The sequence below is a fragment of the Erpetoichthys calabaricus genome, chromosome 2, assembly GCF_900747795.2.
Source record: "Erpetoichthys calabaricus chromosome 2, fErpCal1.3, whole genome shotgun sequence".
Lineage (NCBI taxonomy): Eukaryota > Metazoa > Chordata > Cladistia > Polypteriformes > Polypteridae > Erpetoichthys > Erpetoichthys calabaricus.
The window spans coordinates 279,032,144-279,104,232 of record NC_041395.2 but is presented as its reverse complement, the minus strand read 5'-3'; the positions used below and the strand labels follow the sequence as shown (position 1 = coordinate 279,104,232).

The 72,089-nt window shown below is 37.5% G+C and overlaps 1 protein-coding gene across 1 annotated transcript; it reads left to right on the top strand.

Annotated features, from left to right (window-relative positions):
* Nucleotides 1–18,794: 18,794 nt before the first annotated feature.
* Nucleotides 18,795–65,008, top strand: tmem72 (transmembrane protein 72). Its single transcript, XM_028792856.2, has 5 exons — nucleotides 18,795–19,136; nucleotides 26,182–26,248; nucleotides 32,175–32,246; nucleotides 55,951–56,090; nucleotides 63,561–65,008. The coding sequence occupies exons 1-5, from the start codon at nucleotides 19,067–19,069 to the stop codon at nucleotides 63,986–63,988; spliced, it is 777 nt and encodes a 258-aa protein (XP_028648689.2). The 5' UTR covers nucleotides 18,795–19,066; the 3' UTR covers nucleotides 63,989–65,008.
* The last annotated feature ends 7,081 nt before the right edge of the window (nucleotides 65,009–72,089 follow it).

The window sequence follows — 72,089 nt, the reverse complement described above, 5'->3', positions numbered from 1 at the left end:
ATGTCTGCTTGTGTTTTCCTATAGACACTTCAGTTTTCCTCCTCCACGACATATGAACTAGGTTGATTGGTGATTCCGTTTTGGCCTTGTGTTGGTGAATGGGCAGACAATGGACTGGCACCATGTCCACTATTGGTTCTTGCCTTACACAAAATTTTCTCATGACCCTCAATTGAATTATGTTTCATAATTTTATGCTGTATTTCTCAGTAAAGGGCATCATTTCAAACTGCCCCTGATATCAACAGCATATACTTACTGACTTCATACAAATATTAGTTCATTGACTGGTTATAGAGGGCTGAAGTCTCTCTCAATGCACTGGGCACATGGCAGGAACCAGACCTAGATGGTCATCCTTACAATCACCAGTTATCCTAATTTGCATGTCTTTGGGGTTTGGGAGGAAACTGGGGTAGCAGGAGAAAAAAAAGCAATCTTCAAACAGAATGTAGAAAACCTACAAATATGTCAACTGGGCTGTGATCTGAATTCAATCTCCTATAACTGTGAGGCTCCAGCACTGTACAACTGTGAAACTAATTTAGGGAACAAGCTACTGTATTTTTTTTAATTAAAACGCGTTTACAGATTCTCTGACAGAATTAATTTATCAGTATTAAAAAAGGATTTTACTTATGGTTATGGCAGTAAGCTCAATAGTGGTTCATGACTACCTCGATGTAGTTCTTGAGTTCTTGTCCCGGTCAGTCTCGACATTATTACACATTTCCTGATATATCTGAAAGATGTTAGGCTAGGCCAAGTGGTAGTGGGCAGAGCATATACCAAGTAGGCACTGGCCTAAGGGCGCCATGCTCAAGGGGTATCAAAAAGTAATTTCATATATGATTGTGAGTGCACCAATCTCGAAAGGAGACCCTCCCTCTCGCCCATTTTATATCCAGGTACTGATTAAATATATGATGCTCTTTAATCATTTTCACTTACAGATGCAACCACATGGATCTAAAAGAGGAACTCTATCATGGCTGTCTCTATATGGGCACTCGCAACCAAGTCAGTCTAGGAGCACAATGTACCTTTAAACCGATGCTGGTGGTTGGCATGTGTGTGTGTAACCTGCAGGGGATGGTTGTCCCATCCAGGCTTAGTTATTGCTTAGTGGTCAAAACGGAAGGAATGTACTCCTGCTCCCACAAGTTTATGAGGGAAGAAGAGTATTCAGAAGATGGATGGATGGATGGCTGGACTGTAAGTAATTAATTTAATTATGCCTGTTTGAATTTATGTGTCTTATAGAATGATTTCTACTTCCAAATATTAAAGTGTGTTGACCCTTTTCATCACTTTATTTTCAATCTCAGTAAAGAAAACTGTGCTTATCAGCTTTGGCTAAATGCCTTCATTTCATGCAATAAAGAAAATAAGCTCAGATGTTAAATTTACATTAACAATTTTTGATATGGATAAAATGTTCTTAAATATTGCTTTACATGATTACTGGATGCTAGGGTGGCACCTGCATCAGACAGGGTACGTACCTATCACTACAAATATGTCTTTAATGATCCCAAAAATATATTTTAATTGTTCTCATTTTCCTATTGTTTTCTAGAAATGTACCTACATGGAAGAAGAATTTTTATGTGATCTGGCTGAAATTTAAAGAAAGACTACATTAGTGCCAGTTTCAGAGAAAGAAATGAAGATCTATATTTAGATTGTTTTCAACTGTGAAGCTATATTTTACTAAGATTTAGAAGTGCCCATATTCAGACTGAACATTGAAGTCTCAGCCATCCATCTGTATATAACACATATATCTTTCTATCCATCCAACAATCCACTTTTTCAGCAGCATGTGGAGTAGAGTAAGACAGAAGCCAAGCATGGATGGAGCACTAGTCCAAAAGAGGACACTTTCTCAAACACACACACACGCACACGCACACACACACGCACACACACGCACGCACACACACACACACACACACACACACACACACACACACACACAAGGACAATTTTGTGTCATCCTGCAATCAAACGCACATATCTTTGGGATATGGGAAAATACCTAGATTACCTGCAGAAAATCATACATAGTGGCAAAGGGAGATAATGTAAGCTCCATACACCCAGGGCCTAGGCTGAGATTTATTTTGCAAGGAAAACATATATTCTTTATTGTAAAGCTGTTTTACTACAATGGATTTCTTAATCTGATTTTTATCAATTACCAATCTTATCTTTCCTCGCTATTAATTTAATTGTTCATATATCACCTCCACTCTACCTGCATATCTCTGTAAGTTTAACAATGGTGTGACTTTTGATAATTTATTAAAATCTGAAAGGTGCTTGTTTCTTCAGTGACTTACCCATGTGCGCATTCAGTTAATCATTTATGGCTTCATTTTAACTCACTTGCATATTACAAATATTATATTCTTGACACAAACAACAAGGTGGCCAACAAATAACCATCTAACTTGTATGCATGTAAGAGGACATATTAAGAGGAGCTCTCTTAATAAAATACTTAGAAAGAAGAACATTTTAGATTATTTCTGCCTAAACCATAAAAGATTCTCTTCAATGGACTGGTGCTCTGTTCAGGGTTTGTTTCTGACGTGCACTGGATAAGCTTCACCTCCCCAAAGCTACCCTAACCCAGACCTTGCTCTGGATTAAGCAGGTTAGACACTGATATGATATAAAATATTCTGGAATTAAACAAAGGGAGAGAAACAAAAGTAACAAGAATCAGAACATTTATAAATTCTGTTGCTGCCTCTGGGATCCTATACAGGTTCAAGTTTGGGTCTGCCAGATTGGGTGGGTGGCCCATCTGCCTGTCTTAAGGTATCTCTGTATGTATTCACTTATCCATTTTCCTTTACCAAACCATTTTTCTCTAACACAATGTGTCACTTTTTCCCACCTGTCAAATTCTTACCACCAAAACACCTTCTGATTCTGCTCTTAGTTACCTTGTGGCCTTCAATTCAATTTACATTCCTACTCAAGGTCATTGCCAGCCTTCACAGAATCACTTAAAGTTCGGAGAGACCAGGCTACAGCACTGTATAGTGGCCCCCAATGTCATGTCACTCCTGAATCTTCTTAAGCTTTAACAGGCCAGGTCTCCTGAGCTGACCTTCATTTGCCCGCACTCTTTGAAGGATAGGATGATGTTACACTGTAGGTTACTATCTGAGAATGAGGGCTCTGTAGTGGATAGGGTGTGTTGCCCCCTCTGGAGTCCTATTCTTAAAGTCACTCTGTTAGTGTGATTATTTGTTACTCTTAAAGAGTACTCAACTTACTGGAAGTGCATAAAATTCTGTAATGGCCCCCAGCCTTTCACACTAACAGGGCAACGTGCATTGACAATGTACATTACCTTCTTGTTAACATATGTGAAGCGTCATTAGGTTGGGTGCACTCCATTCAGAATGCAGTCCTTTATCAATCAATATAAAAAGAGTGTATTCAAAACTACAAGCTCACCACATATTGTGTTACCGAAGTGCTTAAGATCAGAATTAATTAGTTTTCTGATGTCAACTTGTTATGTCTACAGTAACTTGAGGACTCTTTGGTTAAGTGATTTTCCAGATTTGTAAGAACAACAAATCCTCATTAAGTGTACAATAGTTTTTTGTAGTTACACATCACTTTATCTTTCTCACTATTCACAGTCCTCCTAACACAGGGCTATTTTACTGTTGGCCAGCACATCCACTGACAGAGGCAGAAAGGCAAAAAGAACGTATATAAAATACTTGTCATTCCAGTTTTTATTTAAAAATCTTTTAATTAGGATTTTTGAATGATTGAAACTGCTTAAATTGCTGTACTTGGAAAATGGCTAAACTGTTTTCTCACATTTGCAGGTAAAATTGTAAACATTTAAGCTTTGATACTGCTGGTATAGAGAGCATCCCTGTGTACCTTCGAGCTCTGAAGAATACTCTCAAAACACAGACTTATTTATTTAAATACAAAAACACAAGGGTGCTGTAATTTGGAGTTCCAAACACAGCAAAATGGGTACGAGGCCTCCTAAAATGACCCACAAAAGGCTTTACTGACCTCACCCTAATGGCACTTAATAGTACCTTCTGCTGGTAACAAATCTAAGATGTGTTATTCTGCCTTTGTCCTTCAACAAAGCCTGCATTTCCCATTCTAACTCAATTAGCCCTAAAAATGGTTTCCAAATGAGAAACTGATTGAAGTATAAAGTATTCTTCATGACCAGGCCTAGCTTCCCCCAGATCTCCTAATCCAAAATAAGCAATTGAGTCAGTCAAGCAATCACAGAAGTGAGTCAAGCATTCAAAATCCCCCTTTCCTTTACTTTATGATTCACTGGCAGACTCTGAAACTCTGACTCTGAGATATCATAGATGTTTTTCAAAAAAAAATCCTAGGTCTCAGTTTCAAATATTGTTTTGCATTATTGCATAATCAGAAAAACAGGCTTATGAGGGTAAGAATGAGATTTGTTGTATCACCAGTAATACCAGACTTTCAAGATAATAGGCAGTATCTATCTTTTCTTAATTTCCAGCTTTACCAGTATGTATTTATTAAAATCCATACTGGAAAAAAATTTACATCAATGCTTTTTTTTTTTAAGTATATACTGTAAAACCTAAAAACTACACAACAAGGAAGTAACTATTTCAGCTATGTCTATTGTCCTTACAAACAAACCATTTCACTGAGCAAATGTTATTGAGAAACTTCCAAGTAAATTGAATTGTCAATGTGTACAAGAGCAACCTATTTGTTCTTCGCTTTTCCCAGACTTATCACTAACTGTCGCAAAGGCAGTGCTCATTTTGGCTATCACATGTTATGTGTCATGAGGTGGGTCCACTACATTCAGGATACAGTTCTTTTTTGATCAACATGAAAAGAGTGTATTCAAAACTACAAGCTCACTGACCATGTATTAAATTACCTAAGTGCTTATGATCAGAATTCTTTAGTTTTCTGATGTTAACTTGATATGCCTGGGGTAACTTTAGGACTCTTTGGGTAAGAGATTTGTAAGCGCATCAAATACTAATTACCGTATATACTCACAGATAAGTTCTCCCGCAGATAAGTTGGGACTTGATTTTACAGTATAATTTCTGGTATTTTACAATGTTGATCATATAAGTCGAATGCGGAAAAACTCACGCTATTGGTACAAGGGATTATGATATGTTAATGCCCACCTGAGAGAGAAACCACGGAGCACACTGCCTTTTTTTCTATGTGGATGCTCCTAACCTTTCTCTCTCTCTATTGTGCCTGCTTGACCACATGGTAATACCCAAACTATTCCAAAGCAACGTTTGCACTGATTTGTGTTTTTTGTATCTCACACCCTCATACACCTTTATCGTAAGAGCATCCCTTATCTACGATGGTGCATTCGATCAGAAGAAAATATTAAGCTGGTTTTAAAGTAAACGTCATTGAAGTAGCGAAAGAAATCGGTAAGTGAGCTGCTGCAACAAAATTCGATGCGTCTATTAAACTGATGCGAGATTGGAGGAGGCAAGAAGATGTAAAAAAAAAAAATTAAGTGTCGCATTTTTGAACGGGAGTGTAAGACGGGGTCTGATTTTATGATCAATTTTTTGGGTTTCTAGTCCTGACTTATACGTGAGCATATACGGTATTTGAAAAATAGCTCAAAGTAGTTACACACCCATTTGTCTTTCTCACTATTCGCAGTCTGCCTTAACACAGGGCTACGTTACTATTGACCAACATATCTACTAACAGAGGTAGAAAGGTGACAAGGATGTATATGAAATATTTATCATTACAGTTTTTGTTTAAACATCTTTTAATTAAGATTTTTGAATAATTGAAACTGCTTATGTCGATGTACTAATAAAAATGGCTACTCTCTATTATCAAATTTAAAGATAAAATTTTTAGTGCTGCTATAGAGAGCATCATTGTGTACCTTCAAGCCCTAATACACACTCTAAAAACACATTCTTTTAAAAAATACTTATTTAATCACTAAAACACAAGGGTGCTGTGATTATGACTACCAAACACAGCATAATAGGTGTGAGGTTTCCTAAAATGATCCACAAAAAGCTTTACTGGCCTCCACTGCCTGCCTGGAAAGGCCTTACTCCAATGAGGCTCAATCACAACAACACTGGCCTGTCTCAGGCCTTATAGGAGCAAAAGGGACTGAAACCTTCAATAGAAACTTGCTTTAAAATCCCAAAATATATCAAAAAGCCCCACAAGGAGGAGGGCAACTGTAAACCTCAACTTATGAAATTAAGGATATCAAATGATCTTTATTAAAAAGAAGGATTTGTGAACAAAATGGAAAAATACAAGCAAAATCTCCAGTGAGTGAAAAAAGATAACCCGCATCAAACAAAGTCCCAATACGCAGTCCTGAAGCAATACCCTGAAGACAAAAGCAAGAGATCAAATTTAAAAAGAAATAGAAATCCTCATAAAATCACAGCATAAACAAAATACTTGACTGCTGAATCCTGCCTCTGGCTCAGATATAAAGCAAGAAGAAGGACCTAGCAGTCATGACATCAGGGTGATCTGGGGAACCACTCACAAAACTCAAGAAACATATTCAAACTTAAAACAACAGTACATAATTAACCAATAATTAACAAAATCAACAGAAATAATTAATAATTCAAAATGAACAAAAAAACAACAATAAAATGGAAACTCTACAAGAATTCTGACTTTTATATACAGTAACAAAAGAGGGATAACTATGAAGAGATTACATGACAATATACACAATATCAGCATAAAATAAGTAAACAGACATAAAAACCCTGTCGCCTGTTTGGGCCACACTATACAGTTTCAGATGTACCTGTCTGCTTATTGGGGTGGCTAGTCCAGTTCTTCAGTATTCAAAACCTTGTGCCAAAAACCATAAACACTCCCATACACATCGTCCAAACACCTTCTTACTTTGTCTCTCTCCCTTCTCTGGCCACATAACCTCCTGACCAACTTCAGCCTACACCCTAACTCACCTCCCAACTCCAAGTTCACTTGAGTAGTGTGACTGATACTACTTTATACTGCAGCAAGGCAATTCCTTAAATGACTCTAATCAATACCAACAATGTCCTAAGAAAGTCCTGTTGCCTTCCTTTTGGCGGTCCTAGATATGTGTGTATGTCTGAGTCAAAATTACAGTTATACAGGCTGGGTACCCTTAGTGTTCCTGTCTTATTTATTTTATTTGTCTGGTTATAACCCAGGAAACCACCCTACACTTTCGTTTGTTCTTCCACTCCTCTCTTATTCTCTTATGTCCACTTCTTGTTCAGGTGGCTTATCTCTGGCAACTGCCAAGTTGCACTGAGGATGAAGTTCTTTCTGTTTCTTCAGGGCTAGTGCCTCTCTATCAACCTGGCATGTTACTGTGTGAGTTCTTCTCAGATGGTTTTGTTCAGGCTTGCTCCTGTTCTGTCTCTTTATGCCCCCATTCTCTCTAGCAAGTCCTTGTCAGCTTAGCAGCCCACTACAATGCATAAGAGTGAACAGTGTATCCCACAGACAGACTCATTATGAACGACTGGCTCCAGTGGTGGACCAAAAAGTTTGGAATGGAAATGACAACTTAAGCTGCTCAACCCGTTAAGGCTGCTGTAGGTAACATTCCATGTTATGTACTCAGTTGGGTACCGTTTATGTAACTGAATGGGGGATAGGGGGATCTTCAAGGAGTACTGTCCACCTAACCCCCCAGGGCTCCAAATGTAGTTCAACCAGCACTGATTAACGCAGTGAGTGAGCTTTGATATTTTCAGCAACTGTAGTTGTGCCTACCAGCATATGAAATTAAGTTTTCACTCTGCAGTTCTTGAAAACATTGATTGATCAGAACTCCTCATTCTCTCTCTTTTGGTAGCTTTAACAACCTCTCAGAGTTGCCTTTTACTATAAATTGTTACATAATTATACAGTGCTTTGCAAAGCTGCTGCCTCACACTCCTGGGGGCTTGAATTCATATCCTGGTTTAGTCACTTCCTGTTCAAACTTTTATACAGTTATTTTACTCCTCAGAACACCACCCACTGCTGGTTCCTGCTTTGGTTGCAATACTGCTGGGATGAACGCTTGTCCCTAGGACCCTAAGATGGATTACATGGATTCAAAGATGAATAAACTTATTATGTAAAAGTTGGGACTAAATTGTTTCCTTCTAAATTTTACCAGAACAGAGTTACAGGCACAAATGAATTCTGCACCCAAGGGGGATCTTCACTTCTTTTCCAGTGAATAAGTGGCAAAATAAGCACAACTAATGAAACTTTTCCTTTTTCTTTCAGTTTTAATGAAGAGATAATGAAATTCAATTTCTGTGTAGGCGTATTTGCAGAAACAATGATGTGAATTTGTTAATACTTAGAATTAAATTATTTGGGTAATCAAATAATTGTAAGCAATAAAAAAGGATGAAAGAATGACACAAAGTTTTTATGCCATTTTCACAGGGTGGTATAGATTGATAGACAGACTTTTTTTCTACTTATGCATATCTTGAACTTTGTCTCTTAGTATTTCAAGACAATTACTTGTTGATATTTTAACTCTTGCTCTACTGTGACAAGCCACAAATAATAGACTAAATGCTGTTATTACTGAAAAAAAAAGTTTTGAATGCCATTTTATTAACTTATTTTCTTTTTATAGCAGACTTTCTGTGATCTGAGGTTTTTCAGGTAAGTAAGACAGAGGTTTTGAGGTAAGGTATTCAAATTACCTATCATGGAGCCAGAGAGTGGTGATGTGTTTTTCATGTTGATTAGCACATGCATGTAAGAGTTTCGCTGTGCTCTATACACTTTACAATAATGACTCTATAAACCAAGAAAAGGGAATGCACCAGGAGAAAAATCATAGTCATGGCAGAATATGCAAGCTCCACCAACATAGTGACTGGTCTGGTGTAAGGGGGGGGGGGGGGGTAAATAATATGCAGTCATCACTTTGGTTTGTAGGCACAATTGCCTTACATAGATAAATGCTTTATTTACATGCATTTACAGTATGGTGTATGTGTGTACAGTGTACTGGCTATAGCATTGCACTATAAACCTAAATGTTGCAGGTTCAGTCCCTGCCCCTGCCTCTCTGTGTCAATTAACCTGCTTCTGCATCAGATTTAAATGGTTGTAGCTAATCTTTTAAGCCATCCTGGAATATTACATAAGCTGACATAATTAATAATCTACATTTTCATTTGGCTTGTTGTAGAAATAGGCATAGTAACTAAAGCCAAACATTCTATAAGAGAAATGCATGTTTCTGGGTGAATAACAGAAAAGAGAGAAAGAGAAAAAGTGAGGGACATTTCTGGAGACTAATGTTTTCATATGTTTGGCACACTCACATTTTCTTGGTATATATTCAGATGAGATAGGTTGATCACCAGCCTCCTTGTAACCAATATGAAAAGATAAAATCAAAATTTCTAGATGAATTTGCCTTTCATTTCTAAAAAATGTATATCTGACTAGCTAACCTTTTGAAAACAATACTCTGTACAAAATTTTAAAGTTGCCCTGGAAAGTTGAAAACCTGAAACCCTTCAGCTGGCATAGAAAACATGGACTTCTAATTCATGAAAGAAACAGAGATGATTACCTGGGGTTCTGCTGGTTTAACCCATTCCTGTTGCAGCATTGGAATAATAAGTAAAGTGCACCTATGTCTTTCTTTAATCACTCTTTATCATTATGTCATGTTGCCATTTGGTCCAAAGATTGGCTTCAACCAAGCCACATTTTAACATCCACTGCTGGATACAAGTAATAATCAAACCCCTGGAGCTGTGAAGCAGCTCTAATCACTGCAACATTATGTTACCCTCAAAGGAATTTAAGAAAGAGTTATTGCAATTTATCTTTTTATACAGGAAAGAATTTGTTTCCCTGATCTTGCTAGTTATTTTTTTAATGAAGCAGATGCTTCCTGATGATTATGAGGAAGTGACCGTAAATCATCTGCTCTTCTTTTAGATACATTGTCATCTGCACCAGTTATCACTACTTTATCAAATACAGCTTTTAGAAAGAGCCCTCAAGAAAAAAAAATCAAAAACATTAAACAATCAATCAACCAATATTTATTTTATATAATGCCACCTTACAAAGCAAATATCAAATTGGAAAACCGCAAGAGTGCAAAAAAGAAGGATATGAAAAGTACAAAATTACAGTATTGGCTGAAATATCAAGAATACATAATATTACACAATTGAAGCAGAGGAGCCATTTATGCATAAAATGACTGAAACATCAAAAAACATAAATACAGAAAGAGAAATTTGCAACAAACCTTCATATCTTTGTAAATGTATTGTAAGGAAAACACATACTTAAGTGTATTTCTAATTGCCAGTACAGTAATATCAAAAGCCCTAATTTAATTTATTCTTATTATTACTTTTTTTCTACTTAAAAGCCAAAACACTATAAAATAATTACAAATGAAATTTGAAAAAAGAACTATGCACCATGAATACACATTTATTGTTAAAGAATAAAATAACATCATGCATGCAATATATGCTATAGGACAAAACAGGAGGCTTGAGGTGCCAACTGGGCAACAAAACCTCTTTTAATACAGTCAAAGCAAATTAAGAACAAAGTTAAGCACTTCGCAGTACAGATTTTTGATGAATTAATAGACGTCTTGTTCAGACAGTCAGGAAGAAAAGCAGGCTTCTGTTAATGCAATTCTGGTCCACATCAAAATGTAATGCCATCCTCTGTGGCTGCTCTTCTTTTATATGCTGTGAACCGGAATGGAAAGAGCCGCTTTCAATTTAGTGTCAAGGGTTGGTTTTGACAGGCTGTGAAGGAAGAAGAAGACAAGTCTGCTAGAAGCAATGCCCTCTCTTGCCCCAGCGTGGTATTGCTTACTTACTTACTTACTTACAAAAGAAAGTAAAAGTCTCTTGTGAAATTTCTGGTCTCTGGGAGTCTCGACAAGAGTGTAGGCGCGACATCATACACATATCTGAATTCTGAGTCAGTGCAACACAGAGCATCCACGTGGGTAATTGTGTCATGTGTGGATACCGTACTGTTTGAGTTTTCTAGCGCTTCTCAACATTTTCGGTGCGATTGACATAAAATTGAGAAACGGCATCAGTTTACGCTGAAAAAACAAGTTACATCTAATGTCATAGTTTCATTCTGTATTCATACCTGTATTTCTTTTTAAAAAGTTACCTCTAATGGCTTGTTTTCAAATGAAATATGTTTTGCAGTTTAAGAAGTGCTGTTTTGTTTTTTTTTCTTTTAATACAGGCATTGTCAAGCTTGGGTAGCAGAGTTGCACGAGAGACAAGAAGGTGAGTCCAGGTTTCTAAGGAAAATACAGGTACTTTATTACTGTATAGAGAAGGCAGTTACAATCTCAAGACTTCAAAATAGGAGCTGTTATTTCAGCCCTCAAACACACAGGATAGAAGCTGTGACAAAGAGGTAATTATCCTGCTTTCGTCAGATTAGAAGAACACCAGCAGCTTGGAATCACCACTATGGGAGACCAGGGTCCTCATGCATAATGCCGTGCGTAGAATTCACACTAAAATATGGCATACAGACAAAAGCGGAAATGTGCGTACGCACAAAAAAATCCAGATGCATAAATCTGTGCGTTCGCCAACTTCCACGTTCTTCCGCTACATAAATCCCAGTCAGCGTGAAAAGTAACGCACGTGCACGCTCCTGCTGCCACTCCCAAACTCCTCCCAGAATTACTCCTCTTTGAATATGCAAATCAATATAAATAGCCCTTAATCTCACTGTTCTATGAAAAGGCAATGGCAAAAGCACGGGGAAAAATAGAAGAATTTCAGTGAATACCAAGTGGAGGAATGGAAAAATGTACTATTTGATGGTTTTGACAGTGATATAAACAACAAAAGGAAGTTGATCGAGTGACATAGAGTGTCGGAGAAACTCGAAAGCTCAAGTTCATAAAGTTGCACAGTGCCTGAAATAAAAAAGAAGTTATCAGATATCAAAGTCACTGTGAAAAGGCGAGTTGTAGCCCACCGTCTGAGTGTCATATGAAAGCTTATTAGGGTACAGAGAAAAGAAAAAAAAATAGGGACACAGTGGGGAAAAAAGCTCAAAATGTCAACTTTAATCTCGAAATTTCCACTTTAATCACCTAGTTTATTTTGTCATTAAAGTAGAACATCATAAACTTCATCTTAAAATCGTTTAATTTACTAGTTTCTCAAATGCCATTGTAACTAAAGTAGCACGTTAAATGCTTTGTTTTGTATGTGTTCTTCTATGTGCTCTATGTGTGTGAATCACTACATGCTTCTTAAATGGGCTTTCTCTTCCTCCGACAGGACACAGAATCCATTACATTCATGATATTACATCTCTCTGAATAATTAAAATACTGAGATGTGTACTTGACATCATTTTCATGATGATAGGAGTTAAAGCATGTTATTAAACCTGGGAACATGGTGGCTCAGTGATAGTGACAAGCTGGCGCCCTGTCCAGAGATTGTTCATGCCTTCCGCAAGATGCTTGCTGTGCTGTGCGCGTCCTTCGATGAAATAATTTTTTGCAGCAGTACTGTCTATTTTAAACATACTAACCCCCAATTTCTATCCTTCCTTTTCTTTCTCCAGAAACCAATCTGCACACAATCAGCTCTGTAATAGATCTTAAGCCTGTAAGGTTAGAACGCCGATCTACAAAACTTTTAAGGAACATTGAAATGTCGTGCCAGCCCCAGCAAGAATACAGCGCAAGGCAGGAACAATCTCTGAATGGGGCACCAGATTGTAGCTAGCATTACGCCACAGTGTCCTCACATGTTTAATTATTAACAATATAGATTATTTAAATTATGTTAACATTTTATCTGTATAACGTAACAAGCATATTTTGCTGCATTTCATCTTAAAAATGATATTGTCATCATATGTAAATACGCTCTTTATAAAGAGGCTCAGGTTGTGCAATATTATAACTGTATCGCAAGTTCACAGTGAGGTAATTGTACTAATAAGTACAAACAGTTCTACCAGGAGCACTTCATGGACTGACTGAGTGCGTTTATTGTTCTTGGTATGAAACTGTTTCTGAACCGCGAGGTCCGTAGAGGAAAGCCTCTGAAGCGTTTGCTGTTTGACTGTGCGCATGGCTGAGGCAGCGTGTGCTTAATGCTGTATACCGATAATTCTCTTTCCAATCAGCTGCTGTAGAGCTGTGATTCCACACTCAGATATAGTGGGATAAATACTCTGAGTGGTGCATTGAGAGAAACAACATTAAAGCAGCTATGATATTTGGAATAGTTTGGCCATTCCGTGGACCATTATATTGTTACAGGTTAATTACAATCAGATGTCTTAAACTAATAAACAATATGTGGTTAATTTCAATGTATTTGATAAAGCCGTATTTGATAAAGGGATGTGGATCTAAAAAAGAAAGGGAAACCACACTTGAACAAAAGCACTGCTTTGACGCTGGGTGCCGCCAGTTTGCAAAACCGAGCAGAGAACTTGCGTATGGCAAGCATTTAGCTGGCTTGAAAATGTGTGTGGCTTTATGCCCAGTTTAGGTTTTATACTTTGTGATTTGAGAGTGGAAACGAGCTTACACAATTTTTTTGTGCCTACGCACCATTTATACATGAGGTCCCAGGAGAGTGCAAGGGAGAGAAGGTCAAAGCCCTGTGTTAAATGCTTCAAATATACTGCAATAAACACGTTATGCAGTAAGCTTGATCCTGCAGAGGACAACTAATTCCTTTGCCCTTATTTTATTGTTTACCAGATACAGCAGAGCAGGTACAGAGCTGTCCTTGTGTCACTGATGTTAGAGATGGTGAATCTCCAGTATACGTGTTTTCCCCATACTCGTTATAACAAAATTTCTATTATAACAAAATATTTTTTATGGTTCCATGAATTTTGTTGGGTGGCATGGTGGCGCAATGGTAGCGCTGCTGCCTCGCAGTTAGGAGACCCGGGCTCGCTTCCTCTGGGCGCTCCGGTTTCCTCCCACAGTCCAAAGACATGCAGGTTAGGTGGACTGGCGATTCTAAATTGGCCCTAGTGTGTGCTTGGTGTGTGGGTGTGTTTGTGTGTGTCCTCCGGTGGGTTGGCACCCTGCCCGGGATTGGTTCCTGCCTTGTGCAATGTGTTGGCTGGGATTGGCTCCAGCAGACCCCCGTGACCCTGTGATTGGATTCAGCGGGTTGGAAGATGGATGGATGGATAGATGGATGGATGAATTTTGTTTTAATGGGATTCCACCTACATATACATATATATCTATACGAGGTACATTCAAAAAGTTTCTGCACTTTTATATTTTCATTGGAAACGGTGAAGGCAATAGGAGTAATAACTGGGCATTAAAAAGTTGGTACGACACTGGGAAAAGAAAGTTGACTATGTAGAAAAGTGATGTAATTTGATTTTGAAATTCTTAATAAATACAGTAAAAAAAGTGCGGAAAATTTTTGAACGTCTCTCGTATGTGTATATGTATATAATATATATATATATATATATATGTAGTTAAATACTTAAAACAATGGTTCAAGACTTGGGGTACCAGCCTGGCAGCCCCTTTTAATATAATGAGCAAAATAATACAAAAGGAACAGAAATAACAGATATTACCTTTTTATTTGTTCATGCATAGAATCACAGAGCTTCCTCCTGCCTCTGAGTCAGGTACCTAAGTGCATGTTCATCACCATTGTGTGTATACACAGGAAGTGCCTCAGAAGAGGCGGGGCCTTTGGTTGGGAGCGAGTGCGTGCGTGCATGTGAGATCCTCTGTGATTATACACTGTATATATGTATATTCACATATAAACATGGTCTTAGGTTAGCCACATTTGGAAAGGAATCACTCTGTAGGTGCAAGAGCAATTCTTAATGAGTTAATGTTAATATTAAATTCATATAAGAATTTCTTTAGGTAACACAAAATGTATAGTTTTGCAGTAATGTAAATTCCCCAGTGAGCTAATGTGTAAATGGAACATCCCTGTTAATTTAACATAATTCTGTGTGTTTTCAAGTGGAAAGCTATGAGGACATACAGTTTTTTGAAAATATTGTATACAACAACGTAGTGTATATCGTAAATAAACATCACAAAGATATAAAAGGAGGACACTGAAACATTATAAATAAGAAATGTTTTTTTGTGTGTATGTGTGTGTGCAGTGGATGTTTTCTCTCCATTTGTGTGAACTGTTTTTACATTTAATTTCAATAAAACATTTACAGCAAATACACTTTGGTTACTAAAGATACCTTTTGCTCATTGCTTAAATCTTTGCCATCTCAGTAGCAGTGCAATTTTGGAAAATCATGAAGAATTGCAGCTACAGTAGACAAACTCTAACAATTTCAAAGTTAATTCAGAAATGGGTTAAATTAATTTAGGAATTGGACTTTGATTAAAAATTTGTTCTGGCCATGATCTTGAATTTTTGCATTACTATAATATTCTTGTACTGGAGGAATGGCAGACACTGAAGAGGCAGCAAAAACAATTTAAGAAGACTTAGACAAGCTTCAGAACTGGACAGACACTTGGAAAATGTTTAATGAAGAAAAGTGCAAAGTGCTCTATGCAGGTGAAAGGAACATCAATTGTAAATGCAAGATTTGAGATACTGTTTTTAAGGAAGCAAACTCCAAAAAGGATATATGGGTTTATGTTGAGACATCATCTAAGCAATGTGCAGAATCTTTTAAAGAGGCAAATAAAATATTAGGCTACTATAAAACTTCTGAATAAAAATCAAGGGATGTTAGCTTAGACTATGTAATGAACTAGTTAGACCGCATGTGAAGTACCGTGTGCAGTTCTGGGGCCTCATGTATAAACGGTGTGTACGTATAAAAATGTTGCATACTCCTGTTTCCACACTCAAATCGCGATGTATAAAACCTAAACTTGGCGTAAAGCCACGCACATTTTCATGGTAGCTCAAACCCTGGTGTACGTAAGTTCTCTGCTCGGTTTTGCAAACTGGTGGCACCCAGCGTCAAAGCAGTGTTTTTGTTCCGGTGTGGTTTCCCTTTCTTTTTTAGATCCACATCCCTGACACAGCTTTATCATATACACTGAAATTAACCACATATTGTTCATTAGTTTAAGGCATCTGATTGCAATTAACCTGTAACAATATAATGGTCCATGGAATGGCCAAACTATTCCAAATACCATAGCTGCTTTAGTGTTGTTACTGTCACTGCACCTTCTTCTTCTTCTTTCAGCTGCTCCCATTAGGGGTTGCCACAGTGGATCATCTTTTTCCATATTACTCTCACTGCACCACTCGGAGTATTTATATCTCTGTATCTGAGTGTGAATCACAGCTGTACAGCAGCTGATCAGAAAGAGAATTATCGATATAAAGCATCAAGCACACACTGTCTCAGCCATGCTCCCTATTTGAACTGCTCTTATGTGTCAAACGCTTCAGAGCCTTTCCTTTACTGACCTTGCAGTTCAGAAACAGTTTCATCCCAAGAACCATAAACGCAATCAATCAGCCCATCAAGTGCTCCTTGTAGAATTGTTTGTACTTATTAGTACAATTACCTCACTGTAAACTTGCGATAGTTATAATATTGCACAACCTGCACCACGTTCCCTATTTTGTTTCTTAACCCTGTACCCTAATAAGCTTTCATATGACACTCATACGGTGCGCTACGACTCGCCTTTTCCCGGCGACTTTGATATCTGACAACTTCTTTTTTATTTCGGGCACTGTCCCAACTTTGTGAACTTGAGCTTTCGAGTTTCTCTCACACTCTATGTCACTTGATCAGCTTCCTTTTGTTGTTCATGCCACTGTTTAAACCAACAAATAGTACGTTATTCCTTGCCTCCACTTGGTATCCGCTGAAATTCTTCTGTTTTCCCTTGTGCTTTTGCCATTGCCTTTTCACAAAAAGCTAAGCTTAAGGGCTATTTACTGTATATTGGTTTGCATATTCAAAGAGGCGTAATTCTGGGAGGAGTGTGGAAGGGGCAGCAGGCGCGTGCACATGCGTTACTTTTCACTCTGACCGGGATTTATGTAGCGGAAGAACGTGGAAGTTGGCATTCGCACAGATTTATGCATCTGGATTTTTTTGTGTTTTTTTAATTTCTGCTTTTGTCCTTACTCCATGTTTTAGTGTGAATTCTACCCACGGCGTTATGCATGAGGTCCCTGGTCACTACCAGATAAAAAGACATTGCAGCAAAAACTGTGCACTGGAAAACAACCAAGCACATGAAGACTTCTTAGTGTGAGTTCATAAATAAAACTGAATCCATTGCTAAAAATGAAACATTATGGAGTGACATTATAGTTTTAAAATATTTAAACATATACCAGGTACAGTATACTATTAAAAATGAAATATAAAGGATTACGGTATATTTTCTAAGATGTCAACATGTGTAGGAGCTCCACCTTCCTTCAACAATCATTCTGCCAAGCTGTCCACTTTAACCCTAATCCTAACCGACTAGTGGCTTTTCTTGGTTTCTTCTGGCACACTCATGCCTCCGGCTTTGCTAATACCATGTAATGGGAAATGCAAAGTTATTATGCCGCATATTACTAAAAATGATGAAAAACATATTTATCAACAGATTGTAGGAGAAAAAAGTCCAAATTGTTGGCACCTATAAAGCTAATGAAATATGATGAACTAAAATTTTAATCCAGTGGATGTAAAATGCTTTGCTTAGAGCTTCAGTTTATGGACGTAACATATTCTATGAAAATACAATTTGTAATCTTTTAAGACTTTATTTGCATTTTTAAGCCAAATTCTATTAACTTTCTAAACCAGCTCTTTTGTAGTCCACTTGCTTTTCAGGGAACTTGAAGGGCGAGTTAATAGTTTACTTACAAAACTGAGCAATCAAATGCAGTCAGTTTTGTGTTGGGAATACCTTTCTAGTTGGTAACTTAGCAAAATAAAAAAAATAATAATTTGTATTTTGTAATTTAATTGTAAGACAACCAAATGAACAATTGGGAATTAGCTGACAGTTTTATCCTTCCTATTATTACAGACTGCATTTCACATCTGTACCCAAGATATTGTACAATAGTATGATAATTTTGTTTTTTATATTAAACTGTACAGATTCAGTGGTGTGCACAGGGTTACTGGCAAGAAGTAAACTAGTAGCCTTGTGTTTCAAGGTCAAATGGCTTAGCTACTACAACAGATGGGTTAATAAAATGAGATTTAGTATTTGTACAACTTACACCTCAGCACATTTTCATACAAAGAGAATTGTTTCCATACTTTTAAGATAAAACTCCACCTGTGAACCATTTTATAGTATGTAGTAGTATGTGTAGTATGTGATCCACAGTGAGTAGTTTGTTTGCTTCTCATCACCCTGTTCTAAACCACAATGGGGATATGTGTATATGGATATATTTATGTTTTATTTATTCACTTGTTTTAAACTTATTGTTCAGGCAGCTTAGAAGTGTATAAATAAAATCAATAACACAATGGCAGATAAAGTTTGTTTTCATAAATTAATAAATAATAGTGTGTTTACTGGAAATGCAGAAAATGTCAGGCAGGTATTAACCAAGCAGTTAATTTTAAATCTCATGCGATGCCAGCAGTAGACCTAATGAACATTCCTACTTTGATCCCAAATCCTGGAGCTACTGCAGGAACTGCTGCATTTTAACTACTTCATATGCATGCATTACAAGTAATGGTTGAACAAGTTTTTTGGAGACATGGGGGAGTCAATTGCTTTGTTTCTCTCTGCTGTGTTAAAATAACACATAAAGCAGAATAAACTGGTTGTGTTTGGTTAAATCAGATTTTCTTTGGACAATAATGCAAGTCAGGGCCTTTGTTTGTTAAACAGCAAACAAACAAGGCTGCTGCATGGTATAAGCTACACTCCAGCCTCGGCTTTTTATGGATCTTTTTCGTCTTTCATTCAAAGTTTGGATTTTACTTACACTAATAAATTAGTATGTAATTTATAAAACTGCACAGTGATAGAATGGCTAACATTGCCTACTGGACTTTAGTGGAATGTATCTGTAGAATTCTTGGAGTTTCCACAGCAGCAGGTAAGAAAAAATATTTGATTTTACTTTTCTGATTTCAAAAAAACAGACTTTGATGAAGTATAACTTAGAAGTTTATAGCATATGATACTTTTGATTCTGAACTGTGAAAACAGAAGAAATTAACAATTTTCTTATTTAAGAAAAATGAATTAAAACTTAACAAGATTTTAGATGTATGTGCTTTAGTGTGCACTGTCGGAGTTTACTTATGAAAAGATAGCACATCTCTTTAAAGTATGCAACCTATTTGGTTGTTTGGAGAATTATTATCATTGGTTATTTAAATCATATTTAAATATTTATATATTCTTCATACATAAAATAAAGTTTAACTATTGTTTAACTAATGTTTAACTGTTTAATAATGTTTAACTATTTTTGCATGAACTTCTGAAAAAATAAAATGTTAAGAAAACAGTACATCTTTGTTGTTAAACAATAAGGAGCATTTTTACTGCTAATTTTTCGTTATGGAATCATAGTTAGCTTTTTTTAAATCTCTGCTAAATTGTCATTTTAATATCTTGTCTTGGACGTAGTGTATAAATTCTTTCTGTAACTTGTAACAATTGGATGCATAACATAACAAGACAATCTGAAACTCTTTTAATCCAAATTTGGGTCTTGGGAGCTAGAAGCACACCGGAAGCACTGGAAGCAAGGTGGGGGTCAACCATGAACAGCATGTCAGTCCATTGCAGAGCCCGCTCATACACACTCACACTCAGACTCACACAGCTAAACTGATATGCATGTCTCTGAGGAAGTTGGAGGATGTGTGAAGTGTATGGAATGCTTCATATTAAAAAGATCATGAACAGAGTGTAGTATTCCCTTTTTTACACATAATATAGTATACCAAAATATTATCAGTGCAATTCTGTGTCATGGGGGCACCAGTGAATCAGAGGACACACTCATGCACTTCACTAAAATAAGACCAATTTAGAAAGACCAACACATACTGTAAATATATATATATACATATTTATATGTATATATAAATATTTGACTTTAAATAAATAAATAGAAGCATTTGTAAGTAAAATATTGATTTATAGATCATATTCAAAGTTAGTCAGGTGTATTGGATAGATGATGTAATATAACCATAGGTGGTGCAATGGTTTGCCCTACTGCTTCATGGGTCAGGCGTACATGGGTTCAAATCCAAACTGTGGTCTGTGTAGTGTTTGCACATTCTTCCTATGACTTTCCTTCCAAATCCCCCATTTTGTACATGTGTGTACCCAACCACATTCTGCTCCCTATCCAGGGCGGGTTCCAGCCATGTAGACAGGATAGGCTCCAGTCACATATGGCCCAGAATTGGACAAAACAAGCTTGACAATGTAATGTTGCGTAATATAATTATTTTTTCAGAAGCATGTCCAAGAACATTTATCATTGTAATTTTAGTGGCAGAAATGAACTCTGAAGGAATACGTGGATGTTCACCTGACGGCAGATGTGTTAATCATATTTTATAATAAAACAGTTAGTTGAATCTATTTATTTGCACAAGAGCATTTAAATGTGCTTTAGTGACCAAAAGAAAACATTTTGAGGGAACTTATGTATTTAAAGAAATTCCACATATGACTGCAAATAAACATTTCAAATGAGTTGCATGTGTTGGCAAGCATGAAAAGTCTGGAAAACATTAGGAATGACAGAATATTTTACTTTTCATGCCGTATAATTCTTGACATTATGCATGTTAAACCTCACCCAAGTCCTACAGGAATTACTACGAAAATATTGGTTAAAGCAGTAATTTAGGAAATGCTGTAGTGATAATCTTAAAGTGAAACAGCATCATAAAGAAAAAAAAAAAGAAAGAAAGAAAAAAAGAAAGAAAGAAAGAAAGAAAGAAAGAAAGAAAAAAAGAAAGAAAGAAAGAAAGAAAGAGAAATTGGTTCTATTTAAAATAAATTAAAATAATGCAAAACAAAAAACAAAGGCTGTCACTGAGACCTTTTAGACAGTTTCATCAAAACCTTCAGTTTAACCTTTATTAGAAATTTAAAGGACCACGGCTGTATTAAAAATATTTATTTATTGCAGATCCTGATCCCTGGTGTTCACAAAAGGAACCACATCTTATGTCCAATATTTGTTGTCTGAAACTATGCAATACAAACCATTTCCAATGAAAGCCATCTTCTTTCTCATGTGCCTAATATTATTATTGTCATGAGCTTGAACTTTGCATATTAAGAGTTTGTTTTCATAAGTGAGGCTGCTTGTTTGTAGTTCAAAAGACTAAAAGAAATTTTATAGATAAACCGATCACTGGTTACTTAGTTAGCTAAAATCTAAATTATTGGAGTATTCACTTTAGTTACTTCAATGAACAGAATACTCCAGATTTGTTATTATGAGAAGAAGAGCTTCCTGATTTTCATGTTAAATGTGCTTTTACTGAATATTCACAAGTGCTTCTTTTCCACTGGCACCAGAAGCTTGGTAGAACCAGAAAAGGCTTGGGTTTTTTATCTTTTTAGTTTCTAAAACCATCATTACATTTCATAATTTGGTTTTCCTGTTTAGAGCATTTAATTAATGCTACTCAAAGAAAGCCTTCAAGAAACCCCTGATGATGTGACAGTTAAGAAATGATTTCAGCTTCTGTAGTCATGCAGACAACGAGAGTGTAGTTAATGCATTGTGGTTGTTTACACCATTTGTAAACACTTTTCTTTGTTATGACTGGCTCTGTTTTGTGAAACACTCCCTTTAAGTTAAAAAAATGGAGCCACAGATATACAGTGGACACTTTCATCATAAGCATCAGCAAACGAGCAAATGCTAAAGAAAGTAAAAGAAATGGGTTTTCTGCATAGGACAAAACATCACTAAGAAAAAAGTTAAATCTTAAATAAGAAGATGAAAAAAAAAAACAAGAACAAATAGTTCCACACACATTTCTTCTATATTTCTATATCTGTCATTTACATTTTATTCAATCTACAAGCAGAACTTCCCTTAGTAAAATAGGATCCAATGGCAAGTAATCAAGTGCCATCTATCTATCTATCTATCTATCTATCTATCTATCTATCTATCTATCTATCTATCTATCTATCTATCTATCTATCTATCTATCTATTGTAGGTAGGTAGGAACCACCATTGGATCTGTTTATGTATTTAACTCTTTAACAGGATTGATTTTGCGGTTGTGTTTAATATTTTTGAAGTGCTGAATTAGGTTTCCGTGTAAGAAACATAACTCTGATCAGTACTGAAGAAATTCAGTTTCATTAGCCTCACAGAACAGAACCTGAGCAGTCTTTAGAGTGGCTGTCACATCAGCTCTTTTTCATATTGCACTTGCTAATGTGGTTTCATTAGTGTCTTTTAGAGTCCAAACATACAGTATAGTATCCCCTATATACCATCTTTGGTGAAACGTTGCTGTTTTAAAGTTCCTGCTCGCTACACCTGTCTACCAAGATCTCAATGTTAAAATTCACATCAAGCCTGAAAATCAGTCCCCCACTATAGTTCTCTACAGTTATTACCTCTGAAATGGATTCCAACATATTGTAATCTGGTAGAAAGTTTGCAGTCTCATTCAGCTCTTCTGTTTAAATTGTAAGTGGTTTTTAATTTTTTTTTTTACTTCTTTACCAAACCCTGGTTTGTATGATGACAGTACTGCATTCCTGAAACAATTTTTAATGCACTTTTGAGCTTAGTCATTTTTTTTTCTTTATAACTATAGTGGTAGGTTCAGTCAACAAAGCTATAAAAATAAACACTGCTCGATTGGCTGTTTCCTAAATCTTTTTAAGCTTCCTTTTTATGTTAACTCTAGTCTTACAATAATGTTCTTGTTACTGCCTAAAATAATTTACAGATACTTAACTATTCTTGCAGAGGCTAAAGATCTTGTGAACTAGGGTAGGTCAGAATGACTTTATTACACATACATTTCAGTTTGTTTAGGATGGCACACTGCCACAGTGTTTAGCATTGATGCTTTCTGAGTCCTGGATTTGAATGTTGTGATTGACCTTGTGGAGTTTTCACATTTTCACTGTGCCTGCATAGGTTTTTCTACTTTGTAATGAAAATAAGCAGAGGCGACACACAGATAAAGGTTTGGGGAAATCCCCGTATACTGTCAGGTGGTCCGAGAAGCATATCCATATTGATACCAGATACTCACAGAATAAATCAGACATAAAAGACCATGAAGCAAGGTTTGACAGGATTTTTATGGAGAATTGGCAGGAAGTGATGCAGACAAATGAAATGATGTTGAAGATGGAGGATGGGAGATGATGACATAAATAAACTGGAAATGAGGTCATCAGGAGTGGACCGGAAGTGAAGTCATTGTGGTGGGACAGAAGGAGAAGCACTCGCTGGCAGGAACACAGAAGTGGAACCGTTCGTGAGATTTGAAAAGGACTTCACTCTGGTGCACCTCCAAAAGGTGTGCTCTTTAATCCTTTAGTTTTCTGCTGAATAAGGGAGACAGACATTAGCACTTTGTTTTAAATCCCCAGTTCTCAGTCTGCCGTGCTTCATTGAGCCCATTGGCTGCCCCCTAATCGAGAGTGTGTGACAACTTGCACTCTAATTTGTATTCCCAAAGATTTTAATGAAAGGCTACCTGGTAATTCTAAATGGCCCTGGGTGACTGAGTCGAGGTGTATGCATGAGTAGGCCCTCTGATGGACTAGTGTTCAGAGCTGGTTGCACTCTGTTGCACCCAGTGCTGGCAAGATAGACTCGAGCCCCTAATCATCTTGAACTAGATTAAGCAGATTTGTAAAGGCAGGTGTGAAGGAGTTTCCTGTCTGAGATCAGCTCCTGTTACAAACTCATGTTGTAGAGACTTAGGCAGATATCAGGACAAAGAAATAAATGAACGTGATAAGATTTTGAAAGAAGAATTGGTTTTGCTCAATGAAAAACACCATAAGGTGGGACAGATATATTTGTTGGGGAAATTGTTATCTATTAATTTGGTTTATTTCAGGCTGGTCAGAAGTCCATCAAATCTTACCATAACTAAATGTGAGGATATGGGTGGTAATGTTTTAAGGTTTATCTCTTCTATTGTTGCCAGGATATTGTATCCACATTTTATAGTTTGCAAAAGAATGGTAAACCTATTGTAACTCCAGATTATATTGCTAAATGATTTTCAGTTTTTCCTGTAAGTTTCACAATTTCTAAATTTCAAAGTTAATTTATGGATCTCTGTATGAAATCAAGTTGCCACATAACAATTTATAGTAAAGATACGCACTGTTTAGGAAGGTTAAGTTCTTACGCTGTATAATTAATGACTATTAATACATCCACTACAGTTTTATTCTGTTTATTGTCATTATACCTTACAGTGCAACTGAAGTAAAAATATAGCTTGTGACAATACTATCCCAATGAAGTGACAATGCAATCAATGGGACAACAAAACAACAGACTCAAAATTATTGAAAAAGTAATGGCAGTTTAAACATGCAACATGAGTCAGACAACACAGTCATATGCAGAGCATACTTTTTGGTTCTGTATCTGGAGACTTGATTTCTACCCCAGTCTACACAATGGTACTCAAAACAAGTGTCTATCAGAAGCACATCAGTAGTGCATTAACATCAATCAGCCTTTGATTAAAGCTTAGCAAGGCTTTTTAACAGGGAATTTGACACCAAGAGATGGCCTCTCTCTTAAACTAGTGTGCATGGACCATCTCTTTTAAGGCAATTTTCTAAAACTACAGTAGTCACCTTGATGTCACTGGTGTGGTTCCTGTTGCATATGATCTCTACTGGAAATTCTTTCCTCACATGCCACTTTATCAGAGGTTTGCAAGCTAAGCAAAGTGGTAAATTCACTAATGAATAAATCCAATGAATTGTTTATAATTACATGCTGTGTAGTGCTGAAGCTAATGTGAGAGCAAAAAAAAGATCAAGATAAATCCAGTGTTTTCCAACTGCATATTCCTTTCAAATTCTCTCAAAACTTGACATAAAAAGCACTGAATACGAAAAAGAATATAGCCTGAAAAATCTGGAACTGGGCATATGCAGAGCACTGAACTTAAACTTGGAATGCTCGACAGTGCACAGCTTAGTCCTACTGTCTTAGATGAGTTCAAGTCCCTGCCTGTGTGGAGTTGTCACATTCTCTCTTAGTCTTTGTGTTTTTTCTCCGGGTTCCATATTCCAAAGATGTGCAGGTTATATAAATCGGCAAATCCAAAAACTCACCAACATATAACTGAGTGTGGTTATGCACACCCAGTAAATGTGAACTGTGATGGACTGACATCCAAGGTTGGCTCCTGCTTTGTACTTAATGATTCTTGGATAGACTTCTGCTCCTTCTGACCTTAATGGGACTAGGTGGGTTTGGATAATGGATGAAAGTATCTGATTAATTTTTGCTAGGGTTTTACTTTATTTAAGAAAAACAAAACACATAATGTAACACATTTTAGTGAAAGACACAATCACACAAGCAATACAGAGGAAAAAAACACTGAGTTCATTAAACAAATGCTGGACAAAATCCATCATACTAAAAACAAACATTCAGTTTCCTTTCCCTATTCACAACTGAGAAATATATGGCAATAAAGACCTCATGTGATTCTGCATACAGTATATATTAAAAAAAAGAGCAAAGATGAAGCAAAGCAAGCTATTTAATGATTACATGAATAAATTATTAGCATATTCTAAACAATTATTGCACCATTCCTCAAAGAGGAAATTTGATTTTATGTTTTTATTTATAAAATGATATGGTGTAAGTCATTTTAGAGAGTTATTCAATGGAGTTCCAGCTGGTATGCCACCGTTTGATTCGTGATTTTAATTAGTAAAGTTGTTCTCCCCCTTTTTTGCTTCAAACTATTAAAAAATTTAAAAAACTTTCAACGAAATGTAAGTGATTTTTTTTTCATTGAACTTGACAGATGTTAATATTTGCTTATTGTAAAAATGTTACAAAGATTATAGCTTGTATCTGAAGTAACAAAATGTTTTCATCACTTCATTTAATGTTTAACAAAGTTCTTCTTGGAGTGGGAGTGGAAACAGCCCTTCAAGGAAAGTTTGAAAGCCTTGCTGTTTATCTTCTGTAAGTATTCAGTTTTTGTTATGTTTGATCAGAAAACAGGTTTAAAATGCATTGTGTCACAGAGTCACGGCTACTTGGTTTTGTTCTTAGACAGTTCAATCATAAGATGAACAAAACTGAAAATGTTCAGTGTGCATTTCTCTGAGGACTTCCAAAGCTTAGGTTGAACATCACCATTTTGTCCAAATTATCTCCAAAACTGAACACTTATCTCAGGCAAAAACCTGAAGGCAGCGTTAACTAAAGCAACATATTATCAACCACAAAAGATATGATACAGAGGTGAAGATATAGAGGTTGTAGAGTGCAGACCCTTTAACAAGAGACCTGTAGACCTGTGGAATCATTCATCACAATGAATTCTGCCCTTTAAAAGGTTCACATACTTTCTCATGGTGAAAAGCCCCCAGCATATTGGAACAGCATAAAAAAAGGAAGTCATGGACATTTAGATCCGTAAGTTTGAGTTAAAGATTGGCTGTAAGTACTAGATCCGAAATAAAGTGTGGCTTGTTGTTTGTAATTATTATACTCTTGTATATACAGAATGTTAAAATATTTCTATTATTTACAGCATATCATTGTCTTAATAGGTAGTAAAAAGTAAATTCAAATAAATAACAATCCTGATGACATCATACTCAAATGAGGGCCATCTTAAAAATAAGATTTGATTTTTCATAAAATGTTAATCACCATATTTTTTTTGACGTAAGACTAATACATTATTAAATGGGTAAATAATCATAATACTGTATTTATGTAAGACTTGAGTAATGTAACATGACAGAAATGTCTGAGTTTGTATATAAAATTTGACTTGCAGAATATATTCCATATGCATCTTATTTATCTTTACATATTAAAAGTTTATTCTGTGCATATCAGATTTGACTAAATATATTTAAAAATGACTCCATGTATACCAAACTATCTGGCACACTGGCACGGTGAATATGTCTGCTACATCACATTTTTCCTGGTTGGAATAGTACAATATGTCTGGTCGTTGACACTGTGGAGTCTATACATTGTCTATACTTGTTTTTTTTCCTCCTAGTCCTCCAGTTTTTCTCTCACACTCCCAAATACAATGCTTGTTAGGTTGACCCTTAATTGGCTCTGTGTGAATGCGAGTGTAGGTGTGCATGAATGCACCCTGAATTGGGGCATTAGGTTAGACATTTCTGGTAGCTTTGGGTGTCCCTGCACCCTTGAGCTCTGTACTGGCGTTAAAAGGACAAACAGCTTAGGAAGCCCCTGAGATGCCCATTCATTTAGAGAGAACAGCATTGTCCATCCATCCATCCAACCATTTTCCAACCCGCCGAATCTGAACACAGGGTCACGGGGGTCTGCTGGAGCCAATCCCAGCCAACACAGGGCACAAGGTAGGGAACCAATCCCGGGCAGGGTGCCAACCCACCGCAGGAACAGCATTGTCCCATATTATAATGTAGGATATTACAATCTAATAGATGGGCAGGAGAGAGTTGGCCACCCCTTGCCTTCCCTGATCTCATCTTCTAACATGCAGTCAAGGCACACCTACCAAACAAAGTTGCCATCTTTTGTCCAGGACATCTCATTCCATTTTGCTTACTTCCCCAGGAATTTCTGTCTCTGTTCTAACAGGGTTATGATTTCCTAGCAGTTTCCAGTCTCTCTGTCTTCTGGCATTCCAGGGAACATTAAATCTTGGCCCACAGGCCTAACTCTCTGTCTACTGTGTGGTCCTCTGTCTATTACCCTTCTTGAGGATCCAGTACACACAAGGACACACACACATGCACACCCACACATGCATATCATACTACACGCTCTAGCTGCCACAGTGAGTCTTCTCTTGACATTTTCCCATGACGCTTGCTTTGCCTGAACCAGAATATACAAGACAATTGTCCTTTTCAACAAAATCTCAAGTAAAAACACAGAATGAATGACCAAAGTAAGAACATACACCTCCTCTCTCTTTTTGAAACTGGTCTTCAGTTATAATCTAATGAGGTGGTTGAACCACTTGCTTTGGTGATGCATCAAGCCTTGCAAGGCTCCAGGGAACTGAAAGCATACAGTAGTAGTGAATGATGTAGGTCATCATGCCAGTGCAGAAGCAGGGACACTGCCACAGGAAAGCATGCCCTCTATAGTATGTGCAACATATTTCCAGAAGGACTAGGGGCAGGGGTACCCAGGATGTATGGATTGAAGTTTGCCTTGGATGCAAACATGCAACTCTCCTGCAGAACACTAGAGGGCAGATGAACCTGCAGTTATCATAAATGTCAGGCCCTCTTAGTAGAAAAAGAGGAAGGATTTAGAGGGCTGACAGAAGGCTGACATTCATTTATGTTAATAGAGGGCACTGCTGTCATAAAGAGAAAAGAATTATCCTTTAAAGTAAAAAGACAGCAATTGAACAGCCTTGCAAGTGTTGCATTCTTAAGAGAACCATAGTACTGCTATTGTTGGTTATATATAATGATGTTTAATATGTTGACCATATTGTTAATGGGGCGGCACGGTGGCGCAGTGGTAGCACTGCTGCCTCGCAGTTAGGAGACCTGGGTTCGCTTCCCGTGGAGTTTGCAGGTTCTCTCCGTATCTGCGTGGGTTTCATCCGGGTACTCCGGTTTCCTCCCACATTCCAAAGCAGGTTAGGTGTGTTGGACAATTCTAAAATTGTCCCTAGTGTGTGCTTGGTGTGTGTGTGTGTGCCCTGCGGTGGGCTGGCGCCCTGCCCAGGGTTTGTTTCCTGCCTTGCGCCCTGTGTTGGCTGGGATTGGCTCCAGCAGACCCCTGTGACCCTGTAGTTAGGATATAGCGGGTTGGATAATGGATGGATGAATGGATATTGTTAATGCTTGTGTTTAATAGTTTTCATTGGTAAAATTCACCAAAGTGTTTTTGTAGTGGATATGCTGTATTCACAAGTAATGTTGTTTACCTTTATATGTACTTACCATCTAGCTTAGACAAACATTTTTTTCCCATACCCCATGATTCTTTGTGAGGTCAGCATGACATCAAAGACTTGTACCAGCCAATGTTGCAGAGTATAAAATGTTGATCCTAGTAATGGTCTATAAATTATGTGAAAACTTGAGAAAACATTTAAACACAAAATGCACACACGGTAAGAAACTGGAAATGTGTCCAAGTATCCGTGTGTTAAAGGTAATGTCTTCTTGTACGGACTTGTATGTGACCTGTGGAGTCTGGTATCTCTGCAGCCCAGAGCCTTCACCCTAGAGCTCCAAGAACATGGAGCTGACTTGCTTGACAGTACTTGACATTATATGAGTCAGATAACCCACCCACAATCCTAATCTTAGCTACAGGGTAAAAGAGCAGAGCTCTGGAGATCTACAGCCAGGCTCTATTGGTGCCCACTGGTGTCAACATCACCCACTTGGACCTTCAGGGTGAATGTTCCAGGTTGTAGAGATATATTCTTGTGCCTTTTTAACATTTTATTGGATTTATTAAATGCAAATAACATTCCATTCAAGCAAGTTGGAAAAAGACTGACTGACTGACAAGCAAGTCAAACTTGACAAAACAAAGTTCAGATCAATCCCAACCCATGAGAAAGAGAGCAAAGTGTAATACCAAGCCTAACACTTTAATAGTGCTACCCAAAGTGTGGTGCAGTTGATGCAAACAGGACGGAGTGAAGAATCACGTGCTTTAGTGTTGTGCTTACTTGGTAGCAGCATCAGTGAGTAAATAAAACGAAATAAAAAACAAACCAATTTTTGGTTTGAGAGAGGTGAGCATCTGCTATCAAGTCTGTGGGTGAAAGTTTTTGTGAATTCATATTTCCTGTCTTAAAAAAATGTTGCTGTTCAGATATTTAATTCTATTAATTTTATCTCTGGGAGGCAGGGTGGCACACTGGTTAGTACTGCTGCCTCATAGTTTAGGTCACTATTTGGCTGCAATAATCAGGGAGGCATAGTTGGCAGATGTTTCCCAATCTGTTGGTAACACTTTAAAGACCATCACACCATTATAATCCACTCAAAACTACTTCTGTTTCCCGTTTCCATTGACTTCAATGTATTTTGCCAAGTTTGGCGAAGTTCCTGAACATTTCTGTGATTTCACCGAAAAAGAGGCAAAGCGAATGTAGTAGGGTACGCTGAAGGGATAAGATAAGGTTATATTATGTTTTACAGACAAATAAACATTATGACAAATAGGGGCGCTATCGCTCCCTTGAACCCTCAGATCAGACGCCAGACACCAGATAAAAGTCCAATAATTAATTTTATTTAGACTATAATGTGCACCAAGCACCCTCCACTCCACTATACTCATAAATATTACAATAATCCAATCAATTATCAATCCTCCACTCCCAGATGCGTTGCCACCCTTCCTCCCGACTCAGCTTAACCCTGGGATCTCCCACAGTCCTTTTTATAGTTCATGACCCAGAAGGGCTTCTGATCCCTCAGTCCATGTGACATCCCAGCACTTCCGGGTCAAGTGAAAACCCCTCTTCTTCATCCCGGAAGTACGTCATTTCCTCTGTCACTGTGACTAAGACGTACTTTCGGGTTATAGGGAAAATAACAGTCCCTGCTCCTTCCTGCAGCGTCCCCTGGAAGCCACTATGGTATCCAGCAGGGCTGTGATGTAAAACTGCACTATCCATGATGCCCTGCTGGAACTCGGGGCACCTCTATGTTGCACAAAGGGTTCCACCTGGTGGCCTGGGGGTATAGGCCGGGATGAACGGCCGGCCATATCCCACAACATGTAATGCCCAGATAACTAGTTTTAAAATAATTTTCTTTAGAGGCTATGGCAGCGGTGTCAAACTCCGGTCCTGGAGGGCCACAGTGGCTGCAGGTTTTCATTCTAACCATCTTCTTAATTAGTGACCTGCTTTTGCTGCTAATTAAATTCTTTTGCCTTAATTTGAATTAACATCACTCAGGCTTCTTTTTCCTTAATTAGCAGCCAAACAATAATGAGACACAAATCAAGCCGCATTATGACCAGCTCACTTGTGCCCATCACACAATATCAGAAAATAAAGAAAGGTGAAGGTCTTAGTAAAGTTTACCTGCTCAGGTCACCAAAACATCTTGACGGTGATCTTAGAGAAAACAGAAAATCCAACAGTTTTGGAAATGTCTGCTATGGCAGAATGAGAGCAGCAACAAGCCATGGAATTAAATAACGGGTTTAATTAACAGCAAGAATCAGCTTCTCATTAAGAAATTGTTGGCATCTGAAGCCCCAATTTAGCTGGTCATCTGTTGGCTCGTTTCACATCTCATTTCTGTTTGGCTGCCATTTAATGAAGAAAAGAAACAATTCAGAGGACTGAATTCTTAAAAAAATGAAGGGAAAAGGAGTTAATTAGCAGTGAAAACTGGTCACTGATTAGGAAAAGAGTCAGAATGAAAACCTGCAGTCACTGCGGCCCTCCAGGATCGGAGTTTGACACCCCTGGGCTATGGGAATATGGATGCAATTTAGACAACAGGCCTCTATCAAGAGCTGAAAGATAACAAAAAGGTACAAACTCCAAAGTGCACTTGAGTTGTATACTGTCAATACGTTATATTTTCAATGGAGTATAATTATAGTGCTTTAAGTTATTGTTAAAATATTATTTCAATTGTGATTTAAATATAAGTGAATATATGCAAGAATTTCCATTTAGATTAGATTAGATTAGATTAGATAAACTTCCAAGGGGAAATTCACATGCACACAGCAGCAGAAACATAAAAAAACAACAATACAGACTCACAGGACAAATAGTACAGCCTATCAATCAAACAATTGATAAATAAATAAAAATAAATAAGTAGTTAAATGTTTATCATGCAGAAATTTCAAAAAGAAATTTCAAAATTTAGAGTTTTATAGTATATCATGAGTGATTTTTATTTTGACTCTTTAGTTTTTCAGCTGCTGGTGTTAGTCTTTTTGAGATATCTTTCTTCATTGACCTGTTGCTGTCACGATGTTTGCTGTAAGTATCTGGAAAACATTTCTTAAGTGTGTTATTTTCAATTATCTTTTACGTTACAGCTCTGGAACTTTTCTCAACCCTCTCAAATCACAAATATTCATTCCTTTTCCTTTCTGGTAATAAAAGGTAAGCCTTTAGAAAACATACACAGTTTGATTTTTCTTTTCTAAAATATTTGCAAAGTAGCAGAAGTAAAAAGAAAAAATGCATTTCAATTTAGTGTATGAGTTGTTCATTGAAACTAGAAGCAGCATTATTTCCAGGTTCTTCTACTATTAGGCTACTTCATAATAAGTGCAGCATACTCTGTTGAGATATATATATATATATTTTTTTTTTTTTGCATACACACATGCATTTTAACCACAGTTTCATCAGCAGTCAAAACCAAATGCTTGTAATTGCTCAATGATTAAGACTGGAGTCACAATTTTAAAAATGTATACATGAAAAATATGCACATAATTATTCTTTTTCGTGTTCATATGTCAAGATCAAAGACAGAAGCTGGAATAGGGAATCTCTGACTTGAGGCAGATATCCTCATAGAACGCAGATGACAGAGTTGATGGCAGGAATGGGGAGGCTAACATTGGGGAAGCTTTATTGAGTCAGCATTGGCATTATGACGACTATGAATGCTTGGGGTAGGCAATTTAAAGTAAATCATACCTGTTATAATTATCATTTTTGTTTTAGTAGAAGTTTTTTTTGAACTTAATAGATAATGATAGTAATATTGTTTTTTGGTGTAATTGTACACTTTTTTACTCCACTTTTGTGGTATTTTTTCACAGTTGTGGACATGTTATTTATTATTGCTAGACTGGTTACCAGTCACAAGACTAGCAAGCCACATGCCTAGTGATGTAATCGCTCCCTGGCTATTTAGGATGGTGTCACGTAGTTACTTGCATCCAAGTCTTAGATAAACAGTAACAAATGACGTGCTGTGCAAAAACTTCTGCTTAACGATTCTCCTTATAGTTTCCCTAAAATATATTCCTTTTGTTTTGAGATCTTTCACTAGGATTTTTTACCCTTCATGTAATAAGCTTAACATTATTTCTGATATCTATTGTACAGGTCCTAAATTTTATCTTTCTCATTTTGATTTTTAATAACTTTTGCACTAGCCCTTGCTTTCTTTTGGCATAATAATACCTTCATGTGTTTTCTTACCTGAAAATGTGGGAAATTTTTAGTGTAATTTTTCAGTAAAGTAACACAGCTATGTTGCATAGAGCCCCCTCCTACCCTCCAAAGTACCAATTTTAATGAAGCACAAATGAATTCTGGTGTATCCATGTTCCATAGTCGACTAATATAGTGGGCAAGCAAAAAAGCTATCTTTTTGGAAGGTATTATGATTAGGGAATGGTATGATTAAGGTTGAAAGTGTATACAGTATAATTTTAGAAACTGCAAATAAATGAGTATTTCCCAATAATTTGGGAAATAAAATGAAGAACTTTATTATTTCAGAAAGAAAATAATTTTGATTTCTGCTTTAATCAGATAAAACTTCATTCCAGTATTTTTAAACCCCTTTATCACTTTAGTCTTTGAATAAAAATATTAAATCTCAGCTGTGCCTGCTTGCAGCACTGTGTATGCATTGGTCACCATAAGTTACCATATAGAAATGTAAATGCCCAAAATGCAGCAGTAAAAGAGATATTACAATGGTGCACTAGCCAAAGTATTTAGCTTTAAACAACAAAGTACACATGTATTCCAATTACACTGTGGTGGCATTTTAAGCTACTCGTATGAAGTTTGGATAATCGCATGCTGAATGTTGGAAGGACCCAGAAGGGTTTCATAATGCTCAGAACAACCAGTTCCTCTCCATTTGCTTTAATTTGCTAATTTGTCAGGAGGTGCCCTAAAGGTGTTGTCAAAGTAAACATGTCTGTTTGCAGCCTGTCTTCACATACCTTCCATAAACAAGAGGGGCATTGCTATAGTCAAACATGAATGTCTCTCAAGTTTCTATCTCAAAAACGCAGGAGTAGAATGGCTTAGATTAGAGTGAAGGTTCGTAGTGACTGTCTTCAGATTGGAGGAGGCTTTGATGGAAAGCTTGCAGTGCTCTTAACTGGACGTTATATATATATGTATGTACATACAGTATATGTTATGATGCCAGGCACTGGACCCTGCAAGCCCAGATACTCATCGTCTTATTCCATTTCTGGGCACAAACCACTATTGGAAGTTCCAGGTCCTTGAGACTCTAAGAAACTCCTCATATGATTGCCTAAACCAGACCATGAATTAAGAAAGAGAGCTCAGGAAAGGGGACAGAAAAAACATGGTCCTGAGAGAAAAAAAGTATGGATAAGAAAGTATCAGACAGACCGAGATTAGCGAACTGATATCAAAGTTGTAGCATAACATAGATAAAAATGGCATTTTAGTATTGTTAAAATAATTAACATTTCATTTAATTTCATTTTTATATAGCACACTGTGAAGAGTGCAGAGTGCTGTACACTATTACACATATGTAGTCATTTAAATAAATACTATTGCCTCAGTTCTAATTTCTTCCATGACGTGGTTGAAAAACTCTGTAATAATGACTATAACAGGCATGTCATGACACACACTCAATTCCCCTTGATAACAGATTTCTAGCGAAGTTCCTACTTGCATGTACTAATCAACATGAAACATGTCGCCACTCTCCAGTGTCATGATTAGCGAATATAAGTAACTTTCCTTGAAACTTCCTTGCCCAAAAGTGGCACTGATATTGTTTCAGGCGGCACGGTGGCGCAGTGGGTAGCGCTGCTGCCTCGCAGTTGGGAGACCTGGGGACCTGGGTTCACTTCCCGGGTCCTCCCTGCGTGGAGTTTGCATGTTCTCCTCGTGTCTGCGTGGGTTTCCTCCGGGCGCTCCGGTTTCCTCCCACAGTCCAAAGACATGCAAGTTAGGTGGATTGGCGATTCTAAATTGGCCCTAGTGTGTGCTTGGTGTGTGGGCGTGTTTGTGTGTGTCCTGCGGTGGGTTGGCACCCTGCCCAGGATTGGTTCCTGCCTTGTGCCCTGTGTTGGCTGGGATTGGCTCCAGCAGACCCCCGTGACCCTGTGTTCGGATTCAGCGGGTTGGAAAATGGATGGATGGATGGATATTGTTTCAATTGTAATTTAACTCAAATAAATTTCATATGCACTTCAGAGCAGGTGATCCACCTGAAGCTAAGCATGTTCAAGCCCGGCCAGAACTTGGATAGGAGATCAACCATGAAAAGCTTGGGTTGCTGCTGGAAGAAGTGTTTGTGAGGCCAGTAGAGGACATTTACCCTGAGGTCTGAATGTGGATCCCAATGCCCCAGTGTAGTGATGAGGACACTCTGCTGTAAAAATGGTGTTGTCCTTTGGATGAGACGTCAAACCGAGGTCCTGACTCTCTGTGGTCATAAAAGATCCCTGGACATCCTTCGTAAAGAGCAGGGTATTTGCCAAAGTTCAGGCTGAAATGCCCTCTATGGCCTAGTCATTCTGGCCCCCTAGTCATCCCCTTCACCACCTAACACCTAATGAGTGGTGAGCTTACTGGCACAAAAATGGCTGACGTCGCATCACCCATGTAGCTGCTGCACATTAGTGGTGGTTGTACCAGCTCTCCACTCACTATGAAAAATCGCTTTGAGTAGTGAGAAAAGTGCTATATAAATGTAAAGAATTATTATTACTATTATTATTATTATTATTATTAAAAGGAAATGTGCAATCAGGTATATTTCAAAAAACTGAGGCAACTTTCAAAATTAGGCCAACACTAGTAAAATACAATTTAATGTATAAAAGTACAAAATATTAAATTTAGGCATAAGGAACATTAATTGTAAATGCTAGATGGGCAATGCTGACCTACATGCAGCCACCTCTGACAAGGATTTATGAGTATGTGTTGGCATAGCATTATCATTGTCTAGGCAGAAGTAATTCAAAAAGGTAATGAAAGTAAATTAGATTATATTGTAAATAGTGTTGAAAATACAGTAAATCAAGGGACATTATGCTTGGACTATACAGTATAATGGGCTTTAGACCACAAATACAATTCTGGTGACCAAGTTACAAAAAAGTAGAAGTCATGAAGAGAAGAGCAACCAAGTGCTTTGCAGTACTAAAGTATACATAAGTAGTAAAGTAATGCACTATGGTATCAAGAGAAGTACTAATTATATATTATATTTCAACAGGGGAACTCTAGCTATTTTCCTAGATTGTGGGGATATAAAATAAAAAAATAAAAAAAATTAAAAAAATAAAAATGGAGATAGTAACAGGTGGGGCAATAGGCTCACTTTCTGCATTTGATCAGAATGTGGCAACATGGGAGGAGTACTGCGAAGTATTAGAACATGTCTTTATTGCAAATAGATATATATAAAAAGATTTTCAAGTGACACAATTTTATTCAAAAATGCACCAAAAATTTTAAAAAAGATTTTGTTGGTCCTATGTGACTAAAAATAAAATTGTGATCGTGGGGCACCCATAAAAGAATTAATTAAATTCTATTAAAATGCATAGATTCGTGAAAGTGAAATTTCTAAACAGCTTAACTATGGAAAGAAAATGACACATCATATTAAACTTGATTAAAGTATGTAGGATAATGGTTATAACGAGAAATTTTCAAATTGTAAGAGTTATTTTTTGGAATCATTTAAGCAATCTATGCACTTTTATTAGAACTGATCAACAAACCAAAGAACAAGGCCAGAAGGACAGATAGGCGGAGTGGTGGCTCTGAGGCTAGGGATCTGCACTGGCAATCAGAAGGTTGCCGGTTTGAATCTCGTAAAATGCCAAAAGGGACACTGCTCTGTTGGGCCCTTGAGCAAGGCCCTTTACCTGCAATTGCTAAGCGCTTTGAGTAGTGAGAAAAGCGCTATATAAATGCAAAGAATTATTAAACCTTACATAACCAAGAAACCTGTCAGTTTAAAGAGGACACAAGTACTAGGGTGTTGCACCGTGTTAACCATTATGAATGTAGTGAGAAGTCAAGCAAATGATAAGTTTTATTGGCTAACCAGAAAGACTGCAATATGCAAGTTTTCAAGGCAACTCAGGCCCCTTCTTCAGGCAAGATTTAATCAAGATGTAAGAGGACACAAGATAATGCCTTCATAAACAGAAAATTCTCTGTTTTATTTGCCCTTAGGGATTGCACTCTGACTAGCAGCAGCAGCTCAGAATCAATCATTACAGACAAAGACCTAATTGTCTCTAATCTAAACTGCAGAGTAACCAACTTAAAGAAGCCTAATTATCTAATAAAAAAGGGAAAAAATAAAGAAGGAAAAAGACCATCCAAGAGCAAAGTTCCAACGTTGTGAATAAAATTTGGAATGTACAAAATACTTCAATGGATTCAATTTATTTATGACCAGGACGGTAATTCTTGTTTTTTAGCATTTCATCTTCCATTTAAAGTTCTTTTTCTCATTTATACTTCTAGCATGTGTTTATAACAGATAAGAAACAATGTGCCTATTAAAGTCTTTTACTGGCACTGCTATGATGATAAAACAAGGACAAGCACTTGAGTTTTTGAAAGAGGACAGTAAGAGACTTTTATGTTTGGATTTGTAATGGTTATATACAATGGCCTAACTGTAGTCTGCTGAAATGGCCTTTGTTTAGATTATTTCTTGTCAATGGTTTTATCTTTTGGACATGCTCTGTTTCATGCTTCACTTATAAGATACCAAGGCATTCTTGAATGAGCTACTAGTCATGCCTGTGGGCAATGTAATATTTTTCCATCTTCCATCTTCCATCTTTTACTTAGTGCACCTCACTGTAAGTGCCCAGCAGCCTGTATGATTTTTTTCATTCTTCCACGTAAGGTCGAGAATAATGCCTTAATGGATTCAGTTTCAATAATGTAAGCATCGCACTTTTCATTCTTTTGATAAATTAGTCCATATAATCTAACAATTTAAATACCAGGTAACGCATTATTCATAACATATATATTTAATTGTTTTTTCAATTTTTGAACTTTTTTTGTAATTGTAGAAATAATTATTAATTTGAGTTTTCTTTGTGAATTTATTGACTTGTATTTTTAAGTTTTATCTGAATAGTAGAGACTTTTTGTCAATTAGTAGTCTGGCCACACAAACAAAGAAGAGCAGATTTCTCATTAAACTCTATATCACAATAGCTACAAGTACCTCTGAAAGAAAGATTTGTATTAATTTATAGCACACCCTCTACTATGACCTCCCAGCCTCGGAGAAAAAAGTGGCATGGATTGGAAAGTGTAATTATCTTCACTTTGGCATGTTTCATATTGCTGGAGGAAGCACAAGTCACTTCTGATTCAGATGACTGATTCAAATTTAATACAGGGCCAAATCATAATCCCAGTAGGATTATTTCTTTATATATACCCAGCAAATTTTGCAGATGTTTCGGCAATTAAAATACTCTTTTACTAAGGTGTATAGGATGTAGCCAGTCAGTAAAAGACCTCACCACTCCAGTCTCTTGAGAATAAATAGCATCTTGTAATCATGCTGTATTTGCACAATTTGCTGCTCATTAAAACATTCAGCATATAGTTGACAAATTTTTGCTCCTCAATAGCAATATATCACTAAAGTTAAAATACAATAGTACAAGAAGTTGGAAAAAATATCTTATGCACCATTAAATGTTGGAAAAAGACAGCATGGTGGCTCAGTGACTTTCTCACTAAACCTAGACACAGAGATAGAGTCCTCTACATGAGCTGCATGTTCTCCTAATATCTGTGCTTGTTTTCCTCTACAACTATTTTCATTTCTCCAATTGATTGAAAAATGGCAGAAGTATCTATGCCCAGGGATAAACAGGTATAGTCACTTCATTGAGCATGAAATCTTGCATGGGGCAGGACTTATTTTCATATATATATATATATTAATAAAGCTGATGTCACATTACATGACCTCTAGTCGTAGGATATGTCAGACTTGTCGACTGCAGTTGCCCATCTTGTCATCGGACCATGTCAATTTACACAAAATCGCTGGACATGTCACATTTAGTGATTGTGTGTCACCTTTCCAGCACAGTCTTGCTCGGTTTCTTTTTCTGACAGACAATAACACGCTACCTAGTGGAGCCTGTGCTGTAGGAAATGTTAACAGGTATAGTGAGTTCAGCTGCAATCTCTGTCCTTTTATTTCTTCTTTTCTTATTGTCATGATATGTGAAACACAAGACATCAGACAGAGAAGCCTCTCTTCTGTTTTTGAGGTCTAAAATATCAACATTACTTATTTCTCATTGCAGCATTGTTCTTCTGAACAACTCCCTACAACTAAAGACAAAATCAAACCTTTACAATTTATCAGAGTGAGTCACAGACAAGTTGGAGTGAGCCACTGTCTGTTCTGTCAACTGTTTTACAACTCACTAAGACTATGGAAAAGTCACATAATGTGACATGACCCTTAAAATGGGAAGTGTTATGGTAATTTGTTAGAAAAATAATTACATTTTTTATCTTTGACAAGCAAGTCCAGCATTCTAAAACTGGTTTTGAAGCTCAATACATTAAAACCCCCCCAACAGAAGAATATAATTGTCCAGTTCGTATCAACGAAAGACATAATCCCATTGGTACGTGGTCTGAGAAAATGGGGTGTCCTGGGAAGGTACTTTTTTCCCTTTTTTATTGTTTAAAATATATGTATTAAAATAAAATATTTATAACCACGCAATCAGACACATAATTCTTTAAAGGTCTCGCATTACAAAATATTAAACAAAATCAATGTAACATTTGAAAGAGAATTAAAATGCATTGAACCATGAAACCCCACATTTACTCAATTCAGAAAGAAAGGCAGATTATAAAATAGTTCCTCTTATAAATTAAAACACCAGATTCCCTTTTTATTGTGACCAAGCTGTTGAGAAAAAAACATTCCTTAGTATCTGGCATGAAATCTTTGGACTCCAGGAAGAAGTTAATGGGAGATCTGCTTGTCAAGATGACCTGTTTGAGGGATTATGGGGACAGTCAGTTCATATACAGTATGTGTTTCCTGGACATTTGCTCTGCTGTACACCAAGGTCATAGATAGCAGTAAGACCTATTCCTTTATCAGGGCAAATCTTTAACAGAGATAGACTTTAATATGCTTTAGGACAGTGGTTCCCAAACTAAGTCTTGGGGACTCCCTGTGGTTGCAGGTTTTTATTCCAACCAACCTCCATTTTTCATTGGACTCCTAGCCTAATTAAGTGAGTCATTATTTCCCAGTTTCTGTGTTTAGGGTAAATGTAGAAATTAAAATTAAGTTTTTACTAAAGAGTACTAAGCAGTTATATGGGGGATATATTTTTAATACTTCTTAACAGTGTTTTCATCCTGATTTTTATTCTGCTTTTCCAGTTGTTCTGATTATTTAATTCATTATTTACTAATTAGTGCAGTAGTTGCAGGGTGTCTGCTCTGCTTGTTGTTAATATATACATCCGGCGCCGCCGAGAGTGGCAGCCTTTTCAGCAGCTCCGTGTATGACTGTATGTGTACTTTTCTACTTTTATTTTTCTATTTTTATTTATTGATCACTCCTATCACTTTATTTTATGTGGATTTGTTCACTGGACACACTTACTTTTACAACATGGGCATGGAGTTTTACACGCCGAGACTCGCCTATTCAAGTACTCAACTTCGAGCGCTGAGAACAAATGCCAGTATCAGTGTGGTTCCCTATTTACTCGACGAGGTAAGAAGGCGGTATCGTGGCAGCAGAGCGGGCACTGAGCTAAAAATGAAGCGGCTTGCGAGAAAGTGGTGTTTTAAGCCTTCGGTGCCTTCTGTGATTCTGGGGAATGTGAACTCAATCTCAAATAAGATCGACGAACTGGCTGCGCTGGTGAAAAATGTCAGAACCTACAAAGAATTCAGTTTGTTGTGTTTTTGTGAAATGTGGCTAACTAACACCATCCCAGACGCTAATGTGGAACTACCCAGGTTTAGCACAGTTAGAGCGGACAGAGTTGCAAGTACCTGTGGGAAGCACAAAGGAGGAGGACTCGCTCTCTATGTTAATACACGGTGGTGTAACTCTGGACATGTTAACGTCAAAATCTCCACTTGCTGCAGGGACATCGAACTGTTGGCCGTAAGTTTACGTCCCTATTACTTGCCCAGAGAGTTTGGACACATCATTGTTGTTATTGTATACATTCCACCTCGGGCGGACGTGGAGTCAGCGAGTGACATCATCCATTCTGCTGTTGCTAAATTACAAACGCAGCACCCAGAGGCGCTTGTGCTAATCGCTGGAGACTTTAACCATGTGACGCTGGACAAAACATTACCTGCCTTCTCCCAGTATGTGGACTGTAACACCCGGGGAAATAAGACTATTGATTTACTGTATGCAAACGTTAAAGACGCATACAGCGCCACCCCGCTGCCTGCGCTTGGGAAAGCAGATCATAACCTGGTTCTGCTTCAGCCTCACTATAAACCAAAAGTGAGAGTCCTACCTGTAACCACACGATCATTCAGGAAGTGGACCCCGGAGGCTGAGAATACTCTGAGAGAATGCTTTGGAACTACAGACTGGGATATCCTGCAGGGATCACATAGTGAGAACTTTGAGGAAGTTGTTGACTGCACTACTGACTACATCAACTTCTGTATGGACATTGTAGTTCCAGTAAGAACTGTACGCTGCTATGCTAACAACAAGCCATGGATTACAAGTGACATCAAGGGCCTTTTGAACCAGAAGAAAAGGGCTTTTAAAGACGGGGATCAGCATGAGCTCAAGCGCGTGCAGAAGGAACTCCGAGTCCAGCTCAGGGCGGCGAAGGAGCAGTACAGGAGAAAGCTGGAGCATAAGTTGCAGAATAACAGCATAAAGGAAGTGTGGGATGGGATGAAGATCATCACTGGCTGCAGCTCAAAGCGGGGTACCACCATCGAGAGAGACGTGAAGAGAGCAAACCAAATGAACAACTTCTTTAACAGGTTTGACCACCCTAACCCACTCTCACTCTCACCTTGAAGTACTGCACCCTCCACACATCCTTCTGCTGATACCAGCATAGGAGAGACATCCCCACCCATAATTACAACAGCGCAAGTGAGCAGAGAGCTGAGGAGACTTCGTGCCAGTAAAGCAGCGGGTCCAGATGGAGTATCGCCACGACTGCTGAAGGTCTGTGCATCGGAGCTGGGGGGTCCTCTACAGCGCATCTTCAACCTGAGCCTGGAACAGGGGAGAGTCCCGAGGCTTTGGAAAACATCTTGTATCACCCCAGTCCCAAAGGTATCACGTCCTAGTGAGCTGAATGACTTTGGGCCTGTTGCTCTGACATCACATGTGATGAAGACCATGGAGAGGCTGCTGCTTCACCACCTTAGGCCACAGGTTCAACACGCCCTCGACCCTCTGCAGTTTGCATATCAGGAGAAGGTGGGAGTGGAGGATGCCATCATCTATATGCTACACCGATCCCTCTCTCACTTGGACAGAGGCAGTGGTGCTGTAAGAATTATGTTTCTAGACTTCTCTAGCGCCTTCAACACAATCCAACCTCTGCTCCTTAGGGACAAGCTGACAGAGATGGGATTAGATTAATACCTAGTGGCATGGATCGTGGACTATCTTAAAGACAGACCTCAGTATGTGCGTCTTGGGAACTGCACGTCTGACATTGTGGTCAGCAACACAGGAGCGCCACAAGGGACTGTACTTTCTCCGGTCCTGTTCAGCCTATATACATCGGACTTCCAATACAACTCGGAGTCCTGCCATGTGCAAAAGTTCGCTGATGACACTGCTATCGTGGGCTGCATCAGGAATGGGCTGGAGGAGGAGTATAGGGACCTAATCAATGACTTTGTTAAATGGTGCGACTCAAACCACCTACAACTGAACACCAGCAAAACCAAGGAGCTGGTGGTGGATTTTAGGAGGCCCAGACCCCTCATAGACCCTGTGATCATCAAAGGTGACTGTGTGCAGATGGTGCAGACCTATAAATATCTGGGAGTGCAGCTGGATGATAAATTAGACTGGACTGCCAATACTGATGCGCTGTGCAAGAAAGGACAGAGCCGGTTATACTACCTTAGAAGGCTGCCGTCCTTCAACATCTGCAATAAGATGCTGCAGATGTTCTATCAGACAGTTGTGGTGAGCGCCCTCTTCTACGCGGTGGTGTGCTGGGGAGGCAGCATTAAGAGGAAAAACGCCTCACGCCTGGACAAACTGGTGAGGAAGGCAGGCTCTATTGTTGGCATGGAGCTGGACAGTTTAACATCTGTGGCAGAGCGAAGGGCGCTCAGCAGGCTCCTATCAATTATGGAGAATCCACTGCATCCACTAAACAGGATCATCTCTAAACAGAGGAGCAGCTTCAGCGACCGGGGGGGGGGGGGGGGGGGGTAAATTATACAAAGTTATTGTCTGTTTTTCACCTGCATTATTATCATTCTTTAATTTAATATTATTTATTGTATCAGTATGCTGCTGCTGGAGAATGTGAATTTCCATTGGGATTAATAAAGTATCTATCTATCTATCTATCTATCTATCTATCTATCTATCTATCTATCTATCTATCTATCTATCTATCTATCTATCTATCTATCTATCTATCTATCTATCTATCTATCTATCTAATTGTCACTATTAGGGTTAAACGAAGGGAGCAAACTACATAGATACAGGGAAAAATAATAGGAAAACAACAAAAGAGTTAAACATTTATAGCTTTAGAAAAAAACATATTTCTAAATGTCTTATACAGTAATCCCTCGCTATATCGCGCTTCGCCTTTCGCAGCTTCACTCCATCGCGGATTTTATATGTAAGCATATTTAAATATATATCGCGGATTTTTTGCTGCTTCGCGGGTTTCTGCGGACAATGGGTCTTTTAATTTCTGGTACATGCTTCCTCAGTTGGTTTGCCCAGTTGATTTCATACAAGGGACGCTATTGGCAGATGGATGAGAAGCTACCCAGCTTACTTTTCTCTTTCTCTTGCGCGGACTTTCTCTGATCCTGACGTAGGGGGATTGAGCAGGGGGGCTGTTCGCACACCTAGACGATACGGACGCTCGTCTAAAAATGCTGAAAGATTATCTTCACGTTTCTATCTTTTGTGCAGCTGCTTCCTGAAACGACATGCACGGTGCTTCGCATACTTAAAAGCTCGAAGGGCATGTATTGATTTTTGCTTGAAAAACAAACTCTGTCTCTCTCTCTCTCTCTCTTTGTCTGCTCCTGACAGAGGGGGTGTGAGCTGCCGCCTTCAACAGCTTTGTGCCGCGGTGCTTCGCATACTTAAAAGCAAACAACCCTATTGATTTGTTTGCTTTCCTCTGTCTTTCTGACAGACTCTGCTCCTGACGCGCACTCCATTGAAGAGGAAAATATGTTTGCATTCTTTTAATTGTGAGAGGGAACTGTGATCTCTGTTTTGTCATGGAGCACAGTTTAAACTTTTGAAACAGAGACAAATGTTTGTTTGCAGTGTTTGAATAACGTTCCTGTCTCTCTACAACCTCCTGTGTTTCTGCGCAAATCTGTGACCCAAGCATGACAATATAAAAATAACCATATAAACATATGGTTTCTACTTCGCGGATTTTCTTATTTCGCGGGTGGCTCTGGAACGCAACCCCCGTGATGGAGGAGGGATTACTGTAAATGTAAAAACCTTACTGTCATGCTTTACTGAATGAAGAATAAGAGAAGACAAAAAATAACAGCTAATTAAGTGAGATCAATTATTATTACTGATTGTGAAGCTGGCTGGAACAAAAACTTGCAACCGAGGGGGTCCCCAGGACCGAGTCTGTGAGGCACTGCTTTAGGATATTGTCATCAGAAAAACATTTTACTTTTAGGGGCACTTCTACTGCCAACTGCATAGGGACTAACATCATTAATCTTAAAGTAAGTCAATTGTTAGTTACAAGATGTTGTGCAAAATAAGTAATACACTTCGTTCAGTAATTTAAGTTATTGATGAAATGTCTATAACAACCTTCTCCATTATCCACTTAACCATTTTTTTAATTTCCATCATATTCCAATTGTATTTACTTTTCTAGAAAAATATTGTTTTTGTAATATGTGAATTTGTCTTAGTGCAAGACATTGCAATACTGTTTCTGGCTTAAGGGGCTATCTCTATTGGCCTGCAGTGTTCTCACTTTCCCCTTGGTTGTGTGTGTGCACACTGTGAAAACAAAATGCGGACACTGTCAAAGTGTTGGGGTACCACGTGTGGTAAACCCCATTTAACTAACAGATCCAAAGAAATCAGGACTGTAGGTTCTAGGCTATTTCACCAAGAGCATTCATCTGCAAATTAAGGCTGTCTCCATTACAGAACTTGTCACATTGTACGCAGGGTCCAAAATGAGTGTCAGCTTCCAGCCATCTACATTCTTATATAAGGGACAGACAGGGAGGGGAGAGACTTCTGATAAAAGGAGCAGAATTTGCTTCATGTGTCTGGAGTCTTTTCTTCCTCCATTCTAGGAAAACAAAGGCACAAGGTGTTACTCACTGTGTTATATTCAAATTTTTCCCCATCACACTTACTTTGAGAGTGTGACAACAGGTACAACCTGAACTTTGCAATGGATCTTGTAGGTTAGAGCCCTTAAAATGAGGCCTGCCTTTTTTAAATCGCAAGGCAAAGCAGGGCAAGTCAGTGAAGAGGTATGAAAAATGCAGTACTACTGTATATCTTCCCTTAAAGGTAGCCACAATAATCTTAAAAAAGGAAAGCTGATCAATATTAGGCATACATTGAGCACAAGACGTTACACTGATCAGAATGGGGCCGAAGAAGAATGCTTGACTGCTTAATTAAAAAAAATACCAAGAAAGCCTTACATGATAATAATAATAATAATAATAATAATAATAATAATAATAACAATACATGTTAGTTATATAGCACCTTTCCCATGCTCAAAGTGCGTACATGTTGCTCAATCGTCTTCATGAAGAAGAAGCCAATAGTATAATTCCCCTGGTTTAAACAAGTCCTGGTGCAGGAAATAAAATAAACAGGTACTGTATGTAGAAAATATTTTTTTCAATTGGTCATTAGCCTTACACTGTACAGTACTGCAAAGACCTGGTTGCGAGGTAGTTAGCGATTCCACCAGACAGCCCCAGAGTCTTTCATTGAGTCATGCAGTGTGTGTATTCTACATGTTTTGTCCACATTATTGTGATTTGTCCTTTTACATTCAACTTCATTCATTTCTAAACGTGTGATACTACCATTTCAATTTAGGCATTTCATAGCCAATATATTTTCCTGGGCAGCAGGTGGTTGTGAGGCTCTCATTTTATGTTACGTTTAAATCTACATTGCTGTATTTTGTTAGATGATGGAAATCTCAGAAGATATTACAATAATCTGATACCAGTCTAGACAGATTTGTTTTTGTGGCATAAACATCCATGGCTCATTAGTCATTAGCAAAAGTAGGACAACTATTATTAGTTAGGAAAGTTAACGTTAACATTAGAGATGTCAGGATACATAAAGGAAAACTGTGGAATAGCCTGACCTGAATTTTCATGCCAAACAAATGCCACTGGAAATGACTATGACTAGTGTCATGCATGCACATCAGTGGGTCACCATCCAGGTTAAACCACCACGGGCTGAGAGGGGGCACTTCCGCTAACTGTGTCATCTTTCTTTGCCTCCACAATACAGAGAAACCACCCAGTGAGGGCAACTGACTTTGCCCCTTCAGGTCTCAGAACCATTGACTAATGAGAAGAAGAGATGGGCCACTTATAAAGAAGTCTTGCTAGGCAGCTGTTTACTTGTTAGAACGCCAGAAAGCAACATTTACTTTTGTATTTGTGCCATTGAGTACTGTTTTATTTGACAATTATAAGTAAACAGGGAAAGCCGGTTGGCACCCCAACAATAATCATGGTTTTTGACCCGTCATTACCTCAATCGACCACACTTAATTGATAATTTTGAAAAGCAAATACAGGATTTAAAGTTAGCTAATATTGCATGGTTAGATATTTGACACACTTCCAAAATTTGAAATAATTTTGAAATTACAGAGATCCTCTGTATATGGGTCATAGATGAAACTATAAAGGGCACAGCTGTGCGTCACATTCTCCTACCAGCTAGAAAGTACACTTTAGACAGATGTCCTCTCTAATAAGAAGAGGGAATTTTATGTAAAGTGAACTAATTCTTTAAGAATGCATTGAGAAGAATGAACTCTGGCCCTGTAGTGTACTTCTGGGGTTCAGTGGTGCGGAACCTGGCAGAAGAAAACAGGAAGGCTCACTATTTTCAGGATGACACATAACCACCATTCTTTTCATCCAACCTACTGCTTGGGGTATAAACGCTTCCTTTAGTTAGCTAAACAGTAAATATGGACAATGGATAAAAAAAACACCCGAGTAGGAGGTAGGTGGGTGTTTGTTTGATTCATTTCAGTTCAATATGTTCTTATTAATTGCACTTCCCAGCACACTGTACAATAATAGCAAATGCACTTTAAAAAGATACAACATAAACACAAAATGAAAAAGGAGGAGAGAAACAAATACAGTACATACATGAAATATTATATATAATGTAAATACAATTCTGAAACACAGAAAAAAAAGTCATTCTGACACCCAATATGGCAGCTCTTTTGCAGCCATTTGTCCTCTGTGAGCTCCAGGTTAAGTATGATGATTTCTGCTCCAGTCAGGTGGTTTTTTATGATTTTCATAATAACATATCATCCCTCCATAATACAAAAATTACACGTTAAACAACAAATCTAATATTGTAATAAGTTTTCAACTTTGGCCTTTATTTGTGCATGGCATTGGGATCATGTAGTGTTAGGGCATTATATAGTTTACATTGTTGTGCTAGCAGTTAGTGGTATATGAATGTATTGCTTATAAAACCAGTCTTATTTTTACTATATACTGTATAATGCCTCAGCTCTATTTCAAAACATTTTGCTAAATTTAAATAAACAAGGGCGGCACGGTGGCGCAGTGGGTAGCGCTGCTGCCTCGCAGTAAGGAGACCTGGGTTCGCTTCCCGGGTCCTCCCTGCATGGAGTTTGCATGCTCTCCCAGTGTCTGCGTGAGATTCCTCCAGGTACTCCGGTTTCCTCCCACAGTACAAAGACATGCAGGTTAGGTGTATTGGTGATTCTACATTGTCCCTAGTGTGTGCTTGGTGTGTGGGTGTGTGTGAGTGTGTGTGTGCACCCTGCGGTGGGCTGACACCCTGCCCGGGGTTTGTTTCCTGCCTTGCACCCTGTGTTGGCTGGGTTTGGCTTTGGTTAGGATATAGCGGGTTGGATAATGGATGGATGGATTAAATAAACAATAACATACTGTATGAGAGTTCAGTAGTATTGGACAGTGAATCCTTGAGGCTCCAGAGTCTTGTGTTTGAGGCACAATATATATGGAGTTTATATATTCTTCCTGTGTCTATGTAGGTGTTTCTCCTTGTACTCTGACTATGGAAAATGGCAAAGACATGTGAAAGTATGCCCTGAAATGGACTGATTCAAATTGGGGGCTTGCCTTGTAGCTGCTGCCAGAATAGGTAGCCAACCTGTATGGTCCAGAAATGAAATCCACAGGTCATAAAAGGGAGGATTATATGCTGTACAAACTCTAAATGAACATTCAAGCAAGAATGTCACTTTAGTCTGTACACATGACAATACTACTGTGAATATACTGTACTATAGCTCAAAATAAGACACAATGGAAAAAATATTATTTCTTTTAAGAGCCACTAGAGGTCAGTCAATGAGTGAAATATAATCTTAGCTGAAGCTTTCCTGTCTAAAATAAAGAAGGTCAACCTGGCATACTGTGAAATGTTTACTGCAGCTAAAATAACATATCAATTAAAGATAAGTAATTAAATTAAGCATATGCAGTTTAACAGAGAGGGAAATGCAAAATGTAAAATGTACAGCTAGCCATATATATGTGAATTTTCTTTTTGACTAAACAGTTTTAGATCTTTGCTTTATTAGACAGGAATCCTTCCTCTGCCAGTCTGAGACCTCCCATCAAGGCCATCAGTCACACCTTTATCTGTTGAATGAAGGACCATCATTGTTTCTCTATTACCTATAAATCAGTGAACTGAGGTTTATTATGAGGCTGTGTACAGTCCAAATTGTATGCACCCTATTGCTTTTAGTTTTCATTTCATTGTTCTAGTTTTTTACAGTAATTCCATTTCAGTACTTAAAGCTATTGCTTTTACAGTGACACTTAATTTGAGTCATTAGTTGACTCTTAAGATGTAAAGTCCTTTTCCTTTAACTTTATGGACTACAAATGTTGGTACATTTTTGCTCTGGCTGTTTCCATAATAATGAATAACCAATTTGTGTGGACCAAACACATTATTTATTGGAAAATATGTCTTTTCTATACCTCAGGAATGAAAAAATGTGGAGTTCCTCACTGTTTTCAGACAAATGGTGCTCTTGATTTTCTTGAATTATTATACTGATGGGTTTAAATGATCTTTGCCCAAACATTTTAGTCAACATATTTAGACTTAATCATTTTACATCATGTCATCAGAATGGGTACTTTTAAGCAATACATGATGAATACATGATGAGTCTCCCTTGAAATCTATAAAAGACTATTTTTTGCTAATTTTAGTCATGGGTGGATGACCTAACCTAATCCTAATCTTTATTTCACAATATTATACTAGTTTTCTTGAAGTGGTAAAAATGTTACAAGAGAGCATGAAGATGAATCAGTAGATTGTGCTGCTGCACCACATTCTTCCATTGTCTGCATTGGTTTGTATTGGGATTCTCTTCTTTTCCACCCACATTCCAAAGATACAGTATGTGTCTTAATGCTAGTTAATGATCCAAGATTGGCCCAATAGAAGTAATTGTGGGTAAGTGTGTCCTGAAAAGGACTACACTCTGTATGGGCTTGTCTACTGCCTTATGTCTAGTGCTGCTGGAAGTTTTTCACAGTTGATTTTTGCCTTGTGTTTGGTTCAGTTTTTTCTTTGATAATATTAGTAATAAAAAATAATAGTGCATTTTGTTTTTATAGCACATTTCACACAAAACATGTTTCAAATATTCACAAGGGTCCAATAGGAATAAAATACAGGAAAAATATCAAATAACATTGGATACAAGTTAATATCAAACATTAAACAACAAAGCCATTCCAATACAGCTTAGTTTGTATAGTGCTCTTCACTGAGTGAATGTGCACAGCATTGTGATAAATTCTCAGGATAAACGCAAATATAGATTAAACAAATTACCAAATACAGAATTAGTACATTTAAAGGTGCAGGTTTGTTAAAACACACAGAAAACAAAATAGAAATTGATCAAGATAAATGGAAATCCACAATATCTATCCATTAATTAATTGATGAACTATGGCCAGTTGACAAGAGAAGAAATGAAAATTGTAAGAGAAAGTCAAAAACAAAGTCAGACACAGTCACAGTCTGAGAGACTTTGGCCAATTGGCTGCCTACTTCGTCCTGGGCATTCTGTAGTAGAGTCAGTACTGGACATCCAATCTGATGAGAGAATCTTTCAATTCAATAATCTGAATGCTCATTTATCTGAAATTACTTCTCCATTGGTAAGAGAGTAGCTTGGAAGTAGAGTAGTAGTACCAAGTAGCACATCAAGATACTGAGAAGAGAAACAGAACAAAGGTGGAGTAGTAACTATTTATAAATATTGTATTAATTATGTTTTTGATTCATACAAATGACTAACAAACAGAGATGTAGCATACACAGCTAATCAGCAGCTCAAGTCAGGGTATGCTAGACTAAAGCAGTGAGTCATCTGCTTGGATTTAAAAGCTGAGACTGATGGGGCATCTCTTTTATATGCATGCAAATCATGCCACAGCTTCAGGGCACTGTAACTAAAAGCTCAACCTCCCACTGCTATTTCATTAATCCTTAGAATCTTAAGTAGGCTAACATCTTGAGATCTTCTACTGCGCTCTGGTTTGTAAGTAATGATAAATTCAGATAAGTAAGCAGCACCTTTTCCATTTAAGGCTTTATATGTTAAAAAGGGAAGAGTAGGGACCTGCAAACTAGAGTTATGTGGTTGCTCTTTCTAGTTCTTATAATGATTCTAGCAGTAGCATTTTGAATTTATTGAAAGCTGCATAAAGAATGATTTCAACTGCGAGTTAATAATGCATTGCAGTAGCCAATTGTACTAGAAATAAAAGCATGAATTAATTTCTGAGCATCCTGCACATTTGGAAAAAAAATTCTTTTCTCTACACTTTTAAAATGGAAAAATGTGTTTTGTAACGTGTTTTTAAATGACACTAGTGTCAAAGATAATGTCTAAATTGAGTGTTTTGTTCAGTAAAACTAACAGTGATTCCAATAATAGTGAGTTAAAAAGTGACACAATGTTGCAGTAGTTAGCATCATCTCCCCCCCCCCCCCCCAATAAAAACCATCTATTTTTTCTGTATTCCGAGACAAGTAGTTCTCATCCATTAACTCCTTTAACTCTCTGACACACATAATTGAGGACAGCATGGTCTAAAAGAAAACTATAATTGACTGTCCTCTGCATATGAGTGAAAATTTATGTAATGTTTTTTAATGATAGTTCCCAATGGAAGCATGTAAAGTGAGAACAGTAAATGTCCTAGTACTGAACCCTGCGGGACACCATATTTACAATGGGTATAATGACAGCGTACTGTCAGCACATTTCTGTACATGGCAGAATCGATTTGATAAATAAAATCTAAGCCAGGCAAGGGCCTGTGAGTCCAATGTAATTTTCCAGCCTTGGTATTAAATAGAGTGCTCAATGGTATCAAACTCTGTGCTTAAATCTTAAATAAAAGATAAATACAAAAAATATAAAGTTGTAAATGAGAATAAGAAGTAATACAAATACAAAATGCCTGGAAACCACAAACAAGTAACATAATTTATGATACTACATATCATCATAAGTACCTGGGCAGAGGGGATTAATTGAGAAAAAGGGTAATAATGTCAGTGTGAGGCAAATGCCTTCCTGACCAAATTTGTTCTAGCTTGCTTTTTATAAGAATGATTAGAGTCAGCTCATCTAATTACTTTAGGGAGGCCATTACAGAGTCTGGGTGCAATGAAGTTGAATGCTCTGTCACCAACAAAGCACAGGTTAGTATAGGGCATGAAAAAAATTACAAACATCAGTGGACTTGATTGGGTGAATAGGAGTGCTGGCCATTGGAACCCATTTATAGTAAGCAATAATATTTATATTCAGTTCCATCAACAGTGAACATGAGAAAGAACAGGCACTATGTGCTAGGAAATTACCTTGGTTTTAACAGCACCTACAGAAGAACAGCAGTTCAACCACACACCTCATCTGCAGCTTATGTTAATTCAAGTCCATTTTTCCCCAGTTCTGTTGTTGTGTAAGTGGATATAAAGTCTTGCCTTAGGCTCAACCCCTTAGCCTTCCTTACAAAGCCCATATTGCAAGGCAAACTAACTAAATGTGCAGCTGTCGCATCACAAGAACAATGGGGAAGTAATAGCTGAGAAGACTGTGAGGTGCTTTTGCCACTATGACAAGCCAATAACTTAATTATTAATTTTAGTTTTATAATTTATAACCTTGTATTCTGGGTTTTTGTTTGGCTGCAGTTCTGGCTTAGTATATTTTTTCACTTTTCCCCAGCCTCTTTTGCTTTTTTTAACTCTTGGATTTTTAAATCTACTTCTTCTGCTTCTACTTAATAAACAGTAAAGAATTTAAGAATGTATATTATTTGATAGGGTATCTGGCTACTGCCTTTTGATTTCCTTATGGCCCCATTATTCAATAACCCATATGGCTCACCTTATATCCCTATAATACGTTTTTTTGCAGCTGTTGAATTTTACGCGCACTCTGTACCATGAGATTTTTTCCGGCACGTTAAGAGGTTGCTTTTGAGCAGAGCATAGGGGAGCACAACAGGCTAACATGAGTGTGACAAGGGTAATCTTTTTGGAAGCAATACTCTTACAGACAAAAGTTCCCAGTCTTTAGCAGTGCTTTATATTATATCTTGGCATTTACTCAGGTAATTTTAATAATATCAAGGCTTTATGTGTCCTGTGGCAGTAAACCTGAACTTGAAAAATAAAACGATTGCCTTCCAAATGAAGCCGAAAAAGAAAAGAGCTTTATTGTTTATGACACACAAGTTTAGTTTTGGCACTTGGTATTTCAAAACAGCTTATTTAAGCTTTACATACTTCCTTTTACATTTAGAATGTTGGATTAGTCCAAATGCAAAATAAATTGTGGAAAATTGATTACATAACACAACCTTGCTTAACTTCTCCACAGGTCTATTCACGTTTGTCATTTTCCCATTTTTTTCAGTTAATGTGCAGGTTCACATCTTGTATATGTTCAGTGTATTTAATTTTTTTTAGACTGGAGATTTTAGGATAAACAATAATAGTAGTAGACTGCATGGTTGATTTATATCCAATAGAAATGGCGTAACATCCGGCTGTCCAATAAATGAAAAAGCATGAAAACTTTATAAGTATAAGATGCAATTTATCATTTTATCACACGCAACTTAATGTGCTATAACCATTCTTAAATGTGAAGTATTCAGAGGAATTAGACAGGAAACGGTACAGGTTTAAGATTAAGCTGCAGGTGCACTCAGATAATGATTTCTTAAACATGATCTACTTATAAAAATTAAAAATAACAATGGTTCATGTAAGTTTGTTCTAATAAAAGGAAGATAACATTTACTACCTTTTACAACACATCTACTCTTAAATTATCTTAATATCTTAATTTTTTTCTAAACAATCTATGCCAGTTTTTTTCTTTGGTAATTAAGGGAGTGTTGGGTCCACGAGACTCTGGGGAGGCACACTGTAAATGTCAACAGTTGTTCCATTCTGATAAATAAATTCATCTTGCCTTCATGAAGGAAAAACAGAGCAGCAGTAAACCTACTTTATGGTGGAGGTCAGGTCAAAGTTCTGGATGTTCAGTCCAGCTTTATTTAATTTATTGTGGCAGTTTTAACACCATCTATTAGTGTGTCTTGAAGTGCACATAATTACTCAGCTATTAATTGCATTTGCAGGGTTTTTGGAAATATGGTGGCACAGTAGTTAGTAATACTGCCTCACAATGCCAGGAAACTGGATTGGAATCCCCGGCCAAGTCACTGCACAGACAGAGTTTGCAAAATCTGTCTATTTCCGTATGGGTTTTTCCAGGAATTCCAGTTTTCCTCCAACATTCCACAGATGGTCAAGTTAGGTTATTTGGTGACCCTAAACTGACCCCATTTAAGTGCATGAGAGTCTATGTGTGCATATGTATGAGTGTGTGTGCGTGTTGGGTGGTTGTGGGAGTGGGTTTGTACTACCTGTCCTGCAGTCAGTGTTCAGCTCTGACTCCTCACAACTCCAACATCAAGTGCATATTTTTTAAAACAGCAAAAAACTAATAATAGTCCCAATGTTTTATCGAAAACAGGAAATTTTAACAGTCTTTTTCCTGTGAGGGGCTGTTGCTTCAAAACAGAATGGAGCAGGAGGACAGATTTATTTTATGGAAAGATTTTATAGCATTCTCACAGGATGATTTACAAAACAGTAAATATGTTTTCGTGTTCTGTGCTCACTATAAACTTGCACTTGACTGCCTGGGTAATTTTACTTTGAGATAACAAATAAGTACATAAATTTCTAAACAAGATGGGTTTTTACAATGCTGCTTACACTATGATGAGCATATCCAGCTCCATAAATACAACTAGAAATTTTAAGTTTTGAATTCTTGCTTTTGAAATAACCATTTTTTCAGTGCCACTATTTTGCTTTTGCTTTGACCCTTTACTTTTTAGGGGCGTATTGTCTGTGTAAATGCATTTGTTTATGTATTATTTGCAGACATTAACTAGTTCTACAGCCCATAAATTAATTTGGTAATTACACCAGTGCCAGACTGTGAATCTGTGAACCACTTACACAACACAGAAGAAAAGACTTTTCTTTTTTCCCCAGCAGATGTCATTACAGGAATTAGTCTGTTAATTTTTTAACAACAAGCAGTTAAAAAAATCGGTTAAGAATAATCAAAATGGAGTTCAAGTGAAACTGGTACAGGATACTAAATATCATCTTTGTGCAAGCTATATTACTTTCTGGAATTTTGACTACTTTTTTTGTTTTCATCTTTTCCCAGTTCTACGAGGGGTATATGTGCCTGATCAACCTTCTCCATACAGCTTGGTCCTGTATCTCCTCCCTGGTCAAACCCATTTCCTTCATGTCTTTTTTTTTTTACTTTATTCATTGACCTCTACTTCAGCATCCCACTTTTCTTTACCTCTGCTCTTCTATTCCCATCACTCTTTTGCCCACATATTCATTGCTGTCCCTCATCACATGTCCATACCCAGTTCAACCTCCCATCCTGTACTTTCTTTGATACCTCTCCCACTTTTGTTGTATTTCTGATTGTCTCTCTTCTTAATCTGTCCTTTTTTAACTCCACACACCCATTTCAACATTTTCATTGACTACTCACTATACTATTACCTAGTGTTTTTTATCATACATGTTCTCTTTTTCATCTTTTTGCAGGTGCACATCAAATTCAACTCTATCCGTTTTGTGGACTAAAACAGCAAGACTGGGTGGTTTCCAAAAGTTTTTAGCTTATACGCTCATGTCCATTGTGTGTTTTCTCCATCCAGTACTTGTGTGGCATGCCACTATTCCAGGTAATGAACACAATGAAATAGCATCAACAGTTACATCTCTTATCACACAAAACCATACTTGTTCCATTTTGCATGCGTATACATGAGAACAGTTCAAAGGGACATTACAAAAAATAGGAGACAGAGCAGAATATTCAAAAAATGCAAAAGTTGAAGCAAAGACATTTTTAGAAGTAAAGAAGTATATGCAAAGTGTATTAGGAACAGTAATGGGAAAATAAATTATTCAAAAAAGAAAACAGCACATGCTGTCAATTTATAAGGTTTTCAATTGTGAAGAAGTCCCATTAGCTACAGAGACTATTAAGGAGGTTTTAAGCAATATGGAAACTAAAGACAGTGAATTGCTACTAGGAATAAGAAAGTTAAAATCAAAAATTTTATCGTTACTGTATCACATTTGTCTCAAAGTGCCTATGCCGCATTCCATTTACCTCGGAAGTTGGGAGTTGTGAATGATGTCACACCCGAGTTGACCACATTTCAATAAAAAATTTGGAAAATGAATAAGGACATGTCAAGGAAAACTATATTGTGCTTGATTCATTGGAATAAATAGCAGTTGATAACAATGCATATCCAAAAATCGTAGCAACATGTCCAGGGATAGATGTTGGACAGTACTGTGTGTACAACTCATTTAATGAAACACAAATAGACAGAAGTATTATTAAACACTAATGTTCGGTATGTACATTCCCATTTTGGGTTGACATCATGACCTAAAGTTGGACAAACTCTGACTTGACAGACCAGTCCAGGGTTTCCGAGTTGGAAATAAAACTTAAGAGGGCATTCCGGTTAGAAATTCCAACTAGGAACTTGGAAATTCCGACACCCACTTCAAACAGAATGCTGCATTAAATTCCTAAGGGCTGGAAGGTTAGAAACTGTCCCATTATATTAAAAAAGATATCAGGACCAATCTGAGTAACTATAAGCCAGTAATATGTATCATGCATATTAGAAGCAATTATTAAAGATAGATTGAAAAGGAATAGAATTTTGCCATCTATAGAATACATTCTAGTTTTGTATGAGGGAAGCATTTCATAATTCAACTAAGAATCTTTCATCAATAACAAATTGCTTATTTAAAATTGTCTAAAATGAACCCAGGGGAAGATCTAACTTGTTATCTAGCTAAAGCATTACTAGGACAGATATTTTGAGAATGCACTAAATTGATATAATTTTCGACAAAAATCTTTACATACTTCTTGGATAGCCTTGGGGTCACAATCAATCCTAATCCATTAACTGCAGTACTTAGTGTACTTCCAGATGGGATTAAAGTGCATAGAAAAACATTTTTTCAAAAGGCAGAGCATTACAATAGTACACTACTCAAAAAAAACAAATAATAATAATAATAGATGCAACCATTTACTTTAGATAAAAAAAGGAACAAGAAAAATACAAAGGAAAAAGAATAAAAACAAGATTCCACCCAAACTGTATAACTTGGGGAGTAAGTCTATTATCTTAAATTAGAAAAAGTCAGATTCTCCTTAAGAGAATATATCTAAGTCTTTTTAAAATATGGCAAGAAGTCATTAATATTACCTTAGAATAACCATCTCAAGCTCGTTTATAATTCTGTAATGATATTGATTATTCTATTACATACAAAGAAGGGTGTTTGTACTCAGGTGTTTCTGTTTTTTTCTTTTTTCCTTGGATGAGGGTTAAAGCTTCTTTGTTTTTGTTTTTTTTGTTTTTTTTTTATTATTTTGTTTGCACTGAATTGATTTTTGAAGTAAACTTTTGCATCTAATAGATTATTATTATTATTTTATTATTTTTTGGTTTAATGAGCTTAATGCTGTTGTAACGATCTACTTTTCAAAAAATAATAAAAGTACAAAAATGAAAGATTGAGCAATTCATGTCAATAACAGGTGTATTAGTAAACATGTAAATGCTGGTTTCAGACAAAGTAGATAATGTTTATATAATATGCTAAAATTCATTGATTCATATATACTTATTATAATCTTGGATTTTTATAAATTTCTCTGCTTGTTCTAGTAATCGTTTAGAACTGCTACGTATGTAGAATGAGGTTTCGAAGTACAAAGAACCTGATGTCAGTTTTTGTGTTTATTGCTGTCTAACAAACTTGAAATTTAGATTCTACTGTGGCGACATTTTGTTTCCACCGAAGGTGTTGAACATTGTGTGGACAGTTGCCATGCAATTTTTGGAGCATGCTTATTGGTGACGTCAAGCAAGTGACAGTATAAAGTTCAATTCCATTAATTGTGGGGTATTGGATTTTGAAGGAATATAACCCATTACTTAGCGACTAACTAAAAACATCTTCTTTTGAATTGCTGGTCCTTCACTCATTTTTTTGACTTTGTATTTTGATTGTGTTTTGGGCTCTAACAAAAGGTTCTTTCTGATTCCCGTTTTTGATCTTGGCCTGTATTTTGGTTTTCATATATTCTAATCGTTTTCATTTTTAGACCTCTGTCTGTTTTATGTAGAAAAATATTTTTTTTCTTAATTTTCAGAAAGCTTTCAATAAGATATCTCCAGAGAGTGTAGTGATGTAAATAAAAGAAGTGAGAGTACAAAGTGCAGGCTGGAGATGGTTTCAAAACTACCTGAAAGACAGTATGCAAAGGGTTTTGGTGGAAGGAACATTTTAAAAATTAGGTGTTACTAAAAGTAGTGTCTCCCAAGGATCACTAAAAAATAAAAAAGAGTAATAATGTGAAAATGCACTAACAAGCTGTTTTGGTTTGCTGATGACACAAAACTTTGTGGGCTGGCAGATACCATAGAATCATCAGAATCATCATGGACACAGAGGGACAGAATTCAAACCTGGGCAGATATATGTCAGATAACATTTAATGGAAATGTACAGCTCGTGGCGGTCCTTCAAGAGCTTTTATACCAGGTGCTTTTAGTGCTGTTTGCCAATGATTCAGTTTAACCACAGAATGGGCAATCTACAGTACCTTTCAGGGTATTATCCATTGCAGTACATGTGTGGAACATTAGTCATGCCTGAGATGACATTCCACCTTGTCCAGTTTAATTTAATTTTAAAAAGCAAATATTAATGCATCCATCTAAGCTGTTATGAAATGCATGACTGTGAAGTCACAGTCTGGTGCCTGCAATTATGGACTGATATAACACTCTACAGGAAAAGCTTGATATAAGCCTTAAATTCTATGTAAACTTCACAAATGGAAAGCAAGATAGAAAAAGTCACCTATGTCACCCTTCTTGCTGTCTTTGGACAGAAGGCAAATTCACAATTTCTGTAAGATGTATGATAAACCACAGAGTCTTAACAAGAACAAGTTTAGACAAGAACATGCTGTTCTGTTTAAAGTTGTTTATCAAATTTTATACACAATAAGAAACATCTGCGTGGATAAGAATGACAAACTATTTAACCTCACATGACTCCTACCCAAAAGAAAGACCTCCCACACTAATCTTATTTAACTTCAGTTTGCTACCAACTCTCTCATTAGCACTGTTTAGAAAAACAACAATTGTTGACTTATTTACAAAGAATCTGACATAGTGAGAAAACCTAAAAATTCAGAAGACTTATTTTCTCCGTCACCACTGGAAGCTTTTTAAAGGAAAGTAATTTCAACTCAAAGGGTCAGTGGTGATTTTTTTTTTTCATCTATCAATTCTTTTTTGAATCCATTTTGTTTTTTTGGGTAACTGGAGTATATACAGTACCTAGCAACACTGCTTTTATTAAAATATTATTATTATTATTATTATTATTATTATTATTATTATTATTATATATGATTTGAAGAAATCATTCCCAAATTTAATTATATGGAACCCCAACATATAATTTAAGACAAGAAGCAACATGTATAATCTGCTCCATTATGTCTGTACATATGTAGCGCAACCTATATTTCTTACTTCAGATAGAAGATGTCACTGAAGGGTGAAACTGAAATGATTTTTATGACAGCGAAGAAGAACAGGTCCTCCAACTTGCAGGGAAAACTTGGGGGTTGGTGGCAGGATTGGCACTCCAGCCACTGTAAAAAAATCTCACATGTTCCAGTGTGATCCTGAGGTGTCACCCGTTGCACAGCTGCATTCGGGTTCCAATCCAAGTTAATGCGACAATGCTCTGCACATGCTATTAACCTCTCCTCTCTTGTCTATGAAGAACAAATGAAAAATAGCAGTAATACTGACAAGATGTTTTTCATGATCTCTTTTTATAGTAGCAGACTTGTCAACCTTATTTGCAAAATATTAATGAAAATTAAAGGTTCGCTGCTGCTGGGAGAGTTTGCAAGGTGTACAATTATTTGTTGCCAATCACTTTGGACTTGCCTTGACTTTAGTAACGAGCTGGTTTAATACAATGACCTCTTTAACACTTTCTGCCTAGGCATTAGCTGAAAATAAAAATGTACCTAAATTTTTTGATGTTCAACCCTTTAGATGAACAACTTTTCCTCCTGTACAATTCATCACCAGAGAAGGCATGGTTGAGCCATGCAATACAGCACCATAACCTTGTGCTTCAGTATTACTGAGAAAGTGAATGGCAAGGTTTGCTTTAAATTCATAGATGTTGAAATACACTTTACATGGCACTTGCTATAATTCTACCTGCCTGGGAAGGAGATACCTTTCCAACTCTTATCATTCTTTTCCTGGATCAGTGAATGCATTTACATTCTCACACAAAGCCAGGATAAAATGAGTATCGTGGTTAAGGCAGAGACCTAGTTTATTAAAAACTCCTGTGAACATGTACACATCCACTTATGGAGTTCTTCCTTGGCAAAATGCTCTAATGTCATTAACATAATGCGCAAAAATAAGTTAAACATCAACATTAACCTCAATCTGAAAAGAAGCATTGAGCCATTGGGTCAGTTTCAGTGTGCCTGAGATAATGCAGAGGTTCAAGACCAGACTATGTAGTAGGGTACTAAGAGAAGATGCTCCTCAAGTCTAAGTGCTGTCTCAGGGAATAGCAGAACAACATCAGTGCCAAGTTTTGGCCTTGCATTTCTCCTCAGTTTGCTCATCAAATTAATGACTCACCCTCTCTCAATTAACAATGTGTCACTACATATTTCTTTCAATTTAAAGAGACATAGAAGAAGGAGAAAGTATATCCTCATGCAAGCTTTCCAAAAAAATAATTGCAATCATTAATCTTTTGTTATTGTAAATGTTATTCACTTCAAGTTCATGAAAAGGCCCTGAAATCCCTATACGTAAAGTAATGATTACAAGAGCTACACGTTAAGAAAACCATATCTGAAGCATAATTGTCTCTCTGCAGCTCATTCTCCAATTACACAGATAATACAGATGAGTTGATACTTGCCATTCATTATGCACAAAGTTTTCCCTAACAACCAAATTAATCCAATACCTGTCAAAGTATATAAAATACTTGGAGGTTTGACAATATTCATAAAAAATGTCTCATCGAAGTGCAAACTTCACAGACGAGCACAACCTCTATATAATACATACTGTGAGAGAGCTCATAGCAGATCTGGATGACACCTGCATAGATACCTTCACAGCACCTCCAAAGGAATACAGAATGGAAAAAACTTGCAGCATCTTTGAATGTACATGTTAAGAATTGGCTGCCAAACAGTGTAAAATGCAATGTAAATATTTCCATGCATTGCTTGTCTTTTTCTATGGTTAATTTATTTGGTTTGGTATGATACTATACCTCAGTCCAAATATAAGTATAAGATATGTTTTTATGGTATTTTTAATTTATATTTATTTGTCTGGCTGACACCTTTATCCAAAATGACTTACACCTTCTAAAATACAATTGGTTACATTTCATTTTTTAATTGGAGCACAGGTGGGTGAAGTGACTTGCTCAGGGTCACATAGTGTCAGTGGTGAGATTTGACCCCACAACCTCAGGGTTTGAAGTTAATGGCATATTTGTGCTCTTTCATCTCTGTAACAGTCTGTCTGACATGTGCAGAATTCATTTTGTAACTCTGCAAGTTTATTCTCCTTCTCCAACCTCAAGAAGGACACTGCAAATGTACTTAGTCCTACTCTTGGTCCGTTTCTAGTCAGCTACTCTGGGGCACACTACAATAATACAACATTTGAAAATCAGTCTTACTACCGTAAATAAATACTAAGACCAAATCAGCATGGGATCATCCCAAGCTGACAGCACACTTCAACTGATCCTGTGTCACCCGAGATTGTACTTCTGTGCTTAGCACTGTACTTTCAGCTCTTCAACATTCATTTATTGATTTCTGAAATACTGAGACAGTTTATCTCAACCATGAGAAGGAATAATGCATCATTTGACTTGGTGGATGTTTTCAGTGTTTTCTACCCATGGCTGCTGTATGCACGTGTGAAGCACAAAATGGTCGAACAGAGTTCATTTTGAAAGATTTTAGTAACAATGAATGGACATGCGCAGGCTAACACAGTGCACTGAATATATGCAGACTACAAACTCCTTAACTGAAACCCACTGAAGAGTTTACATGACCACATAATCGGGATACTCACTGAGGAATCTTCATGTGTTAATCTGGTTTCTCCAAGCCCATTATCCTGTTTTTTCTAACCTGAATAAGAGTATGCACAGCATTTCTGGAACAAGCTTTCAGTGGATGACTGGATTACTAAAGTACATATAAACACTCATTTTTTAGAAAACAGGACATAAAAACAAAACACAATTCAATCAAGGAGCTGAAAATAATATAGAAGTACAATAGTATGCTCCAAAAATAATCAGTGAAACTCAGCATTTAGTCCCCTCCCGACAAAGATAACTATAACTAGACAGATAGCTATAACTATAACTAGATAGCTTGATCTAATGTGGGTTTTTATTTAGAATAAAACAGAACCTCAAATAAAAAGTTTCAGCACAGGTGCAGCAGGAAGCCATTGAAACCCCATCAAACAGTATGGTCACTTCGATAGTAATTTCTAACCCGCAATAGCTTATTCAAGGCTCCTGGGTGTACTGGGCATTAGTAACAGGGTCAATCACCTTAATCTGACTCCTTGGAGTCTGACATCCAAAAAATACTCCTTTCCTGGATACCACTACCTAAGTCAGTGCTTACTATATGTATAAGGCACACCCTGGTGTTGAATTCCTCTGTTGTAAAAGTTAACATGAGTCCCCTCAAGACACATTAGCACCCACACAGCCATCTCTGACTCTAGCTACAGTACTTTTCTTCATTTTCTGGAACTGGGTGCACAAAAGAGCTGTATACTTCGTTTCTCAATATCATTTACCATCCATCATGCATATTATGTTTAGGCCAAAGAACTAAAGTTTGTTAAAGATGCTTTGTTATTTTTCAAAGTTCAAATGTTTAATCATTTTTAATCGTGTTATCCTTGTTTTACCTCATAACTGCATGAAAATACTTGATGCATCACAGTGCATAACTCAGTTGCTTTTTCTTTCCTTAGGAGCTATGCTTGTAATCACAGGCATAGCCTACTTCATATTAAGTAAGAAAAAGAAGATCAGACAAACACAAGGAAATGGCAGTGAAACTGAGAGTTATATTGATCCTTCAGCTACTGCTATGGATGTCACTGCAGCCGGAGACACCGAACAAACCTATAGTTTCAACCTTGCTGCTAAAAAACAAAAGTCTGCAGCCTTAAAGTACATCCAGAGTGTACTGAAAATTAACCAAACTGAAAAGAAAAGGCACCTCTCAAATCCAGATGAAGATAACTTGGAGCAGCAGAAAAGGCAAAAAAAACAGGTTCATTTTAGGGAGAATGAGGTAAAGATTATTCCTACAGATGAAACCAGCCTGACAGACCAGGAGTCTGAGTTACAGGAAACAACTTCAGACACGGTACCTATTATCTTGTCAAGAAAATAACACTTTGTCGTATCCATGATGTCCTCAAGGCACCCAAGGAACACTGCTGTTTAATAATATCATGTTGGAAGCGGAAGCCAAAAGAAAATCTGACGTCAAACTGAAACTGTGCTCCTCATTTGTGGTGAATCCTCTGTGTTTGTTAAGTGTTATTGCCTATAGACTCAAAGTAGATGGATGGATTTTCTTTGAGTAAGCAATGTTGTATTATAGTTTAAATAAGAATTTTTACAGATACTGTAATGATATATAGTCAATAATGATCACAATAAATATTGTAAGTCACTTATTTTGGCAATGCTTGAGAAATGATTATGATAATCAAATTCCCATACATGTGCAAATACACATACTCACATCATGCAATCAATAAGTGACTTTATAAGAAAATACAGTGTGTGATACAGTACTATGGAGTCATGAAGCACTGCACCATCTATTGAATTTCTTTACAGTTTTATTCATGTACTGCCTGCCTGTAAGTTAAGTTATAGTTTAATGGGACATATTTCTCATCGTCCTTTTACATTTACTAATTTACACTTAATCAAGATTTGTTTTACTTTTCTAAGAAATGTACACAGGCATTTTGTTTTACTGAGCTAATTCTGTATGCTAAGATTTTGCTTTTAAGCTTTTTTCAAACTGAATGTTATTAAGGCAACTGCTTGGTGTTGAGGAAACAAACTTAAATAGAAAACAGAATTAGCAGTCTCAGCTCAGAATGTACACTATAGTGATTTGCACTGGAAATTGCTGCTAGTTAACATTGATGTAAATGAAAAATATTTCAAATAAGTAACAAAAAGTAAATGTTAAAAAAGGGAAAATCAAATAATAAAGAGGATAATGTGAATCATGCGTGGTTAAAGCCTTAGACAATACACCAGTCCTTTAAGATTCAGAATGCTGTTTTTCTTGGTAAGTGTGATGGGATAACAACGCTAGTCTTTCAGAATTGCTTTCAAAGTTTATTTTCTACCCAAAGAAACAATTAAACAAATTAAGGAAAGATTAGTATAAAGGTCTGCGGTGGGTTGGCACCCTGCCCAGGATTGGTTCCCTGCCTTGTGCCCTGTGTTGGCTGGGATTGGCTCCAGCAGACCCCCGTGACCCTGTGTTCGGATTCAGCGGGTTGGAAAATGGATGGATGGATAGTATAAAGGTTAATAGTCTTTTCTAATAAGATAGTAGTTAAAATGAAAACGAGCAGTCATAAGGAACACCCCAGAACAAGAATATCAAACCCTGGAAGGCAACTTTTATAGAACATACAAAGAAAATATGACTCTTATAATTGTGGTGTGAAAAAATCTCATTGTCAAATAAATAATAATAGTAATAATAATAGATTATCCTTCTTATTTAGCAGGCTGTGAACAGGCTTAGGAATTGGTGTCTTTAAGTATTTAGAATACTGCAGATACTTACTGATGAGAAGAGACAATTATACACAATTGTTTTTCAATGTTTTATAAAATGTATTTATTAAGGTTAACAGTTTTTAAAATAGCATAGCATGGTTAGTGGTGTTTTCACAGCTCTGGAGTCCTGGGATTAACTCTCATCTCGGACATTGTCAAGTTGGATTTTGCAAGTTCTCTCTGTGTCTATGTGAGTTTTTCAATAAGTACTCCAGTATTCTCCCAAATCAAATAATCAAATCCCTAAGAAGCACACTTTAGGTTAATGGCCAATCCAAATTGGACTTGAGAATGTGAATGGCAGTGTGAACTGTGGCCTTTAATCCCTGAACTGGAAATATGATGGTTGGAAAATGAATAAATAGATGGATTTTGGAACTGGAAGCATAATTAACAAATTAATGTTTGTAAGATAGCAATACGGTACCAAATTACTGTTTTACTGTCTGTGTGAAATGCGCATGTTCTCCTTTTGTCCCTATTGAATATACCCCAGTACTCCAATTTCTTGTCACAACCAATAGTGATGTAGATTTGATTGTTGCTGGTATAAGTATAGGAAAGTGATTTAAAGAAAGCAAATTGTTTTGATACATTTATTTTTTAAGCATTTATTATTTTTCAAAAGTTAGTCATTACATGAGAACTTGTCTAAAGTTAATTTTTAACTATCCTATATTGTCACTGTTATGCTATTTAGCTGTGATTCAAATTAACAACATAACACACAGTGGTATCCTCTTATAAAAAATATACTACATAATCGTGACAACAAACACCAGCTCCAGGAGGCTTATCAGGCTTCACCCTGAATTCACCTCAATTGGATTTCTGTAGGGTGGCATGGTGGCACAGTGGTAGCGCTGCTGCCTTGCAGTAAGGAGACCTGGGTTCACTTCCCGGGTCATCCCTGCGTGGAGTTTGCATGTTCTCCCCATGTCTGAGGTACTGTGGTTTTCTCCCACAGTCCAAAGACATGCAGGTTAGGTGCACTGGAGATCCTAAATTGTCCTTAGTGTGTGTGTGTGTGTGTGCCCTGCTGTGGGCTGGCACCCTGCCCTGGGTTTGTTCCTGCCTTGCGCCCTGTGTTGGCTGGGATTGGCTCCAGCGGGTTGGACAGTAACTGACTGACTGGATTTCTGTAATAATTTAATATGTTTGTCTTCACATTACACTTCTGTTGTGCTTATGCAATCAACTGTATCTACAATATGTACCAAATGCACAAAAGAAAGGTTGGAGCTCAAGGGGACATAACATTTGATGTATGTGTTGGCTCTTGTGGTTAAGTAGGGGAGGAAGCAGAGGGGGTGAACCCAGCAACATCCAGACCAGAAGTGATGTCAGTAGTCCTTCAGGATATTCTCCGCCACTCTAAATTAAACAAAACTGTATGTAGTGACAAGGGCGGCACGGTGGCGCAGTGGGTAGCGCTGCTGCCTCGCAGTTGGGAGACCTGGGGACCCGGGTTCGCTTCCCGGGTCCTCCCTGCGTGGAGTTTGCATGTTCTCCCCGTGTCTGCGTGGGTTTCCTCCGGGCGCTCCGGTTTCCTCCCAAAGACATGCAGGTTAGGTGGATTGGCGATTCTAAATTGGCCCTAGTGTGTGGTGGGTGTGTTTGTGTGTGTCCTGCGGTGGGTTGGCACCCTGCCCGGGATTGGTTCCTGCCTTGTGCCCTGTGTTGGCTGGGATTGGCTCCAGCAGACCCCCGTGACCCTGTGTTCGGATTCAGCGGGTTGGAAAATGGATGGATGGATGTATGTAGTGACAGTGTCATATCTAAATCTTTCTGTATTTCAGTTAATCCAGCACTTTACAGACAGTCTTGAAGCTCACGTGCAAGGAGCCATCTATCTATCTATATTTAGGTCCATAAATATTTGGCCTGGCAGAGCATTAAAAAGGAGGAAAGCCAGCATCTGGTGATGTCCATGAGTTCAAGACTTCAGGCTGTCATTGCCAGCAAAGGGTTTTCAACCAAGTATTAGAAATGAACATTTTATTTCCAGTTATTTAATTGGTCCAATTACTTTTGAGCCCCTGAAATGAAGGGATTGTGTTAAAAAAATGCTTTAGTTGCCTCACATTTTTATGCAATCATTTTGTTCACCCCACTGAATTAAAGCTGAAAGTCTGCACTTCAATTTCATCTGAGTTGTTTCATTTAAAATTCATTGCGGTAATGTACAGAACCAAAATTAGAAAAAAGTTGTCTCTGTCCAAATATTTATGGACCTAACTCTATCTATCTATCTATCTATCTATCTATCTATCTATCTATCTATCTATCTATCTATCTATCTATCTATCTATCTATCTATCTTCTCTTGCACCTTGATTAGTACATGGAAGTAACAAAAGAAATTAATGAACTTATGTTACATAAAATGTCATTCATATGTGGATCTTCTCTTTTTCCAGTTATCACTTCTTTAGTGTGATAAAGTTTTCAGAAAGATTATAATAATTAAGAAAGAAAACAAAACATAGTGAAAATATATAGCAAATTAGATACTACAGTATGCTAATGCTGTCACCACCTCTTAAAATTAACAATAAAAATTTAAAGCCCAATTTTAAACTCATACTGAGATGCATTTTTCACTCCACAGAACAGGGGAGCATGTAATTAAAAAAGAATTTAAACTAAAGGAAAGAATGTCTCTGTTATTAAAAAATAAGTTGGTTTTCCAGGGCCAAGTTTGAAATATAATACAGAGCAGAGTATGAATTGTTGCTGTTGTTTCTATATATTTTGTATTGCATGTATTGTATACAGTTTAATAGCATTGCAGGGGTACAAAACATATGTTTGATTTAAAACATTGCCAATGAGAGATTTCTTTAATATGCACATATATTTGTGAATGTTTTCACTGTTTCCTTAATTACCAGTAGCGGTCAAACACAAACACTCTTTCCTAGCACAACTCTTTGTTTCCGAGACCACACCTGAGTATATACATTGCCTAATTTTGCTTTTTCTCTGCATCATCTTTCATACAAATGGGCAGATTACCAGCTTGTCTTGGAAGACATGGTCACCACTCCGGGAAACTCACTGAAAAATGCACAACATATTTCCACTTGGCTGACAATTTAGTATTGTCTTAGGCTGTTCTCTGTTAGATGTATTTTTTTCACTTTGAAATAGTGTAAATTAAATGCTCCTGATCTAATTTATGCTTGTCACTATAACAGTCTGAAACAATGTTAGGTACATAATGCAACTTGTGAAAAGCCTAAACAATTCCTACATTACCTAGCAGGATAAAATAATGCAACATTTTAGTTGAAATTCATGTGTAAGAACAGTAAAAATGGTTTTCCTAAAAAGAACAATGTAAAAATTGCTTAAAAGGTTTAAATATCATCCTCATATAAGTAATAGGACTGAATCTACTTCTCAGATCCACAGTGATAACATTTCAAATATTTGATTAGCCTTGTCTGCCACTCATTACATGGGACACTCTCTCAGATTTCATCACTCATAATAAACACAATGTGGAGGAAATGCTTCCCGTGTGTGTGACTTTTTAATCATCTCCCCTTTTCAGAAGCACAACATCCAATCTTGCCTAATTACTTTGCTCTTCAGTTCCATGAGAACAGATTAATTTATTGCAAAAACACATACTTTATTATTTTAAAGGGTGCTGCAAAGAGAAGTGCTTGCATATTAAATATGCATGTGGTTCATTCACTAAGAAAACCCACTTAATGATAATAGATTTTGCACACTATAGGTTCCTTTTAAAAGACAACAAAATCGCAATGTCTCAGTTTAGAGCATACTTCAGGTGATAATGCCATAAGACAATGTTGTTATTTTACTTCATATTTTTCAAGGTACCTTTGAGCTGCTAAATGCATATACATGTTGTAACAAAAAGAGAGGCAGGCATAAAAAAAATTGGGCTCCAAGATGGAAAAACCCTGTTGCAGATACCTGCAATGGAATGAAAATAAATGACAGTTGCAGTTGTCATTGCTTTTTCTGAATATTCTGGACATCTTTGAACACCACAAAAAGGGCTCCAAATATAGAGATCCATCTTTCTTTAAAGCTGACCCTTCAGTGACAATGGCTTCCAGTGCTGAGGTTGCTTAAGTAGCAATTAAACTGGGTGGGGTGGGACTTCTGTGATCCTGAGCAGAAGCAATGCCTGTGTCTATTGGTAATGTCCTCCTCCATCCTAAGTCCACGACTGTGTCACACCCTTTTCCTTTCCCCAAATTCTTACTTTATCAGAATATCAAAAGCACCATCTTGGCTGGTGTGTTTGACAGTATCAAATAGGCCTGGAAACATTATTAGAGGAACAGGCTTTCTTCTCCGGACAAAGTGTAGAATTAGGATAATGAGGTTTTCTCACATACTATTGTTCTCAAAATTATTGAAATGCACATTTATTCTTATATTTGTTGCATCCACTTATTTCATTAACAAGATTTTGGGGAGCCAGAAAAGATTCTAGCATGGCAACAACTATTACCACTTCATCTGGAATGGCCAGTAATGAGATCACCTCTGATCATCAGCATGGGTTGTTTATAATTGATGACCAAATGAGGAGACAACTAAGGAACTCCATCCATCCATCCATTTTCCAACCCGCTGAATCCGAACACAGGGTCACGGGGGTCTGCTGGAGCCAATCCCAGCCAACACAGGGCACAAGGCAGGAAACAATCCTGGGCAGGGTGCCAACCCACCGCAGGACACACACAAACACACCCACACACCAAGCACACACTAGGGCCAATGTAGAATCGCCAATCCACCTAACCTGCATGTCTTTGGACTGTGGGAGGAAACCGGAGCGCCCGGGGGGAAACCCACGCAGACACGGGGAGAACATGCAAACTCCACGCAGGGAGGACCCGGGAAGCGAACCCAGGTCCCCAGATCACCCAACTGCGAGGCAGCAGCGCTACCCACTGCGCCACCGTGCCGCCACTAAGGAACTCATACACACGAAAAGTCTCAGGAGCAGACAGAGTCAGTCCTTGAGTCCTTAAGGCCTGTACTGACCAACTTTGTGGTGTCCTTTGTCACCAGTTCAGTCTATCATGAAGGCTAGAAAAACTGCCACTGCTGTGGAAAACATCTCCCATTGTTCATGTTCCAAGAAATGCAGGCAACACTTCACCTAATGACTACAGACCAGTTACACTTACCTCTCATATCATGGAGACTTTTGAGAGGATGGTCCTGGACTGTATGATTCATCCTGTGGTGGACCATCTGGACCCACTGCAGTTTGCCTATCGGACCAAGATTGGAGAGGATACAATTACCTGTCTGCTCCACAAGGCTTTTTCTCACCTGGACAAAGCTGGCAGCACTGTGAAGATTGTTTTTTGGTTTCTCTAGTGTCTTCCGTACCATCCAGCTATCCCTGTTAAGAGGTAAACTCATAGATATGCAGGTGGATGAACCTATGGTGTCCTAGATAATGGACAGTTTGCGAGACTCAAGGACTGCGTCTCTGATACAGATGTGAGCAAGACTGAAGTACCACAAGGAACAGTCCTATTTTTTTCCCTTCCCATTAGCAAAACCAAGGAAGGAACTGGTTATTGACTTTCCCTGCAGACCCTCTATGTCCAGTCACTTTTCAGGGAGTGGACGTGGAGGTGATGCACTCCTACAAGTACTTTTGGGTCCACATCAATGACAGGTTGGACTGATCTGGTAACACACAGGAACAATATAAGAAAATGGCAGAGCAGACTCTTTTCTCAGGAGACTGTGTTCCTTTAATGTGGGTAGTGACATCCTTTGTGTGTTCTACAATTCTGAAATGGCCAATATGATTTTATATACAGTAATGTGCTGTGCTGGTAACATCACTTCAAGAGAGGCCGATCACATCAATCAGCTAATTAAATCTATCTATCTATCTATTCTGACCTAAAGGGGTTGCCCCAGAATCCAGACAAAAGTGCATGTAAGCAGTCAAGGGTTCAAATAAAATGAATTTTATTACACAAAAATATTTTTTTTCACAAGCACAATTCAAATTATGATTCTACTCTCCTCTCTGATCATCTCCACCAGGCAAGCCTTGTCCTCTGCTTCCCGACTCCAACTCGCCTGGATGAGATTGAACGGCTTCTTTTATGCCAGACCCGGGAGTGCCACACGTTTACACCATGGAAGCACTTCTGGGTCAGGTGGAACCTCCTTAAAATGTGTGAGTCCTCTCCTGACAGCTCCCTTTGGCAGCACCTATGTACCCCAACAGGACTACAATTCTCAGAATGCCCTGCGGGTGTACAAATGGGAGCTCTGCCTGAGGGATATTGCCATCAGGTGTACTGGAGCCCCAAGAGATAGTCCTTCCATGTCCTTTCTTTATATCTTCCCTGCCAAGAAAATTACCTACAACCAACCCAGCCAGGACACCAGTCCATCCAGATCCTTCCCTCATGGCCTCCTGTCCATGTAAGGAGCCACTCACCCTCCTTGTTGAGATGTCATTCCATCTGCCCAGACACCTAAACTATCAATCTATCTAATGGGAAGTCCATTGTGTGGCACATTCACATACACACCCACTTAGGTTATAAACTCCAGTCAACTTAAAATGCATATTCTTGTGAAGGGGAAAAAGATGCCTATAGACACTGGGAAAACAGAGCAATCAGGCTTCAGAAGATTGGACAAGC

Excerpts from the sequence above, each read along its gene's own strand:
- tmem72 (XM_028792856.2), top strand. The coding sequence starts at position 19,067 with ATGGCTAACATTGCCTACTGGACTTTAGTGGAATGTATCTGTAGAATT. Across the intron at positions 19,137-26,181 it reads TGGAGTTTCCACAGCAGCAG|TTCTTCTTGGAGTGGGAGTG; the intron begins GTAAGAAAAAAT and ends TGTTTAACAAAG. Across the intron at positions 26,249-32,174 it reads AGCCTTGCTGTTTATCTTCT|TTTTTCAGCTGCTGGTGTTA; the intron begins GTAAGTATTCAG and ends TTGACTCTTTAG.